Source organism: Chlorocebus sabaeus, chromosome 7, assembly GCF_047675955.1.
Source record: "Chlorocebus sabaeus isolate Y175 chromosome 7, mChlSab1.0.hap1, whole genome shotgun sequence".
Taxonomy (NCBI): Eukaryota; Metazoa; Chordata; class Mammalia; order Primates; family Cercopithecidae; genus Chlorocebus; species Chlorocebus sabaeus.
The window spans coordinates 103400776-103472864 of NC_132910.1; the positions used below are offsets into that span (position 1 = coordinate 103400776).

Here is a 72089-nt window from a genome sequence, read left to right on the forward strand (position 1 = left end):
AAGCCCTGTACTAATGAAGGTGGGGAAGAGTTAGAAGGGACTTGTGTCCTAGATGACCAGGGAGCAGCCATACCAGCTCACCTTGAATTAGTAACTTAATTCCTAACGGATCCACATGATGAATGCTAGTCAAGATGCATCCTTTCCCTAACTCTGTGGGACTGCATACTCTTTGGGTCCATGCTGTCTCCAGTCTGGCTAAGTTCTAGTTAAAACAAGGAGGAAATACACTCTGTATCCATGTATTTCTAAGGGTAGATTGATGCCATAATGGACTAGGTTTAACTTTAGTTGAGACTTTTAGGAGAAATCTTTCTGCCTGTTGTTTGTCAGTAATACTGACTGGTCTTTGTGAGCTGAAAGAATAAATCCTTATTCAAGGAAGTCTTCGTGTAATCTACATCTTACGCATCTGCCGTTCAGCCTTGCGCTCTTCTAATGTCAAGGTGTGAGATGAGGTTAAAATTAAAGGCATGAAGAAAAAATTTTAAAAAAAAATCAGGAAGAAAGAGAAGGTTTTCTTGTGGATTTCCATTTTTACTAGAATTTTTTTTTTTTTTTTTGAGACGGAGTTTCACTCTGTCACCCAGCCGGGAGTGCAGTGGCTGAATCTTGGCGCTCACTGCAACCTCCGCCTCCCAGGTTCAAGCAATTCTCCTGCTCAGCCTCCCAATAGCTGGGATTACAGGCGACTGCCACCACGCCTGGCTAGTTTTTGTATTTTTAGTAGAGATGGGGTTTCACCATATTGGTCACACTGGTCTTGAACTTCTGACCTCAGGTGATCCACCTGCCTCAGCCTCCCAAAGTGCTGGGATTACAGGTGTGAGCCACCACACCTGGCCTACTAGAAATATTTTTAAAAGTTGTATTCTCATAAACAATTAAAATTTCATTCCTTCATTTAAAAATGTTTTGTAAGGAAGAATAAAGACAAGAATATGTAATAATATATTTTAGATATGCAGAAAGTCTACTTAATTTTTAGGTTAGACAGTTTAATACAAAGCAGGTCCCTTTTTGAATTGGTATTGTTTTATTTATTTAAAGAATTATATGGATCAAAAGAGTGCAATTATGAAGATAAAAATTCTTTTTCATAGACACAGAAATTAAAAGAACTTTTCCTCAGAAAGATGCACAATTCACCTCTATTCATAGTAAATAAAACGTTTTAGTAAACAAATATCTTACCCTCAAATACATCTTTATTCTAAATATTGATGTTCATTAATTACATAGAAATTCATGTAGAAGCTATTCATTCCTCATGTCTTATAGTGCTTTATTATTATTTTTTTAATTATACTTTAAGTTCTAGGGTACATGTGGATAACATGCAGGTTTGTTACGTATGTATACTTGTGCCATGTTGGCGTACTGATAGTGCTTTATTTTTAAATATATAAATGTTGTTCAGTCTATCACTGCTAAATGAGCAATTTAGCACACAAACATGTACTTATTTTATTTAAAAAAACATGGAGTTGAGAATAATTTATATACATACATGTATACTGACATTTATAAAATTGTAAATCATATTGGAAAAATACTATACATATTATTCTCAGTATGCAAAGTAGGAGAAAAACACCTAAAACCTTTAATCAGTCTTAAAATTCTGATAATTTTACAAATTAGTTCTAATCCATAGCAGTGAGACCATTTCCTTTTCTTTTTTTTTGAGACAGAATCTTGCTCTGTCACCCAGGATGCAGTGCAGTGGCACAATCTTGGCTCACTGCAACTGCCATCTCCTGGGTTCAAGTGATTCTTGTGCCTCAGTCCCCTGAGTAGGTGGGATTACAGGTGAGTACCACCACACCTGGCTAATTTTTGCATTTTTGTAAAGATGGGGTTTCACCATGTTGGCCAGGCTGGTCTTGAACTCCTGAGCTCAGGCAATCCACCAGCCGTGGACTCCCAAAGTGTTGGGATTACAGGTGTGAGCCACTGTGACTGGCTGAGACCATTTCTTACATGAGGCTTACAAGGTAGACTTTATATGCTGCTGGGACAAAAGTTAACTGGTAAATATGACATCTGATGATCTAACTGACGTTCTCAGCAGATACTTTGCATCATTTGTAAAACAAAAGAAAGTCAAACACAGAGTTTTATTTTTAACATAATTTTAAGTTAACTGTAAGTACAAGATACATATCTGTTAAATTATTACTGATCTACCACATTATTTTTTAACTTGTTGAATACCTATAATCTCTGTTCTTTCTGAAAGCTGGCATTTATTAAACATGTGGGGTTTTCACATGTTCCTGACATTATTTATAATTTCAGGTGTTTCATCTAAGTCAGAGTAATAAAACGCTTACTCTCCACTGATTTTTACACTGGAAAAATGTTGTTTGTGGCAATGTAGTAGCTACATATCATTTCTTTAGTCCTTTACATGCAGACCGAAGAAATGAAAACTGGCTGGGCACGGTGGCTCATGCCTGTAATCCCAACATGTTGGGAGGCCGAGGTGGGCGGATCACTTGAGCCCAGCAGTTCAAGACTAGCTTGGCCAACATGGCGAAACCCTGACTCTGCTAAAAATACAAAAATTAGCTGTGTATGTGGTGGTACACGCCTATAATCCCAGCTACTTGGGAGGCCGAGGCAGGAGGATCGCCTGAGCCTGGGAGGCGGAGGTTGCAGTGAGCCAAGATCGTGCCACTGCACTCCAGCCAGGGCAACAGAGCAAGATCCTATCTTAGAAAAAAAAAATGAAATGGAAAACTGTTAAGAATATGCTTTTCATAAAAGTCCAGTTACTTATCTACAAAATACTAAAGACTAATGATAAGGTGATATGAACTGAGGAGTACCATTACCCAAGCCTTCTGTACCTGAAGTCCAGTTGTAAAAAAACCACCAAAGCCCATTCACCTTTGTCCTAAACAGGTCTATGTTGTACTTCTAATCTTGTACAGTCTTCATGAAATTAACGTCTTCATGTTATCTTAAGCACTTTGGTTTAGAAACTTCTTAAAATATCATTCAAAAAGAGCTTAGAGCATGTACAGAGTTCATATAAAGCTCTATTTTACATAATTGTATGTACTGCTATCTCAGGAACATGATATGTTATTTAGAAAAGGTCATAGGGCAAAAAAATAAAACAAAACACCAGGTCCAGGTACAAATAATCCCAGTCAGTTATGCTGGCTCATGCCTGTAATCCCAGCACTTTTGGAGGCTGAGGTGGGAGGATTGCTTGAGCCTAGAAGTTCAAGACCAGCCTGGGCAACATGGTGAAACCCTATCTGTACAAAAGACACAAAAATTTAGCCGGTCCTAGTGGTGCACACCAGTAGTCCCAGCTACTTGGGAGGCTGAGGTAACAGAATCACCTGAGCCTGGGAAGTTGAGGCTGCAGTGAGTCATAATCACACCATTACACTCCAGCCTGGGCATCAGAGTGAGACCCTGTCCCAAAAAAAGAAAAATTAAAAGAAACACCCAAAAACAATCCCCAAGAGGACTAAGAGGGAAATAAAACTTTGGTGCCAGACAAGACAGCATCAAGATAAAGCCAAAGAGTTGCTAAAAACAAAAAATAATAATTCAGGCAATTGGTTGTCTGGGTTCTGCAATTTGACAAATTCCACTCGACACTAATATACAGAACCCTTTTGGTCATTGTCACACAGCAGAAATGCTTCTATATGTGAAGTTGTTCTGGACTGCCTGTTACAGCTATTAAATGGAAACCCCAGAATTCATCCTGAATGTCTCTGAATGTGAAAAGTCACATGTGTTAATTTAATTCAGTATAAAATTTCCATGTTCTCCCACAAGGCGAATTTCAGCAGTGTCTTCCCAGTATGAAACCACATCTTATCACTCCACCAGATTCAGAATTGGTATTAATTCTGACAGAAGGTGAAACTAAAGCCTATGTTTTCTTTAGTCAACATAAGGCCTTTTTTCAGAGATGATGTGAATTTTGGTTGTTTGGTTTAAACAACCAAAATAAAAGAACAGACAAGAATTTTTTTTCATACATCCATTTCCATTGCTAGAGCTGCAGTGATCAGCAGAAGCATCTGCCTGGCTGTCAGTATCAAGGTGGATCCAGGCTGTTGGAACTGGTGGATCCAGGGGTTGGAATGGAGGAAGGCTGACTAAAAATGAGACTCGGAACTTGGAAGGCCTGTACCAAGAAGGCCAATTCTGCCATAAGCCCTATTGCCCAGGTATGTTACATAAAACATCCAGAGATTACAGTGAAAGTCAGGGTGTGTCTGGACACAGTGGTTCTCAACTGTAATCCCAGCACTTTGGGAGGCCGAGGCAGGTGGATCACCTGAGGTCAGGAGTTTGAGACCAGCCTGGCCAACATGGTGAAACCCCAACTCTACTAAAAATACAAAAATTAGCTGGGCATAGTGGCACAGACCTGTAATCCCCGCTACTCGGGAGGCTGAGGCAAAAGAATTGCTTGAACCTGGGAGGCGGAGGTTGCAGTGAGCCGAGATCATGACACTGCACTCCAGCCTGGGTGACAGAGTGAGACTCCATCTCAAAAAAAAAAAAAAAAAAGGTGAGAAGTAGCACATAGTGAAAACGAATATAATAATTTTACAGCTGGTCAGGCTCAGTGGCTCATGCCTGTAATCCCAGCACTTTGGGAGGTTGAGACAGGAGGATTGCTTGAGCCCAGGAGTTTGAAACCAGCCTGGGCAACATAGTGAGACCTTGTCTCTAAAAAATAAAATAAAATAGTTTTACAGCTTTTGGTTCTCCTGTATTATATAGCATAACTGGGAATAAAAAACTATGAAATTATTTTCCCAAGACCAGTTTTACTCATCTTTAGCACACCTGTTTGCTGTGGTTATCCAGGAGCCACCTACATCAAGGTGGATCCAGGCCGTGGTATTGCATTGGGTAACAAAGCCCTTTCCAGAGGGAAGAGTCACACCACTGGGTCAAGAGTCACAAATGGGTATTTTTACATGTTTATTAAAACAAGTTTCCTGAGAAGTTTGACTAGGCTATGTTGTTGTTAACCTAGTTTGCTTAAAATGTACAAAAATGCAATCAAACTTACATATCTGCTAAATATTCTAAAGTCAGATTTTGTTCTGATTGGCTATTAGGGCAAATTAGTGAGGGAGTTTTTGGTTTTTTGTTCTGTTTTGCTTTTCTAACAATAGTCTGAAACATAAAATTAAGTTTGGGTTTAAAAACAATTCTTGAAACTGTCATAAACATATGATATCTATTGATTAAACGGTAATAAAAAGACACAAGGTACAAGAATTGAGGCTTGACTGTTGTGGCCATATACTAACTTCATATGCCTTGATAGAACAAAGCATCTTCTTAAAAAGTGATTTGTACACTGCACAAGTATAGCTTTACCAAATAAAAACTCAATGACATGTCACTGAAATTTGCTTCTTCTAGAATTGGAATTATGTAAAATACTGAATGATAATATTTTTATCATATTATAAAATATGACTTCATCAACATGAGATTCCAGGACCCCAGATACTTCTCTGAACTTCTAAAAGTTCGTTATTTGATAGGGTTGGATCAAATGTAAAGGCCCAAGCGTTCAAAGATCTTAGATACCTAAAGAGAGAAAGAGGCAAATGGAGGCTCTTCGGAGAGTCAAAATGTTGATGAGAAACAAACTGGAAGTAGCACACATAGGCAGAAAAATAGACAAGTTATGATTCAGAAAACAATTGTATGCAATTTTGGCATAAATATCTGAGAGTCACTGTGGGCCATGAGTTGAAAAGGAACATGCAAGAGAGCAAGGAAAACACAAAGCCTCATTCAGATGTGCTGGTGAGAATATGACAGACAAATCTGTTGAAGTTATGTACCATGAAGTCTGTCTTTTGTCAAAGCTCTATGCAGTCCCAGGATAGCGTGATAACAGTGGTTAAACACAACCAGCTAGTTATAGCTTTCATTGTATGGAAAGACCTTTCTGGTCTGGAACTCTGCCTTTAAAATTATCCACGTAGTTCAGAAGGCAAATACTTGTTAAAGGGATCCCAAAAGGTAGAAGACAAGTACTTTTTGTTATGCATTAGGGCAGACTTTCAAGCACAAGACACAAAACTGAGCAGCAAATGTTTGGGTAGTCCCATCTCCCCTTGGTTTATATGTGGGTAGTAAAATGAATAAAATTTTCCTTCTTTGTCTTTCTTGAAATAAAATATCAGGTATCCAAGGAGAGCTGAGTACTCTCAATTTGCTAGATTGATTTAAAGGGGTCAGATTTAGAAAATTAAGGAATAAATGGAAATCGATTTTATTGGAGTAGGTGTGGTCAGTGGGCCCTTTTCCATTTTGTGCCATTGCTTTTAGCACAAGGATGTCAAAAATACCACATAGAATGTCATCTCTGATGGATTGACAGAGACCTCCTGGGGTGCTGTGTTAGGACATGAGGCTTATCCCAGCTTGGCAGGAGAGAATGCTAAGCATGATGAGTGATACCTGCCACGGGCACAGATATTTCCTGCTCCTCTTCTGTTTGTTTCAAACCACCTTCAGAATCTCTGAAACATAGGCTGACAGATGACTCCTACCTGCACATACTTCCTACCCACATGTCACATCCAAGGGAGGGATGGTGAAACAAGTGTGAGCTTTGCAGAAATGCTGACAAGCAAGGGAATTTCAGCTGAGGAGTACATAAGTTCTTTCACCGAAGATTCCTAGTTTCTCTGAGAAGTTCTTAAGGGTGACCAGACCTGGCCATGTCAGGGTCTACAAGTTACCAAACGCCATCTCATCAGGACTGTGGACCCTCTCACTGTGTCTTCTTGGCAGGCAGAGCATACTGACCCCCTGGGATGGTGTTTTCATTAAAACACTCGCTGTGTTTGGTGTCTTTTCCATGACCTAACACTCCTCGAGAAAAGTTCTGCTGAATGTAGTTTACCTGTCTGAGGACTTGAATAATCAGAGGAAATTATCCAAAGCTGGTTAGTGGCCCAAAAGGAAACCATTGATAAAACGGCTTCCTGATTCAGGCCCTAAGGAATGAAGCAGAAAGGTGACGAACATTTAGCATGAGCAGTGAGTGCAGTGAGCTAGAAGCTGGCTGAGAGGAGGCAACGCGCATTGATCAGAAGTGCGCACATCACCCGCCTCCTTCTCCACCCTCAGAGGCAGCGATGGATGGCAGCCAGGCCTTTTCCTAGTACTTCTCAATTGCACATTCTTCCAAGTGCAAGTGATGCCATCATTAGGAAGAGTGGGCGTTGGAAGAAACAGCAAAAGGTTCTTGTGTCTATGTTGTTTTGAAATTAATTAAATTTGTATCCTCTTCATCCTCAGTTGGCAGGCTCAGCGGACTTCCTCAGGGGTTGCTTCTCTTGGAAAACATGAGCGCCATTCAGGTTTAGGATTCATTATCACTGTAAAAAAAACACACACAGACACACACAGACACACAAAAAACCAGTAATATATTTCTTTTTCTTTTCTTTTCTTTTTTTTTTTTTTGAGATGGAGTCTCACTCCGTTGCCCAGGCTGGAGAGCAGTGGCACGATCCAGGCTCACTGCAAGCTCCGTCTCCCGGGTTCACGTCATTCTCCTGCCTCAGCCTCCTGAGTAGCTGGGACTACAGGGGCCTGCCACCACGCCCAGCTAATTTTTTGCATTTTTTTTTTTCAGTTTTTTTTTTTTAGTAGAGATGGGGTTTCACCGTGTTAGCCAGGAGGGTCTCAATCTCCTGACCTCGTGATCTACCCACCTTGGCCTCCCAAAGTGCTGGGATTACAGGTGTGAGCCACCGTGCCGGGTCAACAGTAATATATTTCTAAGAAGCTAAAGAGAGCTGGTCACTCCATTGTGGAGGTGACTGAAGAGATCACAAACCATCAGGAAGCCAATGGTGTCCAGCTTACAATTTCTGAAACGAAGGTCAGTCTGAATTTTACATTTGATTCCTGAGGAAGAAATTAATGAGAGCCAAAAAATAATCCCTAGCTCTTGCCCCTCACAGCCCCCCCCTCAGTGCTGATGCAGAGAACCAGATGGAGTTGGGGGTTCCCCGTTTAATCAATCTAATCCCATTCTCTATGAATACATGCCAAATTGACTTTTTCTAAAACTAATTTTCCACATGCCGTTTTCTCTCAAGAGTTTGTGGTCCTGGCATGTCTTCAATAGCTCGTTTTGTTCATACCTACAAAGGAGCTGGAGGGGCCTTCTCAGTGTCATTTAGAATTCAAATATTGGGCCTCCTGGAGTGTCAGCAGACATAAATGATCAACATGGTATTTGAACATGACCACATTGTTGGCTGATTTGGTCTTTTGCTTCTAACTTGGCTGTCTTTGCCAAGTGTCTGGCTCCACAGCTTTTTCCTGGTGGGCTCACAGCTCCACCAACTCTCCTGGAAAACAGGTGGCACTTCCCTTCCTCGCATTTCTCTTTTTAGTTCTGTACTCCTTTCACTCACATCCTAGCAGGTCTCTATTTGAAGTGACCTCTGCTTCCAAGGGAGCGCTTGAATGATAATGATCAACAGATCTGGTATCTCCCTGGCTCATAAGTATGGATAGTCTGCAATAGGTGATATTCTTCTGACTCCTACTTCGGTGCTCTCCTACTCAGTGAAACTCCATGTGTTTCTAAAAGGACTTTGGAGCAACGGAGACACACATAGATAGATAGATAGACAGACAGAAAGACAGATAGATAAATAGATAGATAAGTAGGTACATAATGATGGATCTATCCATGAAAGGGCAGGAGACATTGTGTATATGTTTGTGTGTGGTGTTGGTTCATGTTGTGAAGACAGAGGCAGAAGCTATCATAAGGAGGGAAGAACAATGGGAAAGGAGGGGGAGGACAGAATTTTATCTGAGGCAGAGAAGTGAACAAAAGGACAAACCAGGGTGGGTGTGGTGGCTCACACCTGTCATCCCAGCTCTTTGGGAGGCTGAGGCAGGAGGATTGCTTGAGTCCAGGAGTTTGAGACCAGCCAGGGCAATACAGTGAGACACCATCTTTACAAAAATTAAACATTAGCCAACTGTGGTGGTGCACACCTGTAGTCCCAGTTACTCAGGAGGCTGAGGTGGGAGGATTGCTGGAGTTCTAGCATTTGAGGCTGTAGTGAGCTGTGATTGTGCCACTGCACTCCAGCCTGGGTAAGAGACACACCCTGTCTCAAAAAAAAAAAAAAAAAAAGACAAACCATATCAAAATGTATTTCAAATGAAAGCCTGGTTGAAAGTTTAAAAATGTTTAATCTGAAGAGTAGATGTGACAACCCCTTTCACTTATGTCACCCTGAATAATTTTTAAACTGCCCAAGGAGGTTTAATTTCTTGGAAATTGGGTGGTGGTAAGAGAGTATTTCAAAGATCCAGCAGTCTATCTCTATAGAACATAAGGCTCTGAATTGCCATGTTTTCCTTTTGTGACCTTATCTTGAAATTTCAGCCACTTGAAGCAGAGTATAATATACAACTGAACAACAAAGGCAAGGCCCTCTTTTGTCCACAACATTAATATTTGCTCAGCTGTTATAATAGAAGTGATTTTTAAAGTTAATTATTATAAAATTAGTCCCTATTCATTGGTTAAAAAAATAGAAAATACAAATAAGCAAAACAAAAATACCAATAATCTCACTACGTTAACATTTTGGTATTTATTTCCCCAAAGATTTTCCTGTGATAATAATATATATCTTTTCTGTACAAAATGGGATATTTTATATATTGTTCTGTAATCTGCTTTTCTCACTCTCATTCACACGTAAACATCTGTCTCTGCTAATAAATATACAACATCCTTTCAGTGACTACATAGCTTTCTATTGTCTCACTAAATCAAAAATATTTTTTTAGCCAATTCCTTATTGTTAAACATTTAGGCTACTTTAAATTTTTAATTTTTGTTTATTATAAACATTGCTACATCTTTGGAAACTTCCAATAGTTACCTTTGCATATATCCCTAGAAAGGGAATTGTTAGGTCAAAGTATACACAATTTTAAAAGTTTAATGGCTCATTGTCAAATTATCCCCCTTTCCTAGAAATTTTTACAATTTACATTCTTCCAACACTACTCTTTAGGGAAATATCCTTTTCCCCACGTCCTCTCCAACATTGAATATTATTATTTTCATTTTTTTGTGTGAGTCCAGTAGGTGAAAATGGTATCGTATTTATCGTTACTTTTTTATTACTACAAAGAATAAACCTTTTACAAAGCTTAGTTGGTAATTTTAATTTCTTCCTTTGCTGAATTGCTTATTAATAGTCTCTGCTCATAAAGTAGAACAATTATTATTACATTTTTAGATAGGATCTTGCCATGTCACCCAGGCTGGAGGGCAGTGGCAAGATCTTAGCTCACTGCAGCCTCAACCTCCTGGGCTCAAGCAATCCTACCACCTCATCCCCCCTTCCCCAACTCCCCCATAGCTGGGACTACAGTTGTGTGCCACCACACCTAGCTAACTTTTGTGGAGACAGAGTCATGCCATGTTGTCTAGGCTGGTCTCGAACTCCTGGGCTCAAGCAATCCACCCACCTCAGCCTCTCAAAGTGCTGGGATTACAGGTGTGAGATACACAGCCAGCCTACTGTGTTTTTTGAAGTACAAGAACATTGAGTTTTTAATGTAGTTACATCTGTCCTTTTATTTTTTATTTTTTGAGACAGAGTCTCGCTCTGTCGCCTCCCGAGTAGCTGGGACTACAGGCGCCTGCCACCACGCTCGGCTAATTTTTTGTATTTTTTTAGTAGAGGCAGGGTTTCACCGTGTTAGCCAGGATGGTCTCCATCTCCTGACCTCGTGATCCGCCTGCCTCGGCCTCCCAAAGTGCTGGGATTATAGGCATGAGCCACCGCACCCGGCCACATCTATCCTTTTCAAATATGATTTCTGACTTGTGTATCATGCTTTCAAACTAGTTTCCTCCTTAAAGCTATATAATATTTTCCTGAATTTTTTCTGGCTTTTTTTCTTTCTTTTTAACACTCAAACTCATCTGGAATCTATTTTAGTATAAAGCATGAGGTTGAGCTCCAAATTTCCCCCCCAAATGTTAGTCAGTTGTCCCAAGACTATTTATTAAATAATCCACTTGCTATGAAATGTTAATTCTAACTTGGTTCCAAGTGTACACTGTTTTAATTGTTGATCAAGCATGACACACTCCCTGTGAACTCCTTACCCTTATTCCATCTTACAATTTCACTTTTTCCTTCTTTTAAAATTGTCCTGGCTCTTTGTACATAGTTATTCTTCCAGATGAAATGTGCATAGGGATTTTTAAGATGACTGGGTTGAATTTAAGATGATCATTTTTACATTGTTGAGTCTTTCATCAGGAATACAGTATACCTCTCCATTCGTTCAAGTCTTTTATGTGCCACAATAAAAATCTGAACATTTTATATTATCACCTGCATTTTTTCAGTTAGGTTGATCCCTGGGTAGTTTACGTTTGTGCTGTTTTTATGATATTACCAATGTTGGTGTGTGCTGAGTGGCTTTTTTAGCATAGCAGATAAGAGCCCTGGGTCAGTTGGCCTGAATCTGAATCAGGGTTCACTTTCTTGCCATGTGACATTGGGCAAATTAACCTTTCTTAGCTGGAGTGTTCTTATCTCATCTCATCTGCAAAACATACATACTTATACCACGAGCTTTATTGTTTTGTAAATAATAAATGAGAAAATGCAGGTGAAATACCATACTCCAGGCCTGACACACAGACACATGAATGAATGTTAGTAATCCTTATTTTGCAGGTTTTACAGTAGCCAGTGCTTGTTGGTAAAACACTAGCATGAATATTGTTTCAAGTATCCAAAGGCTTTCAGCAACCATCTTCCAAAACAAACTAAATTTCTAAGGGGAAGCATTTTGAAGGCTCAGTGTGGGACACTGTCCATCAACAAGGACTTGTTTAACTTAAAGCACCAAAGAGGAAAAGAAGCTCAAGCTATGGTGCCCACAGCCACAGCTCCGTGGACCATAAGCAATTGGCAAGCACTACCACATAGGGTAATAGTTGCCTCACCTGTGGGACCTCAGGCCACTCCTAGAGTGTAGCAACTCTTACTGGTGCTGGGATGGACATCAGGCATGTTGGTAAATCAGCAAGCTGGGACCTGGCCCACCACTTGAGCCTGGAGGCATTCTCTCCCAAATGCTCATTCTTTTATTTAGTTAGGTATGTTTCCTGCTGTCTTTTTGGCTATTTATTCTCTCTGTGAAATCATCAAATAAACCTAGACATTTTTAATTCTGAAAATTCTTAGAGTTCTCTGTTAAAAAAACTTAGAAAACTGTCACAGAATTGCAACAAATCAAATAAGTGATCCCTTTTCAAACCTTTAGTTTGAAAGCAGTTTTAGTAACTTATCTACGATGGTAACATTAGTAAGCAATTTTTCTAGGAATGTTAGACAGATATTTTAAGAATGTGGGCCAAGTGTGGTGGCTCATGTCTGTAATCCTAGCAACTTGGGAGGCCGGGGCACTTAAGCCTCAAGGACCACTTGAGCCCATGAGTTCAAGACCAGCCTGGGGAACATAGTGAGACATTGTCTCTACAAAAAATTCAAAAATTAGCTGGGCATGGTGGCTCGTGTCAGTAGTTCCAGCTACTAAAAGTAATGGCAAAAACCGCAATTGCTTTTGCACCAACCTTATACCTTATGTTTGGGTGGCTGAGGTGGGAGGATTGCCTGAGATTGGGAAGGTTGAGGAGATGTAGTGAGCTGAGATCACACCACTGCACTCCAGTCTGGGCAACACAGTGAGACCCTATCTCAAAAAAAAAAAAAAAAAAAAAAAAAAGGAATGTGGAGCACCTTTCCCAAAAGTCTGCATAGTAACAGGCTGACAAATAAAACCAAATTTAATTGATCAAAAAGCATCATTGTATTGTTTTCTTTAAGAAGGCATGTAATGGGCATGCTACCAGTTGAATAAGGACTGATGCAACGGTAATACCTTGTTTCATAATTGCCCCTTTGTTGCAGTCAGGATTAGATAAGTCATCTTTGTTCTCCTGACCAGTCTATCTTGTAACAATCCCTCTTTATGACCACAGCTCGTGTACTCTGTCTCCAAAGATGGCAATAAACCTATGTTCAACATTTCTTGTGTTATGATGCTCTCTAACTCATTTTTAGGGGGAGTGCAGAGTTCAGGTTAGCACAAAAGCACATAACAATTAGATCAGGCTCCCTTTCTCTTCAATAGAATGTCCTTTCTCCTTCCTGCAAGAGGCCTGGTCTCAGGTGGAATGATTGAGGTAACGCATCTGGCTAGCATCAGAGGCAAGCCTCGTCATGCACATAGATCATGCCCATGTTGTAGATATAATCTGGGCCACTATTCAAGCAATGCTGTGGTTTTTAAAAGTAAGTACATCTTCCCTCATCCAACACATACATGCACACACACACGTGCACATGTGCATCTGTTTTTTTTATTTTTATTTTTTATTATTATTATACTTTAAGTTCTAGCATCTGTGTTTTAATAATACTATTTGAGGTTATCATCCTGCAGCATTAAAAACTGTTACTTTGTATCCCTCATAATATCAAGCTCAGATCTGAGAGAAACCACACTTAATACTTGAATTACAGATGATCCCCGACTTACAATGTTTAACCTACAAATTTTTTGACTTTACAATGGAGCAAAAGTGATATGTATTCACTACCTGCCTTGACTTACGATGGGGTTATCTCTAGATACACTCATTATAATATGAAAATATCGTGCATTTTTGACTTAGGATTTTTTTACTTACAGTGTCTCTCTCAAGACCTAACCCCACTGTAAGTCAAGAAGGATTTATACACTTTTAAAAGACTTTGAGGGACTAAAGAAGAAAAGAGGAAAGAAGCCTCTACACAAAGAAAAAAAAAAATAGAAGTGGTCACAAAGATTGACTTGAGCAGACAGGCCAAAAAAAGCTCACACAAAACTGCTGTTTTCTGGCAATTAATGGTTAAGTGTTGTCAATGACTGTGCTGGGTGATAGACACATCATTCACCAAATACTTTCCTATATTAGCCTCATGGTGGCTGGCTTTCTTGCTGCTGAGTGTTCTTCTTTTTCTAATCTATAATTTTTCTTTTAATTTATGAAATATCTCTTATTTTAACAAAATAGTAAAAGAGAATGAAAACACACTTTTAAAAGAAACTTTTCTCTAGATTGAGCTTTATCAGATACTAACCTGCCATGTGAACTTGAACAAGCCACTTAACCTCTCTGAGTTCTAAGTTTACTCAAATTATATTATTTTTAACTGGTTGTTTTGACATGATGTCAACAGTGTCAGGCACATATTAAGTGTTCAATAAATGTCTTTTGAAAAACTACATCAAAAATTGTACTTTCTCAAAAAATGACAAAGAGAAGGGATGAAACAGGAAGAAATCCACAAAATTCTCTATTAAACTAACCTAAACTTTTCCTGAAAAGTAGTGAAGCGACCCATTTTTATAACGACATTGAGCTCAGAAACATAAACTATAGAATAAACAGCAGAATTATTACAAGAACAGATATACTGTCACTCTCTCTTAGTTAATTTCTTGGGCATCTAGCATATAGAAAATGTGATGTAAATGTCTTACTATTGTTGTAATTATTACTGAATTTTCAAAATTATAAATCCACTTGAGCAGAATCAAATCTAATTCTTTCCCTAATCTTTCCCTATGTTGTTGCTCAATGTAAAATCATCCCTGTGGTCAAGAGATATAAGAGGAAAGAAGACAGGCGTTCGGCTGATACTTGCGATTCCTTGTCCGTGGTTATTCATCTGAAGTTGCAGAGACAGAAACAGCAAGCTTTCAGGAAACCGTCTAACTACAAATGCCTCCAGAAGAAGGAAGAGGCTGGCTAGATTGGAAGAGTCATGATAAAAGGGACTTTTTCTTGTTTGCACCACTATCTAGTAGCATTTGGGAGGGTGTTGTGAGGGTGGGGTTAGGCAATAAGGGAGTGTGTTTTCTACACGGAAGTTAAAACAATAATAAAACCAACCAAGAGGATCTGTTTTCTGTCATTACCATGTGTTGGCAATGCTTAACGAGATCAGGGATGAAATTCTCTTCAACTTGAGGGCAGACCCCTCCTAGCGCCCTCCTCCCACTGACACTATGCCCCTGTGCAGCGCCAGGCACATAGCAGGTATGAATCACGGAAAAGACGCTAAGATGGAAAATAAGAATATGAAACACTCCCCTCCCCCATGATTCCTTTGTTGCTTTTCCTATTGATTTTTTTAAAACCTGAAACCATAGTGTCAACTTCCCATAGTATTTTGTACATCTCTGGTCCTTATTAAAATCCTGTGCTGTCTTTTGGATTCCACAGCTCAGGAAGAATATCCATTCAATGAGGACGGAGGAAAGTAATGAACAAGGACTGGCCAGCCAGACGTGGATAAAATTCTGAAAGCCCTGAGACTATGGACCCTAACAAGACAAGGTTGAAGAGTTGAAGTCTTTGCACACAATGTGGTATATTCAGTGTAGGGTGGTTATCAGATTAACTCCCTTTTCCCAGAAGCATGGTGGATTTAGATTCTATGGACTTAATAGATAACAGAGGTTCTTTGTCAGGGATGTCTTTCTAGCATCAAGGAAAGTGGAACCCTGTAAATGAATTCCAGAAGTCTTTGTTTATCAGGAGAAAGAAGTGTGTTTTCCACTAAATTCAATTTTTAATGACTGTTGCATACTTTCTGAAGCATTAAATTCACCTATATACTACTTCGATGACAGAGGAAGAATCATGCACAAGGTAAAAGCCAATGGAAAACTTTGGTGATAATGGTGTGTCAATGTAGGTTGGTTGATTGCAACAAATGTAGCACTCTGATGGGTGACATTGATAATGGGAGAGGCTGTGCATGTGTGAGGGCAGAGGGTATCTGGGAACTCTGTACTTTCTGCTCAGTTTTGCTGTGAACCTAAAACTGCCCTAAAAATAATCTTTTAAAATACCAATGTGGGAGGGGAAGAACTATTGCCACTGCATAAAAATAATTAGTTTCACTTGCATAATGCTTTAAAACTTAGCTACTGCTGGGCGCAGTGTCTCACGCCTGTAATCCCAGCACTTTGGGAGGCCGAGGTGGATGGATCACCTGAGGTCAGAAGTTTGAGACCAGCCTGACCAATGTGGTAAAACCCCATCTCTATTAAAAATACAAAATTAGCCGGGTGTGGTGGTGGGCACCTGTAATCCCAGCTACTTGGGAGGCTGAGGCAGGAGAATTGCTTGAACCCAGGAGGTGGAGGCTGACAATGAGCCAAGATTGCACCATTGCACTCTAGCATGGGCAACAAGAGCAAAACTCCATCTCAAAATAAATAAATAAATACATAAATAAATAAATAAATAAATAAATAAAATAAAAATAAAACCTAGTTAGATGGTTTCATTCTCTTATATCATCCTGTGAAACTAGAAGGACAGATGTTCTTATTTCCATTTTTCGAGATGAAGAAATTAAAACTCAGAGAGCTAAAGTAAGCATTCAAATTAGGTCTGAAAATGAGTCTTCTGATTCTAAGTCTTATGACCCACTAATGCACTTTCCACCTGTATCTATAACAATCCACAAGCTTTTAGAGACAAAAGAAATCTTATTTTTGTCCCAGGGTAGATACTCAAAGTAAACATTTTATGGATTATCAATGTAGTTAAAACATTAGCATAAGAAAAAGAAATGTAACTAAAATTATGACAGAAAAGAACGATTATCCAAATTATAAGGTGCTAATATCCTTTTAAAAACTTCAGAATGGGCCAGGCACGGTGGCTCACTCCTGTCATCCCAACACTTTGGGGCGCCAAGGCAGCAGCAGGATTGCTTGAGCCCAAAAGTGTGAAACCAGCCTGGGCAACATAAGGAGATCCTGTCACCACAATAAAGTAAAATAAAATTAGCCAGGCATGGTGGACAAACCTGTGGTCCCAACTACTCGGGAGGCTTAGTTGGGAGAATCACTTAGGCCCAGGAGGTTGAGGCTGCAGTGAGCCATGATCACACCACTGCACTCCAGCCTAGACAACAGAACGAGACTCTGTCTCAACACAAAACAACAAAACACCAAAAAACTCCAGAGTGATAAGTGGACTATTCCTAAATCACCAACATTAATGGGCCTATGCCAGTAATGAAGGAGAACAGAAAGTCTCATAGTAGATCAGACAAATTCCTGATTTCCCAGGATTGGGAGGTCCAGAAAGAAACCATAGGGAACACAGGGACAAAAATAATGCTTTGCCCACCAATATTGATGTGTCTGGGTCTTAGGATACAGGCTTAGGATAAAGGAAGTGAGGTTTTTGTTTGTTTGTTTGTTTGTTTGTTTGTTTTTTAATCCAGTGAGCTGGGTCTTAATATAAAGTCAGTGAGTTTCTGTACATCAGTTTTAATTTCCTAATAATTATAGTAGCAATAACCAGTGCTTATTGAGAACTTACTTTGTGCTGGATTTTGTTCTAAATCCAATGTACTTTTCTTAGATTTTTAAGTGAATAAAAAATTAACTTTGCAATATCATAATAACCTTTGAAGTAATCAGAAAGTGCCTGGCTTTACAAAGATCTGGGACTTGCCATTCTTGGTTCTCAAATGCTGGTGCTGGCATCACTGAGAGGGCATAAAGTGAAGGCCTGACAGCCATCCTGTGAATGTCAGACAGCTCTGGACCCACAGAGGAATGTAGACATTCCCTTTTAAAACAATAATTTAACTATGTTAAGGCTCTAGCTCATTTTCTCATTATTTCAAAAATCTGATTTTTTTTTTGAAACAGAATTTCGCTCTTGTTGCCCAGGCTGGAGTGCAATGGTGTGATCAGCGCTCACCGCAACCTCCGCCTCCTGGGTTGAAGGGATTCTCCTGCCTCGGCCTCCTGAGTAGCTGGGATTACAGGCACCCACCACTTTGCCTGGCTAATTTTTGTATTTTTAGTAGAGACAGAGTTTCATCATGTTGGCCAGGCTGATCTCAAACTCCTGACCTCAGGTGATTTGCCTGCCTCAGCCTCCCAAAGTGCTGGAATTACAGGCATAAGCCACCATGCCCGGCCAAAAATCTGATTTTTAAGGAGCTTTCACTGCCATACAATTCTGTAATGTTAAGCTTCTTCCATGTTGCCAACAATTTCAAAGAGCAAAAGGCAGGTATGTAAAAATCACTGAGGGTGGTTTGTAGCATCATTGAAGGTGCTCATTAGGGATAGAGTAATAAGATATTTAAGATATTTATGGAGGTTTAGTAGTGATCTGAGCCCTATACCAGACATATATAGTTACAGATTTCCAGGTAAGGTCAAAACATGGGGAAAATATACCTTTGTAATATTCCCCCTGGCATTTGTTTTCTCCACCTGCTTGTTACTCTCTCTCTCTCTCTGTCTCTCTCTCTCTCTCTCTCTCTCTGTCTCTCTCTCTCTCTCTCAGAGACAGGGTCTTGCTCTCGCTTGTTGCCCAGGCTGGAATGCAGTGGTACAATCATAGCTCACTGCAATCCTGAAATCCTGGGCTCAAGCAATCCTCTCACCTCAGCCTCTCAAGTAACTAGGACTACAGGCAAGCGTCACCAAGCGTGACCTGGAATCTCTTTTAAATAGGATAGAATCCTTTCTGAACTGGCAAAGAATCTTAACATGAAAATGCCTAGGGGGGTGATATTGACCTAAATCTACAATAGGTATAGACTTTGGCATCAGAGCTGAGGTTTGTCTGAGTAAGACTGTGTGGTGTGATGTGAGGAGAGATTTGGGATGGTGAATTCTTAAGTAAGGTTTAGGGGGAGATGCAGAAAAAGGGTCCAAAGATAAACATCTGACTGCCCCAACCACTGCCTAATAATCAGTATTCCCTCGCGATGCTCAGGCTTCAGGGATTGCCCAGTGACAAGTGACTGCAGTCTGGAAGCATTTAAGATGACTGGCACCAGACTTCTGGCGAACACAGAGGGACAGCATTTATCCTGCCTGAAGGTTTATTCCATTTATTCCAACAGAAGTGTGATATCTCAGGCATAGGCTCAAGTCCTCTCCTCTCTGGGTATCCACGAGTGATTGCTGCCAACCACTCAGTACCTCCAAGGTCACAGCAGAGCTCTGCAGAGCAAGTCCCCAACCTGCTGAACCATCAGTCCTTTTTCCTTAGAACACTTCCCATGTCCTGACAAAACAATTCTCTAATCAAAACACCCCCAACGTGGTCATTTCTATCCTCACAAAAGATAATATAATTTAAATGCAATTGTGGAATGCTAAACTACACCCAAACCCCAAAGCACTAAAATGTTCTATCAAGTAGAGCCACCTAGCGGTAAAATGGAACATTTTTTTTAAATTCCCATTTATTTTCTCACTCTAGTTTACAGTTACCCACTTTAAGACTGTCGCCTCCATCTGTTTTCCTTACCAAACATCTATTTATCCAAGGTAAACAAACCTACAGTTTGTCATAATTGGAAAGTTTTATGACTAAAACAGAAGCTGAGGCAACAGTGTCTCCTTAGAAGGGCAAGAAAATGTCAATACTAATTTATTTCTAAAGATAAAGAGCCCTAGGATATTTACTTTATAGCCTTCTATTTTCTGTAACACACTTCCTCTTCTCCACACTATGCACATAGCCACCCATGTACATGGTCTCATACAATTTATAGGCACGGAAAAGCCTGGTTCCCAATCCCCTCCCTGCTATATACATATAATCTGTGGCAGAAATGAGAAGTACCTTGGGTTGTGATTTGATTCCTTCTCTTCCTTCAAGGTAGGTAAACATTCATAGTCGGCTAGGACAGAATAAAAGCAAACTCATTGTTAGTTACTGAAATTGTATCTTCTATCCACAATCCTGATACAGTTGAATACCATAGTTCTCTGATCTGTGTGGTTACTTGCGCAAAAATGGCCTCACCAAGGAGTGACAGTAGTGAAAAGATTAATGTTGTCAAGGTTCTTGAAATGGAAAAAGCGCTAATAACACAGAGACAAAACTTCAATGTGCCTCTGACCCCGCAGAGGACACAATTCATCACTGCTTGGTTGGTTATTCTGTCCCTGTAGCACCCCAGTGCTCCAAAAGCTGGAATCTGCACGTCTCAGGATAGACGCTGGAATAAGATGGCTTCGCCTGAGGTTCCAATGTGTCTGCAGAATGATTTCCATCAGATTGCGTGGTAGACAAGAATTGGGTAAAGTGGGAAAACAACCAATCTTCCTATGGTCATGAGTTCCTTTCTATACACCACTCGTTATTTTTAAGGGCAAAAAAATTCTTTGATTCTATCACCTATATGTCAAAATAACTCAGCTTTAGTTGTCGAATAGAAATGCCTTTTCCAGTTTTCTGGTTTTAGTGAGTATGACAGAATCATGATTTTATATTTCACAAAATCTCTGGCACAAAACGTAATGCAGCAACATAATAAGAAGAGATTGCCTTTCTGTAGTGAATTTTTTTCTTCTACTTTTTTTCTGCATTTTAAAAATTCTACTATGTATGCATATTACTTTTAGCAACTGAAAACAACAAAATGAGATTCCTGAAGTACTGTCTCAATGACCCGCCCCATCCTCAAATAGAATGGCTTTACAGAGTCCTTCTTTCCTGTTAGAAATTGTACAGGTTAGCTGAGTGGCTCTTTTTTGAAATCACATCTTGATAAGCCTCTGGTAGTAATAATTCTTTGTTTGTTTGTTTGTTTGTTTGAGATGGAGTCTTGCTCTGTCACCCAGGCTGGAGTGCAGTGGTGTGATCTCAGCTCACTGCAAACTCTGCCTCCTGGGTTCAAGCTATTCTCCTGCCTCAGCCTCCCTAGTAGCTGGGAGTACAGACATGCGCCACCACACCCAGCTAATTTTGTATTTTCAGTGGAGATGGAGTTTCACCATGTTTGCCAGGCTGGTTTCGAACTCCTGATCTCAGGTGATCCACCTGCCTTGGCCTTCAAAAGTGCTGGGGTTATAGACGTGAGCCACCGTGCCTGGCCTGGTAGTAATAATTCTTATAACCAGTCTCTGAATTTTCCAACTCTACTAGAGAGTGTTGAATTTGACAGACTCTAGGGTATTTTGTTTTAAAGATAAATGGTAAAAAATACAAACGATATGATAATGCTGGGTTTTTATTAATTTAATCTAAGTAGTAAAAATAATTAATTTTTAAAGGGAATTTAAAAAAGAAAAAGCAGCTGTCATCATTTTAAAGTCCCATTATTGATTTACTAAAAAGTAAGGAACATATACTTCCATTACTGCCAGATATCAATTGTAAATTGTCATATGGGGTATGTGTATCACCATCTACATGAGCAATGTCCAATAGAGCATTCTAAAGTGATAGAAATATTCTACATTACACTGTCCACTTAAGTAGCCATTGGCTACTAAACACTCAATATTTTTAACTTTAGTCTTAATTAATTTAAATTTAAATAGCCACATTTGGTGATTGTCTATTATGTTGAACAGCACAGATCTATGGCTACTACATTTGATAAAGTTTTATATCCATAGTCAGTTTAAACTTATAGATCTCTAAATTCTGTAATGTATAAGTTAATGCCAAATGCTAACTTTTTCCAGATCATTTGGCCTCAGAGATTTCCTTTCTTGAGTAAAATACCATTTTCTGCTTCAAAAAGACCATTTCAACAACTTGTACAGAAATAAAAACAAGTGGCAACAATTAAGCTGAATATTTAAATATTGTCAGACCAAGTTTATTATCTGCATGTACCAGATCTAATGTGGGTTTGGGCTCTGTCTCACTCCAGGATTTATTGAGATATTTATAAAGCTGTTGCAGCCTTCTGTTACTAAAGAGGAAAGGAAAAAAAAAAAAAACTTTAGGTTACCACATACCATTTCTATTCATGCTGTTCATCCATTTATCAAGCTCTTCCATTTCAATTTCCATAACAGAGGGTGTGTCTTCCTCAAAAATAGGGCTAGAAATAGAGAGCAAAAGGCTTGTTGGAAAGAAGTGTGAAATGTGTCTGATTTCATTTGGAAAGAGACTAGAGTGCTGATCCTGAGGAAGATGAACTTGATTCAGTGCCTTATGCTCTAGGGAAGCCTGAGGGCTTGCCCTTGTCCAAACTATCAAACTTCAGTAGGAAGAAAGGCTACCACACAAACATACATTTATCACAGGTCCAAAAGTGGGGTGCCAGCAAGTGGACTAAAAAGGGAACCCAGGAGACTGACTGCTCCCCTGAAGGTACAAAGTCAAGTCTGCAAGGCTCACAGGGTGAGGCCCTTCCGGGGAGTTGCCACATTAAGCATTTTAGCCTTGCTTAATTTCACTTCCTCTTCCTTGGGGTTTTTTGATCTGTGCCCCAGGTCAAGAGGCCACTGTCAACAGGCTATAGTTATCATCTGTCCCTTCAATTCCCCGGCCTTTCTCTCTTGGAGAAATGGAGCAGCTGCTTTCAGAAATTCCCCGCCCTCACTTGCAGAAGCTCAAAGTGCACAGTCAAGGGACAGAGCCCATGGTTAGTGGAGATGGGGCGGGGGAAGGAGGGACCACCAGCTCTGAAAGCAGCGTAGGCAGTGCACTGTGTAGAGGAAGCCACAGAGTTTCTAAACCAGGAGGCTGCTTGGAAGGTGGGGAGGGGATGGCATCACCCCAGAACATGCTCTGAGTGGAGGCTTGTTTTTCTCTCTCCCACCCCTCCTTCCCTCCCTCCTCTCCCTTCCTCCTGCTCCTCCCACTCTTCCCTTCTTCCTCCTCTCTCTCTCCCATCCCTGGGGGTTCTTGCTGTGCGAACTTCTGCTTCGACCAGGGCTCCCCTGCTAAATACCAGCTCAAGTATCTTTCCCGGTGATAAAATTTCTAATCAGAGTAAATGAAACGACATCTTGAAATACAACTAGGGATGGAATATTTAACTGCTATGCACTTGAAATTGGCAGCAGTCAGGATTCTTTCCTGAACGTAGGACAACAAATAAAGCAGATGACACACTGTCCTTGCCCAGATCACACTCACACGCTGGACAGGGTTTGGGGATGCCAGCACATCCTCCCTTAGGCTACCAGGGATCTCCAGCCCAGCCTGGGAAGCAGGAGAGCTCCGCAAGGTGTCAGAACAAAAACACCTGAAAAGGCAGCTGTCTGCCCTAACTGTTGCTGTTCACACCCCAGGTGGATCAGAAGCAGCAGGGAAAACTTACACTTTCACGTTTTCATTTCCCAGTTCATCTAAAAGGAAATGAACATAAAGGTCATGTTAGCTTTGTTCTTCTGTAACAACTTTTAATCTCAACAACAGCTGAAGTCTGCTTTACAAAGAGAGCAAAATGACATTAAATAATGTTTTTCAAGGAGCGATCATTAACTTAGAGTTAAACAAGTGTGGATTGCCATATTGAAACGAGGTCCTAATCCCTGTGAAATCTGCTTTCTTTTAGATGTGGATGGTCAGCTGAGAACACTCACTTCAGATCAGATGTTCATCTGTCTTTATTTTTTACATCCACAAGAAGAGGAAAACAGTGGTAAGGAAAGGCAAGGGAGGGTGAAACAAGAGGGCTTGCTCCTTGGCCTCCTTCAGTAAAATGTCCCAGATCTAAAGGTTGCTGCTTTATTTCTTGTGATACACTATGCTGAGCACTGTGGCACTGTGCCTCACTCCTGGCAGAGGATGTGGACTCTTCCATCAAGGGCTCCCCTTGGAATTTTCCTTTTACCCCTGCTCTTTGCATGGCTGGATCCCTCACATCCTGAGGGTCCCAGTTTAAATACTCTTTCCTCAGGGAGGCCTTCCCCACCTCCTCTATATAAAGCAGGGCCCATCTTTCCTGTTGCTCCCCAGCTCAGCACCTTGCTTGCATCCTTCATAATATTGGCCACAATTTCTCATTGGTCAACTCGTCTGTTTGATTTTTTTTTTTCTGTCTGTCTCTCTCACTGGACCATAAGTACAAAGGGGCAGGGATCGCGTCTGTCTTACTCATTGTGGTGTCCCCTCAACTCTGACCCAGCTAGCACAGTATCTGGTAAATGCCTAGTCAATATCAGTGGAATAAATGATTAGGTGTTAACCTCAATTGTCCAGCACTGGGGTTCAACTCATGTCCAGTATTTTGGACTTAGCATAGTGAAACTTCCAAGAAGCCTGTTTTTAGTTCCCGTTGGTTGAGGTGAGAGTCAGGTAACTGTTTACAAAATGCCTCTAACGCACATCAGACTCCAAATGAACAAGTGGTGAGAATTGGAGCCTGATGTCCCAGCTGAAGCCCTGTTTCATTTGGCAGGAGAACCAACACATCCAGAGAAATGAGGCAATGATGTTGAGTGGATAGCATAGGCCTGCTGCACGATTTATGATGTGAAAATGATTGAAAAACAAACCATTTTGTAGGGTCCACCCAATAGTCAGAGGTTTCTGATCCTTGGCAATCAGAGGCCTCCTACTGTCTGTCCTGGAGAAATGGAGGTCCTCAGTGAAGGAACACAACCAGCAGACACCTGGAACTGAGTTCCTGGCGGCAGTGAGCTGCTGTAATTTCCTGTGGGTTGGCAAGCTTGAATGGCATTGCTAATCCAGGAAAGCTGGGCACAGATGTATGTTTCATGCCATCACTGCTTGCCTTCCAGGAGCTGCAGGCTACGTCCTCTTGCCCTCCAGTAGGAATCTAAAGCTTCCTGCAGATGCCTGACTCCTCAGAAACTTAGATGGGAAAAGGAGAATACACACACACACATTCACCACAAACACACACTTTCTATCTAAAATATACAGGCCATTTCCTTAAGGAATTTTACTATAAACAAAGCTCCTACGCAATTGAACATCCCTACAGGGGACCCATAAAGATCCTCCTGTTTTGTCACCCCCTCCTCCTCCCTCTCCCTTTTTCCCTGCTGAATAACCCCTGACTAATTTCCCAGAGAGCAAGTGGCTGCATGGCCCCACCATTGTGGGCATGGATTTATCTTTATAATCTGGGTTCCCCACAGGCTTCAGGGTGAGCAAAAGCTAGCCTGCATGCAGATGAAGGAAAACTTTTAAAAGCCATTACAAAAGTGCTCCAGATGCACCAAGTGTGAAGCTCCTGTAATCAGTATTAAAACAGAGCAAAAAGCTTTCTGTGGCCTCATCTTCCCTGCTCCATGGCTATTACCTCTGCTCCAGCCACCATGGCAACAGAAAAACATCTGGGAGGGCACACAAAGAGCAGAGCATTAAACCAGGAGGGAGACCAATTACTTGTCCTCAGCAATCAGGCTCTGCCCGCTCCACTCCACCGGCCTACGTCTATTTACGAATAGCCACCAATTCCCTTTGCAACCAGGAGGCAAATGCAGCTCTTACAAAGCTCCATCTCAACCCCCCCCATTCCATTTTTCCCCCAACAACCCTTCCATTTCATCTCCTCCGACCCACTTTGTCCTCCTCCTTCAGTTCCTACGTGACCCCCACTTAGCCTGACAGTACCCTCCTCTCAGATCCTCTCCTTTGTGCATTCGACAGTGGGGTTGTCTGGTGGAGGCTAGGGGAGGGCAGGAGCTACAGGAGCCTCTGTCTTCCTTATCTTGTTTCCATGCTGAGCAGTGAGCAAGAGAAAGGGTCTCTTTCCAGAAGATTTACTGAGCAAGCCAGGCATCATGTAGCCACAGCCTGTTTAAAGTAGTTTATTGCCAGCTGATTCCCCTACAGCTCTTTCAGAGAGACCTCGCACATCAAGACACTGCAGATTTAATGCCGGGAGGTCTAGGAAGAATGATAGCAGAACATCACGTTACTACACCATGTTTCCCTTTCCCTGGACATGAAATGGACAAAGCCCAAAGGAAAAAGTAATTTCCAATCAGATGAAGTGTTCTAAAAGTTTTGGCCAAATCCTCTCCCACTGTCAGATTTAAAGACTTATTTCCTGGTATAGTATAACAGACCAGGCTCTATCCATGTGGGGTAAGAAACAGTATGTCTGTTTCTAACTTTCCCAGGGGACATAGCGTGCAGGTATCCATGCCCTCCTGTAAAGCATTTCTGTGGGAGCTTTCGAAGCAACATACTGCTCTGGGACCTTCCATGATAATTGTATTTTACCTGAAAAAAATCACATTTTGCTAATGTAAATATTCTGCTTTTATGAACTGTGAGCATTCAGTTTTTCTGAAATGATATCCCTCTGTTAAGCAGCTAGTGATCATGTCTGTATTAAAGCATTGGCTGATAAGAGAAAAAAATTCAGATAAAACTCTCTATCAAAAATTTTCGTGATAAGCCAATTGTTTTGAAATTCTAAGTTTTCTCTGTTGTGTTTTTTAAAGTTAGGCATATTTAAGGTAAAAACAATGTACCACTTCATAGTAAGGATAATGTACAAATTTGACTTTCCCTCTGAGAGTAGATGTTCTTTAAAAAACATTCTAACATTCTTTAATTAAATCACTTATTCAACAAACAAACAGCTAGTGTGTGTTGGGCTAGGCATTGAGTTAGGTAAAGGGATGATAATAAGCTAGCACTTAGCACTTATGCCAGGTTCTGACTTTTTCTAAGTGATTTGCCTATATAAACCATTTAATTCTCACAACTCTATGAGGTAGGTATTGAATTTGCGCATTTTACAGATGAAGAAACTTAATCAGAGAGTCACAGTGCCAGGAAGTGCAAGCCAACCAAGCAGTGTATGTGGTTTGAGTCTGGACTGTCAACCTCAATGCCACACTGTCACACAACACAAATAAGACCAGTTCTTGGTTCTCTTGGGCCTTAATGACAACATAACCCAGAAAGAAAAGAAGAAAGAAAAGAAAAGAAAAAAGAAAAGAAGGAAGGAAGGAAGCAAGTCACCAACTTATGACAAGGTGAATACTGTGAACAAAGAGTGTGAACAAAGTATTCTGAGAGCACAGAAGAGGTGGTAATTAATTTTGCCTAGGCAAGGATTATTCAAGGCTTCCTAAAAACTGGACCCTAGCAATGGGGTGTGGTTGCTCACACCTGTAATCCCAGTGCTTTGAGAGGCTGAGGTGGGAGGATCACTTGAGCCTAGGAGTTTAAGACTTGCCCGAGCAACATTACAAGATGCCGTCTCTAAAAAACATTTTTTTTAAAATATAAAAAACTACCCAGGCATGGTTGCACAGGCCTGTAGTACCAGCTACTCTGTAGGCTTTGGTGGGAGGATCGCTTGAGCCCAAGAGTTTGAGGCTGCAGTGAGCTAGGATTGTGCCACTGCATTCCAGCCTGGGCGACAGAGCAAAGCCCTGTCTCTTAAGCAAAACAAAAACAGACCTGGGCCCTAAAAAATGGGATGGCAGTTTGCCAAGCAGACAAGAAGAAAATTCCAGACGGAAGAAATGGTATCAGCCAGGCATGGAGGCACCCTGAAAGTCAAGTCATGTTCTGGGAACAGCAAATACTTCAAGTGTAGTTACAATGGAGGATACATGGGCCATGTCTGAGGTCGAGGCTAGCTCTCACTTGTAAATGGCTTTTGAACTATGAGACTTTCACAACGAAATTCAATGAAAAATCAGTTTCTGGATTTGGAGCCTAAGAGCCCCACCATGTGAGTGGATACCTCTGACATCCCCCCAACCCTTGACTCCATTAGGTAAAACCAGCCATGGTTTGGGGAAGGAAATCATGACTTTCCTGAATTCTAAAAAATTTAAAAAGCTCTGTTTGCTTTTTTTTCTTAAGCTTAGAAAGAAGCTTCCATATGACTATGTTATTAGGAAGTCCTGAAATTTCAAGCAGTGGAGAAACATGTGTATTTCCTACTTCCTTGGAATCTATTATGTCAGCCTCTGCCATGAAAGGAAATACTCTTTGGGGTTTCTTTCCCAGCTCACATTTGCCTCAGCTGCTGGCAATGAAAGGTTCCTCTGGCACAGGGACAGTGAGGGAGGCATGTGGGACAAAGGCATGGCCCCAAAGCCAGAGGTGCCCTGTAGTGAGAGTGAGGGACATAAAGTGAGTTTTGTATACATGTATGACTGTGTATTGTATTAGAGATGTTCCTACCCTTTGAGTAACTTTTTGGAAAGACTATAAAGGTTTCAACTTAAAAATCGAATGCGAGCTGAGCGTGGTGGCTCACGCCTGTAATCCCAGCACTTTGGGAGGCCAAGGCAGGTGGATCATGAGGTCAGGAGATTGAGACCATCCTGGCTAACACGGTGAAACCCCGTCTCTACCAAAAATGCAAAAAATTAGCCAGGCGAGGTGGCGGGCACCTGTACTCCCAGCTACTCAGGAGGCTGAGGCAAGAGAATGGTGTGAACCTGGGAGGCGGAGCTTGCAGTAAGCTGAGATGGCGCCACTGCACTCCAGCCTGGGCAACAGAGCAAGACTCCATCTCAAAAAAAAAAAAAAAAAATAGAATCAAGTAATTTTTACTACCACAAGCCAAAAGTACCCAAGTCTGCTTTGGACCTAGAACTACCCTGACCCCTAGCATGTGATGCTTCTTAAATCAGAACTGAATACTCTCAAAGTGGGTCTCTGACTGAGGGAATTTCTATCTAATTGGTTTTCAGATTGATGTTACTAATCTTTAGACAGTTGAAGAATTTGGTCATAAAAGTTAGCATAGCTTCAATAGGAACAAGAACAATGCTTCCTCCAGGACTTTTCAGGATCAAATTGGGATGTGGGGTGGTGGAGAAAATAAAATCTGTGACAGAAATATAGATGAAAGAATGCTCTTCTTGTGGTGATGACCCCAGGGCCTCTAGCCTTCCCATCCCTAACCCTAATCTGACCCACTCCTTGATCAGCCTTTCTCTTTCCCCAGTGACGGGAAATGTTATATTGGCTTATTGGCCAAAATTATACAGAATCGTCGTCTGGAGATGGCAGCAGCAGAAAAGCATCCCCCAGAAATATGCAGGTTGGTCCACACCACTGCGATAAAGTGAGTATTGCAATAAAGCAAGTCACATTAATTTTTTAGTTTCCAAATGCATAAAAAGTTATGTTTTTCCTACAGTGTAGTCTATTAAGTGTGCAACAACATTGTATCTACAGAGAGAATGTATATACCTTAATTTAAAATACTTTATTGCTAAAAAATGCTAATGATTGTCTGAGCCTTCCGCGAGTTGTAATGACTTTTCTGGTGGAGGGTCCTGCCTTGATGTTGATGGCTACTGACTGCTCAGGGTGGCGGCTGCTGATGGTTGGGAAGGCTGTGGCAATGCCTTAAAGGAAGATCACAGTGAAATGTGTCACATTGATTGGCTCTCTTCCACAAATATTTCTCTGTAGCATATGATGCTGTTTGATAGCATTTTACCCACAATAGAATTCACGATTGGAGACGATTCTCACAAAACCTGCCGCTGCTCTACCAACTATGTTTATGTAATATTCTAAATCCTCTATTGTCATTTCAACAATGTTCATGGCATCTTCACCAGGAGTAGATTCCATCTCAAAAAAAAAACAAAAAAAAAACCCCCACTTTATTTGTTCATTCAGAAGAAGCAATTTCTCAGCCACTTAATGTTTTATCATGAGATTGCAGCAATTCCATGGCATCTTCAGGCTTCACTTCTTATCCTAGTTTTCTTGCTATTTCTACCACATCTGCAGTGACCCTTCCACTCAAGTCTTGAATGCTTCAAAGTCATCCATGGATCTTGGAATCAACTTCTTCCAAAATCCTGTTGATGCTGATATTTTGACCTCCTCCTGTGAATCGGAAATGTTCTTAATGGCATCTAGAATGGTGAATTCTTCCCAGAAGATTCCTTCCCAAATTTATCAGAGGACTCACCATCTATGGCAGCTATGGCCTTACAAAATGTATGTCTTAAACAATAAGACTTGAAATTCAAAATGACTCCTTAATCCATGGGCTGCAGAATGGATGTTGTATCAGCAGGCATGAAAACATTAGTCTTCTTGTACGTCTCCATCAGGGCTCTTGGGTGACCAGGTGCATTGTCAATGAGCAGTAACATTTTTAGTGGAATCTTGTATTTTGAGCAATAGGTCTTAATGGTGGGTTTAAAATATTCAGTAAACCATGCTATAAACAAATGTGCTAACATCCAGGCTTGGTTATTCCACTTACAGAGCACAGGCAGAGTAGATTTAGCATAATTCTTAAGAGCTGTCATATTTTCAGAATGGTAAATAAGAATCGGCTTTAACTTAAAGTCACCAACTACAGTAGCTTCTAACAAGGGAACCAGCATATCTTTTGAAGCTTTGAAGTCAGGCAGTGACTTCTCCTCTCTAGCTATTAAAGGCTTAGATGGCATTTTTTTTTTTTTTTTAAGTAGAGACAGGGTTTCACCATGTTGGCCAGGCTGGTCTCAAACTCCTGACCTCAAATAATCTGCCTCAGCCTCCCACAGTGCTGAGATTACAGGCATGAGCCACCATGCCCAGTCAGATGGCATCTTCTTCCAATAGAGGACTGTTTCATCTACACTGAAAATCTATGGTTGAGCATAGCCACCTTCATCAATGATTTGAACTAGGTCTTCTAGATAACTTGCTGCAGCTCCTACATCAGTCCTTGCTGCTTCATCTTGCACTGTTATGTTACAGAAATGGCTTTTTCCCTTAAACCTCATGAACCACCCTCTGCCAGCTTCCAATTCTTCTTCTGCAGCTTCCTCACCTCTCTCAGCTTTTGTAGAATTAAAGAGAATTAAGGCCTTGCTCTGAATTAGGCTTAGGCTTAAGAGAATGCAATGACTGGTTTGATCTTCTACCCAGACCACTGAAACTTTCTCTGTATCAACAATAGTACTGCTTTGCTTTCCTATCATTGTATGTTCACTGAGTAGCACTTTTAATTTCCTTCAAGAACTTGTTCTTTGCATTTGCAACTTGGCTAAATGCTTGGCACAAGAGGCCTGGTTTAAGCCTATCTCAGCTTTCAACTTGCCTTCCTCACAAGGCGTAATCATTTCTAGCTTTTCACTTAAAATGAGAGATATGTGACTCTTCCTTTCATTTGAACACTTAGATGCCATTGTAGGGATATGAATTGGCCTAATTTCAATATTGTTCTGTATCAGGAAATAGAGAGGCCTGAAGACAGGGAGAGAGATGGGGAATGGCCTGTCGGTGAAGTAGTCAGAATACACACAATGTTTATCAATTAAGTTCACTGTCTTCCGTGAGCATGGTTTCAGGCACCCCAAAACAATTACAACAGTAGTATCAAAGATCACTGACCACAGATCACCATAACAGGCACAGCAATATTGAGAACATTTGGAATATTGTGAGAATTATCAAAATGTAATGCAGAGACACAAAGTAAACATGTGCTGTTGAAAAAATGATACCAATAGACTGGTTCGATGCAATGGTTGCCACTTCAATTTGTTTAAAAAAAAAAAAAAGCAATACCTGTAAAGTGCAATAAAGCAAAGTGCAACCAAACAAGGCATGCCTGTATTTTAAAATTCCATTAAACTTTTTTTAAAGAAAGGAATATGCATATATTCACTTCTGGAAAATTTCATTGAAAAGTATTATCTATTACTTACTATTGTAAGTAGCCCTTGTTGCTTAATTTTAAAATGTCTCTACTCCTTCTCCAATCCCACCCCCAACTGCAGGCAGGTTTTAGGATAATACTCACATGTCTGTAAAGCACTCTGAGATCCTTGGCTAGAAGGTTCTGTATCAAAGCAAAGAATATTTTGTTTTATTGATTTTTCACTAACACATGAAGCAATTTTCTGGAAATGGGAATACACCAAATATTTACCTTGTTTAGTTCTTTTTCTTTTATAGTATGTTGCAAGGAATACCACAGATAAAAGTAAGAGCACCAATAAAATCAAAGGGATCAACACCATCAGTATAAACTGCAACTGATTTTCATCCGGAGCAATGTCGGTAGAATTTATATTTGCAGTTAATGTTTCTGTGGCGGTCACTGCAGCAAATATGCTTGGAGAAGTCACTTCATTTGGTCTTTCGGATTCCTCAGTTGTATCTCCTGAGTGTTCGAATTCCTCAAAATTACCTGTGGGAACAGATACAAAATTGAGATTGCCATGGAGACAAAGTTAGTATGTTATATTGTCAATGATTTTTAAATTATTCCTAGATACATTCTGTGATAAACTTGACCCATTATACCTGGGCTCCAAGCTAAGTGTGACACAGAGCATCGATTTAACATAAATGAAGCTCAAGCTGGGAGTGTATTGAACATGGAATCAGAGCTCAGAGAAAAACCTTCCGCAAAGGTAGGCAGTTTTGCATTGACCAGACATTTCAGATGCGCTTAAGCAAAGGGCATTAGGAAGCTGCCCCATGTTAAGGGTGATGTTCCAAGCCAAGTTATGTGATATTACAGGACGTCTCCTGTAGGGTATGATAATATTTTAATAAAATGTCTGAATAAATTTAAGTTCACATTTACTAAAAGTTAAGTACATGCCATACAGCACTTTTAGATGTAAACAAATGCACTCTGTGTCCTACTTTTTTTTTTTTTTTTTGAGGCAGAGTCTTGCTCCATTGCCCCAGCTGGAGTGCAGTGGCATGATCTCAGCTCACTGCAACTTTTACCTCCTGGGTTCAAGCGATTCTCGTGTCTCAGCCTCCAGAGTAGCCGGGATTACAGGCACGTGCCACCATACCCAGCTAATTTTTGTATTTTTAGTAGAGACGGGGTTTCACCATGTTGGCCAGGCTGGTCTCAAATTCCGTGCCTCAAGTGATCCACCTGCCGCAGTCTACCAAAGTGCTAGAATTGCAGGTGTGTCTTTACTAAAAATACAAAAATTAGCCAGGCATGATGGCACATGCCTGTAATCCCAGCTACTTGGGAGGCTGAGGCAAGAGAATCGCTTGAACTCAGAAAGCAGAGGTTGCAGTCAGCCGAGATCGTGCCATTGCACTTCAGCCTGGGCAACAAGAGCAAAACTCCATCTCAAAAAAAAAAGAAAAAGAAAAGGAAAATAAAAACCATCAGGATGGGAAAGGACTACTGACTTGATGACTATCTTTCAAGTGTATTTTATTTTATGAATTCTTCAGATCCAGAATCTGTTTGGTTCTTTTTTATTATCTCTATCTCTTTGGTGAACTTCTCTCATTCATACCCTGAATTGTTTTCTAATTTGGGTATTGTTTTTCTGTATCCTCCCATGGCGAAAAACTTTTCCTCACCTGTCTAAGCAGTAGTCATGGTAAGGTAAGCTGAAGGTCTTTTTCCTAATATCATGTAATGTTGCCTACCTTTCAGAAGGGGCCAACTGAAGAAAATACCTTGTAAGTTATCAAATGAGATAATTTATAAGAAATTAGAAGAATTTATGAGAAAGTTCTTCTAAGGTGAAAGGAACTATGCAAATAGAGAAGTCAGCTGCTTTAAACCACACTCTGTGGTATAAGTTAGGCAATTACTGCATAGAATGATCGAACTGGACAATGCAGAGCCAATTCAATAGTTCATCTATCTTCATAATCCTGTAACAATGAAGTCCTCTGATTTTGGTTGAAACAAAAATGTTTGATCACTGCTATGAATTGAATGTTTGTATTCCCCTCTAGTTCATATATTGAAGCCCTAATCCTCAATGTGATGGATTAGGGCTAAGAGGTGAGGCCTTTGAGAGGTCATTAGGTTTAGATGAGGTCATGAGAGTGGGGCCCCTGTGATGGGATTATTGCTCCTACGAGGAGATAAGAAAACCAGAGTTCTCTCTCCTTGCCATGTGTGGATACAGAAAGAAGGTGGCGACTGCAGGCCAGGAAGAGAGTTCTCACCAAATACTGAATCTTCTAGCACCTTTGATCTTGAACTTCCCAGCCTCCAGAACTGCGAGAAATAAATGTCTGTTTAAGTCTCGCAGTTTGTGGTATTTTGTTACGGCATCTGAGCTAAGACAATAAGAATCTAATTGTGTTGATTGTATGAATAAATACTTCAGTCTCCCACGGCAGGGAATTCATTTGATAATCCCTTTAGTAAATGCAACCCCAAACCATCAGAATCAATTACAAACTGCAGAGTAAACTCACTGATGTTTCTCACGTGTATATGCCAAAGGCAGGATTGAAAAAATAACTACAAAGTTTTGAAGAGAGGAGGGGCTTCAAGATGGCTAACTAGATGCATCTGGCACTCATCTCCTTCACAAAAAATAACAAAAGTAGTGAGTAGACAAGCTACATTTTGAATTGATCATTTAAGAGAGAACACTGGAATTCAACAGAGTAGTGACAGAAAACACTTAAAGCAAGGAAGGAGAGGGAAATAAGACATCCTTCTTGGCTGAGAATGGTTAGGAGCCTGGAGAAGCTCCCCAATGTGGGGAAAGGGTAAGTGGTCCATATTTCCACTGCAGACTCCTGCAGCCTAGCCATGGGAGAGCCCCTCAACTATCACAGGCCCCGAGACTAACATTGAGAGCTGCCTGTAGACTGTGCAATGGCATTTCTCCAGAGAGGGATCTTATGCGGAGTCTCACACGCCCCTGAGCCCTAGTGGCTGCAGCACAGTGCCACTGTGAGGGCCCAGCCCCCACCAGACTGTATCCTGCCCTAGGGCCCAACAGCCCCTGCATCTCCATGTCTCTGGAGCCCCTGCCTGCAGCCACCACTGCTGCTGGCTGCTGCTGCCAGGGCCAAGGTAGGAGCCACTGGCAGCGCCCCTCCCCCGATCCCCGGCCAGCAGAGGGGCACTCACACATGTTTATGTGCCTCAAGGACAAACTCCACTGTTCGCAGCTAATTGCTGCTATAAACTGCTGCTGCTGGGGCCAAAGCATGAGCAAATCATGCCCCTGCCCCAGCTGGCTGCCTATGGTTGCTCCCACCGAAAGCAATCCCATCCTCCGCAGTAGTGGACAGCAGTGTAGTCACTGCTGCCTTCACCTGAGCTTTCCATCAGCAGCCTGGGGATTGCTTCACTGCTGCCTTTTATAGCCAGATACTGCATGCACCACCAGAGAGTCAAAGAACAGGTCTGCACAGGCCTGCTCTCTGCCAGTGCAGTACTTGAGCGTGCCACTTGGGGCCTGGTGATTGCCCAGCCCAGTTCAGTCCATCACCACTGACATAACAGCATTCCTCCCAGAGAGCTGCGGTTGGGACTACCCATTCTGCTGCCACCATCATAGTTGGCATCCACCCTCATGTACCAGCTACAGGCCTGGGAGTGGCCTGCCCAGTCCATTGCAACCACTGCCAACACCAGCACAGGTACTTGGGACCCAGAGTGTTGTCCTGCCAACACCCACACCAATCTGCCTACCTGCCTGGTTAACCACTACCATTTCTAGCACCCAAGCAAGACACCTGAAGGCCAAAGAACCAGCCTGCCTGGACACACTAACACCAGTGCCAGTGTATGCTGCCTTGGGACCCAGGGACAGATATGTCCAACCCACTTCTGTCACCACTGGGGCCTGAAGGCTGGCCCATCTGGTATCCTAGTCCCCAGGAAAACTTCACTACAGCCTCCACTAACAACCATATCCTAATCTGCTGGGGAAGCCACAGATACTACTGACACTGGTTCCAGCAAAATAAATCATATGGAGACTACACTAATGTACATACCCAGAATCAAAGCCAAAGCACTCTACCTAACGAACATCATAGAAACACCTTACTTTCATAGGGGAGAACTTTTTCCTCCCCTATGAAAGTAAATTCAGAGGCCGGGAGCAGTGGCTCATGCCTGTAATCTCAGCACTTTGGAAGGCTGAGGCAAGCAGATCAGCTGAGGTCAAGAGTTCGAGACCAACCTGACCAACTAAAAATACAAAATTAGCCAGGCATGGTGGTGCATGCCTGCAATCCCAGCTACTTGGGAGGCTGAGGCAGGAGAATCGCTTAAACCTGGGAGGTGGAGGTTGCAGTGAACCAAGATCACGCCATTGCACTCCAGCCATGAGAGGATACAGAAAAACAATACCCAAATTAGAAAACAATTCAGGGTATGAATGAGAGAAGTTCACCAAAGAGATAGAGATAATAAAAAAGAACCAAACAGATTCTGGATCTGAAGAATTCGTAAAATAAAATACACTTGAAAACTTCAACAATAGACTAAATCAAGCAGAAGGAAGAATCTCAGAATTTGAAGACAGGTCCTTTGAAATAACCTAGTCAGATAAAAATAAAGAAAAAAGAATGCAAAAAGCCTATGTGACATATGGGATACCATAAAGCAAGAAGGCAAAGAGAAAATGAGTGTTAGAAAACCTATTTAATGAAACACGGCCAGATGCAGTGGCTCATGCCTCTAATCACAGCACTTTGGGAGGCCGAGGAGGGAAGACTGCTTGAGCTCATGAGTTCAAGGCCAGCCTGGGCAACATGGCAAAATCCCATCTCTACTAAAAATACAAAAATTAGCTGGGTGTCGTGGCATGCTCCTGTAATTCCAGCTACTCAGGAGGCTAAGGCAGGAGGATCGTCTGAGCCCTGGAGGCAGAGGTTGCAGTGAGCTGAGATTGTGCCACTGTACTTCAGCCTTAGCAACAGAGCCAGATCCTGCCTTAAAAAAAAAGAAAAGAAAAGAAAAAGAAGACCTATTTAATGAAACAATAGATGAAACTTCCCAAGTCTAGCAAGAGATTTAGACATCCAGATATAGGAAGCCCAGAATTCTCCAAATAGATACAATTCAACAAAGGACTTCTCCACAGCACATTACAGTCAAATTGTCAAACATCAAAGACAAAGAAAGAATCTAAAATTAGCAAGAGAAAAGCATGTAGTCACCTATAAAGGAACCCCTGTCAGACTAACAGTTAATTTCTCCACAGAAATCTTATAGGCCAGGAGAGAATGGGATGATATATTCAAAGGACTGAAAGAAAACAAAACAACAACAAAAACGTTGTCATCCAAGGATTCTATACCCTGCAAAGTTATCCTTCAAAAACAAAGGAAAAACAAAGTCTTTCCCAGACATACAAAAGCTGAGGGAATTCATTACCACTAGACTGGCCCTAAAAGAAATGCTTAAGTGAGTCCACTGAGAAGCAAAAGTACAATACCTATCATCATGAAAACATGTGAAAATACAAAACCCACTGGTAGAGCAAACACACACACAAGGAAAAGACTAAAATGTTACCACTACAGAAAGCCACCAAACCATAATAAAGACAAATAAGAGAGAAAGAAAGGAACAGTGGATAGACAAAACAATCATAAATCAATTAATAAAATGAGAGGAAGGAGCCCTGATATATAAATAATAATCTTAACTGTCAATGGATTAAACTGTCCACTTAAAAGATACAGACTGGCTGAATGATTTTAAAAACACACAGACACAACACAACTACATGCTGCCTACAAAAAACTCATCTCGCCTATAAAGATACACATAGACTGAAAGTAAAGGGATGGGAAAAGATATTCCATACAAACAGAAGCCAAAAGCAAGCATGACTAGCTATACTTATGTCAAATAAAACAGACTTCAAGTCAAAAACGGAAGAAATAGACAAAAAGGTCATTATATAATAACAAAGTGATACATTCAGCAAGAGAATATAGCAATTCTAAACATATATGCACCTAACATTGGGAGCACCCAGATATATAAAGCAAATATTATTAGATCTAAAGGGACAGGTAGAGTCTAATACAAGAGTTGAGAAATAGAACACCCACTCTTAGCATTAAACAGATCGTCTAGATAAAAAAAAAAAAAAAAAACAATAATAAAGAAACATTGGATTTAAATGGCACCTTACACCAAATGGACCTAAAAGAACATTTACAGAACATTTCATCGAACAGTGCCAGAATATACATTCTTCTCATCAACACATGGAACATTTTCCAGGATAAACAATGTTAGAACACAAAACAAGCTCAACACATTTTTAAAAATTGATATCATATCAAATATCTTCTCAGACCACAATGGAATAAAACTACAAGTCAATAACAAGAAGAACTTTAGAGACCGTACAAGTACATGGAAATTAAATAGGAAATTTTTTAAAAAGGCTTGAAACAAATAAAAATGGAAACACACCATACTAAAACCTATGGTATACAGCAAAAGCAGTGCTCAGAGGTAAGTTTATAGTAACTACCTACATCAAAGAAGTAGAAAGATTTTAAGTAGACAATCTAGTGATGCATCTCAAGGAACTAGAAAAGCAAGAGCAAATCAAATCCAAAATTAGTAGAAGGAAAGAAATAATAAAGATCAGAGCAGAACTAAATGAAATAGACTAAAAACAAACAAACAAAAAATAAACAATACTATGATGAGCTATTATCTCATTGAATGGTTATTTTTGGGCACAGTGGCTTATACCTATAATCTCAGCATTTTTGGAGGTCAAGGCAGGAGGATCACCTGAAGTCAGGAGTTTGAGACCAGCCTGGACAGCTAAAAATACAAAATTTTTAGCTCTACTAAAAATATAAAAACTAGCTGGGCATGGTGGCACACATCTGTAGTTCCAGCTACTTGGGAGGCTGAGGCAGGAGGATCACTTCAACCCAGGAGCTAGAGGTTGCAGTGAACTGAGATCACATCACTGCACTCCAGCCTGGGTGACAGAGTAAGATTCCATCTCAAAAGAAAAGAAAAGAAAAGGTTATTGTTGAAAAGGCAGAAGCAGTAGATGCTGGCAAGAATGCAGAGATAAGGGAACTCTTACACACTGTTGGTGGGAATGTAAATTAGTACAGCCACTATGGAAAACAGTATGGCAATTTCTCAAAAAACTAACAATAGAACTACCACACAATCCGCAATCTCACTACGGGATATTTATCCAAAGGAAAATAAATCAATATATCAAAGGAATAATTGCACTCGCACGTTCATTGCAGCACTATTCACAATAGCCAAGATATGAAATCAACTGAAGTATCTATCAGAGGATGAATGGATAAAGAAAATGTGGTGTATATACACAATGGAATACTATTCAGTCATAAAAAAGAATGAAATCATGTCTTACGCTGAAACATAGATCGAGCTGGAGGTCATTATTTTAAGTAAAATAAGACAGGCACAGAAAGACAAATACCTTATGTTCTTGCTCATATGTGGTAGCTAAAAAAGTTGATCTTGTGAAGGTAGAGAGTAGAATTATAAATACCAGAGGCTGGGAAGGGTGTGTGGGTAAGAGCAGGGGAAGAAGAGAGGGTGGTTAATGGGTAGAAACATACAGTTAGATAGACAGTGTAAGTTATAATGCTCAATAGTAGAGTAGGATGACTGTAGTTAACAATAATATATTTTATATTTCAAAGTAGCTAGAAGACAGGACTTGAAATGTTCTCAGCACACAGAAATGATAAATACTCAAAGTGATGGCTACCCCAAATACACTGACTTGATCATTATAGATTCTATCCATGTAACAAAAAATGCACATGTGCCCTATAAGGATGTAAAATATTATGTATCAATAAAAATCTACCACTTATTGATCTCTGCCTTCTGAGTTAAGCGGCTTTGTCCTACATTTACAGTAGTCCCCCATTATCCAAGGGCAACATGTTTCAAGGCCCCAGAAGATGCCTGAAATTATGGGTAGAACTGAACCCCACATACACTGTGTTTTTTCCTAAACATACCTATGATAAAGTTTAATTTTGTAAATTAGGCCCATTAAGCAATGAACAATAACTAGCAATAAATAGAACAATTACAACAATATACTATAATAAAAGTATGTGCATGTGATCTCTTTCTCAAAATGTCTTATTGTACTATACTATCTTTGGCCACGGTTGACCATGGGTAACTGAAACCATGAAAAACAAAACTGTGGATAAGGGGGGACTACTGTATATGTCTTTTAAATTGGGTGAGTCAATAATGTATTCACATATATGTTAAAGCCTTTGATATGTCATGTATCAACCTGGACTAGTAAAGGGCATTTGTCTTCCAGAAAACCTCCTCATTAAAATGATTCTGCTTGGAGAACTACTGCGGCCAGATCAAACAGCATCTTTCGCTGGTCACCTCAGCCAGTGAAGACTGGTACATATGGGTAGGATGAGGTTGGGTGTGAGGTGGGGAATGGGGTTGGTGGTTGGTGCAGCTGGTGGTGATAATCCTTATACGTAGAGGGCAGTGAACCTTCCTTGAGTATCCAGACTCCGTCCCCCCTCACTTTACTTCTTTTGGTTACTTCTATGAATACTGTATATTTCAGCACCTTTTTTTGAGAATTTACTAAGAACCAATCTCTGTGCTCTGCCTTGTACCCGGATTATCTCATCTTGTCCTCACCATTTGTTCAGATAGACACTAGGGCAAAGGGGTTACACAACTTGCCCAAGATCACAGAGCTCACATGGAGGAGTGATGATTTGAAACCAGGGGGCCGACGGCAGAACCAGAGCTTATAACCCCACACTGTGTTGTCCCTCCCTCAGGGAGGAGTGCGATGCTTGCAAATTGTAAAGTTTGGCGTAAAGTGGTGAATGAGAGGGAACCTCCTGCTCCCATTCCTCCGCCTATCCTAGGAGGTGGCTTTCTGGCACAAGGCAGGACAGAGGAAAGGGTTCCCAGAAACCTCGGCTTTACTGGGGCTCTTGCTAAGGCTCGTCAGCTCAGATGCGCTCCCTGCCAAGCTGCCCAGAAGCACAGGGTCTTTTCAGCGCCTCTCTGAGGAAGGTGAACCAAGTTCCCAGAAGAACACTTTGCACTCTTAGTCACCATTTGACCCGTGGCCCCGGGAAGAGAGAAAATAGGAAAGGAAACAAGCTAACAAGAATAATGGGGACATCTAGACAATCGAGAATAAAAGAGAAATGGAGAGAAGCATACCAGATGGTCCTGGCCTGTGTACATTTACTTTTCAGCATAAGACAATGCTGTTCACAGGTGGCCCTTGGTGGTGGAAGGTGGAGTTAAAGAGGCTGAAAGTTCTCTCTGCAATGCCCCCCTCCCACATGCCCTCACGAATGTTTCCTGCATTAAGCATCATTTGCTCTCTCAGATTCTCCAGTGGCTATTTAAATAAATGAGAATCAAGGGATTGTTCTTGTTCTCTCTCCTCTCTCTCTCTCTCTCTCTCTCTCTCTCTCTCTCTCTCTCTTTCTCTCCCCAACTCTAAGATAGCTTCAAAATAATAAATAACAGTAACTGGGATGTATTGAATGCTAGCTACTAGGATAAACATGTGCTATCTAATTCAATCTTCACAACTTTATTGTCCACATTTTACAGATGAAGAAACTGAATCTTGAATGTCTTGCCCTGGGGTGCAATCCTGTCATTTACATTGTTAATTTCTATTGGGTTTTAAAGGTGCATTTCCTCAAGCATAGGTGACAAATAACAGATGAGGGTCTGGACATAGCTCTGCCACTTCGTACTTATAGAATTTGGACAATTTACTTTTCCCTTAATGACTTAATGCTCTAATCTGTACAACTAAGGAGTGATCCCCAAGGTCCCACCTATTTCCACATCTCTATTGATTCCAAAGTGTCTACCTTGTTTTTAAGTAAAGTTTTTGAATAGGTAATCTGCACATGGTGCTTAGTTCAGAAAGGAAGCTTCACTACCATCCTTTCCCCAAGCTACTCAGTTTCCTTCCCCAGAAGTAACCACCGTTTCTGCTCCTTTGAGAGAAACTCTATGTATATACAAGTATAAGTGTTGTTTCCTGTTTTCTCTTTTGAACACAAATGGTAGCACAATTTATATACTTTCTGCCCCTTGCTTTTTTCACTTAAAATTTTATCTTGAAGATCATTCCACGGCTGTATAGAGAGCTTTTTTCCCCCATTATTTGAATGTATTATAATCTATTCCTATTGATAGAGATTTAGGTTCTATTGTGTTTCCAATAACACTGCAATAAACCTCTCTGTTCATCCTTCAGTTTGCACGCAGGCAAGCACGTTCTACAGTGTATCTAAAAATGGGGAGAACATGAGAGGGTGTTAGGTGCAGGGTAAGGGGGCACAGCATCAAACTACTCTTGGTGGTCTGATCTGAAAAATTCTCTAAGACAACCCTAGTATTCCAGTTTTCACATAATGAGAATTGGCAGAAACTAAGGGAAGAACCGAGGGTGCAGGGAGTCTGGGATGTCAAAGGGAGAGAAGTTGAAAACACTGGGGACCGGTTCCAAGAGTGTGTGCAGGGAGGAATCAGATGTCATCAGAAGGGGGACTGGCAAACAAAGATGAGCCATAGAATCAGATCAGCAGCCAGGAGCGGGTTGCCAAGGTGACAAGAGTAAGAGTTAGGTAGAAAATCAGAAGTGTACAATGACAAGGTGGAAAACAGAGGAGGTGCCAAAGGCCATAAAAGTATGGATGCAGAGGGCAGCTTGAGGGATTTTCCCCAAAAACATGACAGGTGTCCCTCCCGTGGCCTATGGGTTAATAACCACTCTTCATCCAGTGCACATGAGGCCCCCTAAAACCACTGTACAGCCTCACACACCCCTTGTGGGGCTACAGCCTTTTTAAAGAAACACTAAGGCCCATCATCACCCACGGAGAGTTCCTGCGGGCGGCATCCTGGGCTTCTTGGGTGAAAGTGACCTTTTACAACCTTGGGAGTCCAGCCACCGTGAAGGAAGGCAGAACTCTCTTTCAGGACATAAGTCTGGAGATGAACCCTCCAGAACATGCAGGGGTACTTCCTGTGCTGTGTTCCAGGACTCCAAGGACGTAACCATGGCATCGCGGAAGGAAGACAGGATATGAATTCAGAATAGCTGGGCTTGAGACTGGCTGCTGCCCTCTGCACCCTTGGGGTCTAGGAAGAATTCCTTCCCTCTCTAATTCTCCATTTCCTAACAGTCAAAAAAGTAGGCCTTCTGCTCTGTCTAGCCCATAGCGTTTGTATGAAAGTAAATAAAATAAGAACTGTGAAAATGCTTTAGGAGCCATAAAGCACCACACACAGGCCAGGTATTTGTGTCCTTGTTATTTTCTTCATCCATCACCTGTTCTCTTTCCCCCATCTCTGTACTTGCCTGTTTCTCTGCTGTTCCCTAGAAGGTTAATCTGCCTGGTATAACTTCCTCATTTTACTGCTGCTTTACTTCCTTATCTAAATTTGGGCATATTTCAGGGTAAAAGAGGTGGGGCTAGAGGTAAAACTAGCAAAGCTGCAGAAGACAGGGATAGGACATAGAGTGAGAGGGCAAAGAGAGAGGCATTAACAAGCAAAAGAATAGAAGAGAAGAAATAAGGAAGACAACAGGTTAGAAGCAGAAAGGTGTGTGAAGATCAGTCTTGTGTGACTTCACGCCCTGCATGGGCGTGATCACGGGGTATGAGGGCCGAGGCTGGTGGCCTCATAAGCTGCAGATTTGGCAGAAGTCCCTCCTGTTAGGTGGCCAAGTCACAGTCATCTCAAGTGACCCCAACACAAACTCTCTGAGGAAGTCTCCCTCCGTTTCACCATTTATCTTTCTTTGTGCTCAGATAATGTAGCATTTTAAAGAGATCATGGAAGTGGTCAGTCATGTGAATGATGAAACTAAGCTGCAATACTTCATTTTATTGTTAATCCAAAAATCTTAAGATCACTCGATAATGAACTGCACAGTGTACAGAGTCGCTTACAAATACTGACAATATTCACGCAAACACATCTGGGACTCATCTTTCACACATCTGGTGAGGATGTCTGGGGAAATCCTTGTAAGTGGGAAGAAATGTTTGAGGTAACGCCTGGCAGCCCCAACAGCTGGGCAGCACAACGTCCCCATTATCTCTGCTCAGGGCATCATCACTAAATGGAAATGACTCTGCTTCTCAGGGAAGCAAACTAGCTAACTTCTCTTTTTCTGAAAGTTAAACAAATGTGCAACCAACACGTATGTGCGCTATTTACAATAGCAAAGACATGGAACCAACCCAAATGCCCATCAGTGATAGACTGGATAAAGAAAATGTGTTACATATACACCATGGAATACTATGCAACCATGAAAAAGAATGAGATCATGCCCTTTGCAGGGACATGGGTGAAGCTGGAAGCCATCATTCTCAGCAAACTAACACAGGAACAGAAAACCAAACATCAAATGTTCTCACTCATAAGTGGGAGTTGAACAATGAGAACACATGGACACATGGAGGGGAACATCACACACTGGGGCCTGTCAGGGGTTGGGGTGCAAGGGGAGGGAGAGCATTAGGACAAATATCTAATGTATGCGGGGCTTAAAACCTATATGATGGGTTGATAGGTGCAGCAAACCGCCATGGCACACATATACCTATGTAACAAACCTGCACACTGGAACTTAAAGTAAAAATTTTTTAAAAAGCTTGATTAACACAAAAATATGTTTTAAAACAGTGCAACCAAGCTCTAGGTTTTAAAGTTAGAAGAAGAAGAAAGTATTATAAACTGACTGAAAGACTGTCACACTAACAATACAATGTGAAATAAAACAATGACAAGAGAATGCTACTAAACTCAGGATGTCATGAAGTATGTTGGACCACAGTCAGATGCCCCATTCTTTCATTTGTCAATTATGTGAACTCCACGCACCAATTATTTAAACAATTTTATAGTTAAGACGGTGAAATGAAAGAAAACATGTCAGATGTCAAGGCTTCCAACTCTTCCCTGCTTTGTGGAGTAACTGACAAGTTTGAATTTCAGGATGATCAAGAAAGCAAACCTAAAAGCCTGACTCCTTTTCATTCTCTCCTGTACCTCGGTATACAATGAAGAGCCTGATTAACGTTAGAAGGAGGAGAGAAAAACAAACCAAGAAGTCTTACAGTGGTTCTCAGCCTAGTCTGCACATAGAATCACTGAGGCATCTTCCAATAACCTGATGCCCACACCATCCCCCAAACTTATTACATCAAAATACCTGAGGGTACAGCTTCTAGGGAGGCCAAAGTAGGAGGATCACTTGAGTCCAGTCCAAGGCTGTGTGAGCTATGATCACACCACTGCACTCTAGCCTGGGTAACAGAGCAAGACCCTGTTCTAAATATCAATCAATCAAAATATTTAGGGGTAGAACCCAGGCCTCAAAAATTTTTACAGTTTTCCTTGTGGCTCCAGGATGCAGCTGAAGTTGAGACTCACTTCTCCAGACCCTGCCCACTTCTGGCCTCCCCTGAGCCATACCAAATCATTCCCTGTCTTGTTCTCCATGCTCCTTGGTGAATTTGAGAAGAATCAGAGGTCAAGGAGTTGGATGCCAAAGGCTTGCCTAGCAGCTGCCAACTCTATCACCAGAACACAGCAGCTTAAAAATCATCACTGAAGTCTCAAGAACCTGGAATAGTCTAGCTAGGACACACTGAGAGACTACTGTGACCATCAAACCTTCCCGAATAAGTCTGAATTAGAGAGATGCATGCCAGGGTTTAAACCCTGCATATCCAGAAAATGTTATTGCTAATAGAACAACTATCAGCAATAGCTTTGGTTGGTGCTTTAAGCCAGTGGTCCTCAAACCTCAGTGTGTATTGGAAACACCTACAGGGGTTCTTAAAGCACAGACTGCTGGGCATAGTCTTATACTTTCTGATGTAATAGGTCTGGAAGGGGGCCCAAGAATTTGCTTTTTTTTTTTGAGACAGGGTCTCACTCGGTTGCCCATCCTGGAGTGCAGTGGTATGAACATGGCTCACTGCAGCCTTGCACTCCTGGGCTCAAGCAATCCTCTCACCTCAGCCCACCAAGTAGGTGGGACTACAGACGTGCGCCACCACGCCTGACTAATTTTTGTATTATCTGTAGAGACAGGGAGTCTCGCTTTGTTACCCAGGCTGGCCTCAAACTAATGGTCTCAAGCAATCCTCCTGCTTCAGCCTCCCAAAGTGCTAGGATTACAGGCATGAGCCACTAAGCCCTACCAGAATTTGCATTTTTAGCAAGTAATTAGGTTGTGCTGATGCTGCTGGTCTGCAGGTCATACCGGTTGAAGTTGCTCAAACATCTCATTTAGTTGTGTCTAATTATCAGTCACACCTGTTGTTGTTCTCTACATTTACTGTGCATCAGCATCACCTGGGAAGTTTTTAAGCCCTAACTAAATTAGTTATTTGAGAATATCTGGGGGGTTGGCCTGGGTAACAGTATTTCTTAAAATCTCCCCAAATAACTGCAGTAAGTATGTATGTTAGGTTGAGAATTACTGAGTTAAATAATAATTGAGGGGACTTTATTTTAATTTGCTATTGTTCATGAAGACAGTCCTCACTAGTTTTAAATGTGATTAGAGAACCCTACACAGAAGCCTTTGGGAACAACATTAATGGAGTATGCACCATTAAATAGTTTAACTCTTCAGTTGATCTCTTTTTAAAAATCAATTGTTTAGCATCTGTGGAATCTGATTGTGATGTGGTCAGGAACAGAATGGAACTAAAATGAGAATAACCATGCCAGACTCTTCAGGACACAGCCTGGCTGTGGGAGGCTGACTGTGTTTGCATAGAGACACTAACTGCAAGTGGATGGATGACACCACTGGGACACTATTGATCATGGACCACAGACAGTGGTGCTGGGACACCAATGCTCACAGACCATAGATGGTGGTGATGGGACACCATTGCTCGTGGACTGCAGACATGGCGCTGGGACACCATTGCTCATGGACTGCAGACAGTGCTATGAGGACACTGATGTTCATGGACTACAGATGCTGCTCTGAAGTGCTCTGCACTTTTCTCTAGTTTACTTCATTTCCAAATGATACTAACTTATTGTTTATTATCTGGAATTACTTCATTTGTGTGCTTGTCTGCCATCTGTCTCCTTCACTGTTTAGAACGTATCCCCAGCACCTGCAACCCCATCTGCTGTGTGTGGAAGGAATGACTGAAGGTAATGTCTAATAGGCCTGTTGGGTCTGTGGTGAAATTGCCAGTCACGCTCTCACGTTTTTCTCCAGAGTTTGATCTCCTCCTTCCCCTAACAACTTCCTTTCAGTCATACATACGCGGTGTATCTCTAGTCACAAAGAAACAGAAATCTAAAGTGGTTTTCTCTCAAAAAGCTATCTAAATTTTTCAAACATACTAGGGAATGCAGGAATTGCTTAATAACAACTTATGCATCCTAAATGATGAAATTTCATGTTTATAGTTTTTTTGGCAGGAGCAATGAGGGTGATTCACACATTTGCCCCCATGTGAAGGTCAGGTGACTTGATTCTCTCTGGGAGCAGGATTCAAGGAGAGGAGGGATTGCTGTTTTCTTACAAGCTCAGTTGTTCTGCATATTTGCCAATTTTATTAAGTGAAAGTTTTCACCTAATATGTTTTTTTTCCTGACTAATTTACTTGAGAAGATATGGACAGAATAAATAGGTGGTTGAACAGATACAAGGCAGAAGCATTGAAGGTTAATGGCAGCTTGTAAGTACAGGAAGGTATTTGAGATCATCAAGCAATGCCTGTGTTTTGTGCACTTTTTCTCTTCAGCCACCCGATAACTAGAGGTGATGATGCCTTTCATCAAACGAATATAAAGAAAGGATGCTTTTTTCTAGTTTTGAGGAGGTTGTCTGGTAAAACACTTTCAGCCAGTAGTCTGCTCTGGGAAATTACTTGTGAGGCTGTGTTGTATTTTTACCTCCTTAAATTGAGAAGCACACCTGCAATTGTAATTTACTATCAGATTAACACATGTTTTACAATGGCGAGACCCACAATGTTCCGATGTCTTTTTCATTTTCAACTTTTATTTTGATGTCTTTTTAAGAGAAAGCTTGCTCACATTTAATCAGATTTGCTCAGGTCCTAAAGCTGTTTCTGGTTTAAAGTCACTCACTTGGGGAAGCTGCATGTTTGACCACCTGACTATCTTTTTATACACTGGATTCCTACAGTGGCCTGTAGCACCTGGCAGTTTTAAAGAATGTGTATTTTTATGAGACAGAATACAAATACATTTTAAAACCTTAAAAAAGTTCTTCATACCATAAATGAGATAAACGACATGAAAGTGCTTTGAAATGAGAAAAAAAAAAAAAAAAAAAGGATTGTTAAATGATAGTTATTGCCAAACTGAATACTTCCCTATTTTTATTTTATTTCTATTTATTTTATTATATTTCTTCTTTTCAAGGGCCAATTTCAAAATTGCAATTGAAAAGAGTAACTTGAAAACAGACACTCCCAGCCATGCCCTTGCCTCAAGACATCTGCCGTCTCCCTGGCCTCTGAGACAGGGTGGGAAGACACCGCCACCCCTTTCCACAGGTGAGGGGCTGTTTCCTGGGGTTCATGGGCATCCCACTCCTTGCTCAGCTCAGCACCAGCTCAGCATTGCCAGAGAGAAAAACTGGAAGACAGAGACAAACAAAATAATAACTGGTAGGTGAGTGCTTGATAAGTTAAAGAACAGGAAACCAGGGAACACTTTGGGCTCCCACCCCAGGGGCTTGGTTGCCACCAAGAGTGAAGGAGGAACAACAGGGAGAGGATGTGCACCAGAGTCCCCATCGCCAGCCTAAGCAGGAGCACAGGAGCAACAGCGTTTGGTGCTTTCCTACAAGAGGCTGAAGAAGGAAACAAGTTGCTGAGGTTTTGAAGTGCTGTGTGAAGGGAGCAGAATCATGCATCTCATTTCCTTGAATCAGCTAAACCCTGAACAGGTCCCTAAAGCCGCTGGGCTTCTGGTCCTATTTTACCTTCAAAGAGAATCAATCCTGTCTTTCCATCCTGAACAGTCTCCAATGCTCAAGCACTTTGAATTTTAGTATCGTGGCTGGAGCTATTGATGTGGTGCTAGTCTCACTCTCTTTGTCAACCTCTCTTGTGCATTTATTAATACAAACTTACTATTTTTTCCTAACATAGTTGTTAATGTGATTACATTCATAGATTTTTTAAAAGTTGATCTACTCTTGAATTCCTGGTTTTATTCTATGTAATTATCAGTATTTTTTTTCAGAAATGGTCTCTTTTTATTTGAATGGTTGATCTAGAACTCAGCCTAAGTATAATTCTAACATGTAGCTCTACATAACCAACATATCTATGACATTAGTGATGAACCAGAACCAACACAGAGATGGTCTTTGCTTGATAAAAGATAATCACAATCCCAAATAAAATTACTGGATAAAATACAGGATGCCTAGTTAAATTTGAGTATCAGATAAACAATGAAACATTTTTAGTATTAGTATGTCCCGTGTAATATTTGTACTAAATATTTATACTAAATTGTAAAGGACATCCTTATACTAAAGAAAAGCATTGCTTATCTGAAATTCACATTTAACTGGTTGTCCTATATTTTTATTTGCTAAATTTGGCAATCTTAATCATAAACAAATAAGCAAACAAGTATAAGTCTTAGAAAAGAATAAATCAATTTTTAAATGAATGAATTTAGTGTTGTCAGGGAATGACAATAACATGTCAGCAAGCCTTGGCAACCATTGGAATCCCATTTCTGAAAATTATAATGTAGTGTGAAGTAGAAAATAACAATGATGGTTTTAACTCATATGAAACACAGAAAAAAATTCAAAAACAAACTAGATTTATTGGTTTTAAGGAAAAGAAGCCAGAACAACGACCGGAATACTGTTCTGTTAGGTAACTCTTCTGTTAAGCACCTTCTTTAATTACTTAAGAAATATTTCTGTGTTTTCCTCAACTACTGAAGTAGATTTTCCCATGAGTTTTATGTTACGCAAAGTTTAGTTATTTTTAAAGTTATCAAATCAGCTCTTACTGGCTTGAAGTTAAGTATCTATGGAACTTGTATTTCCTTTGTTTTCCTTTCAAATGTCTCCCCAAATTGCTTGTAACTGTGTGTCCTTTCTGTAAATAATTTTGCCACTTAATGTGTATTTTTCTGGGTCTGAACTTGTGTTAGTATTTTCAGAAGGTGGGTAAAAACATTTTCTCTGCAGCTACATAGTATTCTCTCCAGGAAGGCTGGCAGGGGTGGAGTGCAATCATTGTTTTGGTTTCAAGGGACAGAAGTGAACTGTTCATACATTAAAAGATTTGGGAGGCTGGGTGCAGTGGCTTATGCTTGTAATCTGTAATCCCAGCACTTTGGGAGGCCGAAGAGGGTGGATTACTTGAGATCAGGAGTTCGAGACCAGCCTGGCCAACATGATACAACCCCGTCTCTACTGAAAATACAAAAAAATGAGCAGGGCTTGGTGGCAGATGCCTGTAATCCCAACTACTCGGGAGGCTGAGGTAGAAGAATCGCATGAACCTGGAAGTTGGAGGTTGCAGGAGCAGCACCACTACACTCCAGCCTGGGCAACAGAGCAAGACTCCGTCTCAAAAAATAAAAATAAAATAAAATAACTAACTAAATAAATCAAAGATTTGGGATAGTTAGCCAATATTCTGGAATAAAATTATAAAACTGAGTTAACTAAAAATAACATTTATCCAAGTATTGCTATATTTTGATTTTATTATTTAAATGATTATAAGATCCTCATAAATACAAGTAAATATTGGGGCATATGATACATTTCATGTTGTTTATGCATTCATTGAGTCAGCCACTACCCTTTTGTTGTGTGACTATTAACGTGCAAGTCGCCATTCTAAGCTTTGGCATGTGAAAGTGAATGAGACCAGCTTCTGTCTCCCAGGGAAGTGGCAGTTAAGTAGGGACAATGGCATGCAAATCAGTAATTATAATACAGATTAATAAAAGCCATCATGTGTTTGTATACAAAGTCTCATGAGCACATGGGAGAGGAGGACATTCATTGCATTTGGGGCTAAGGGGTACTCAGGTATTTGATGCAGGGGAGTGGACCAGTCAATTGAACCTTGGGAGTTCTTCAAGCAAAGAGGGAAGAGAAAGGCATTACAGTTGAGGGCACAGCATACAGAAAGACTCAGTGGCCTGACAGAGCTTGGCACACTCAAGTGGCTGTATTATAGGACTCACGGTGGGAAGCAGGACGTAGCAAATGTAAAGCAGGAAAGGAACTTAAGACCAGCTCCTCATTAGCTTGTAATGATGCCAAGGGGGTTGGACTCTATCTCAAGGAGATGAAGAACCATTGAGGGATGAGTACAGGAGGAAATGATTCCATTTTTATTACAGAACGACTACTCTGGAAGTTATGTGAAAATGGGTTGGAGATGAGAGTAGAGGCAAGAAGACTGGTTAAGAAGTTAATAAAATAGCCTAGGTGAGAGCCCACAAGAATCTGAACTGGCAGGGAGCAAAGAATGAGTATTGTTTTGGAACTGAGTTTAAGGTCTCTGTGACACGTCCAGGGAAACCTGGTGATGAAAATACAGGTCTAGAGTTGGGCAGATAGGTCTGGCTGGAGGTGGTTATTTGGGAATCCTCAACCCAGGAGTGAGATGAAAGTGGGTGTGGCTGGGCTCAGTGTCTCACGCCTATAATCCCAGCACTTTGGGAGGCCTAAGTGGGAGGATGGCTTGAGCCCAAAAGTTCAAGACCAGCTGAGCAACATAGAGAGACCCTATCCTACAAAAAAAAAGCAAAAATTAGCTGAGCGTAGTGGCATGCGCCTGTAGTCCCAGCTACTCAGGAGGCTGAGGTGGGAGGATTGCTTGAACCCAGAGGCTTGAATCCAAGATCATGCCACTGTACTATACAGCCTGGGTGACAAAGTGAAACCCTTAAAAAAAAAAAGGGGGTTGTCATGACCCAGGACTGGTGTAAGGAGTGAGAAAAGAACAGAACATTGACATGAAATGAGCAGGTGGTAGAGAAAGATCCATAACCAAACACTGGAAAGAAGCAATCAGAGTCACAGTAGGAGACCCAGAAGAAAAGAGCATCATGAAGATCAAGGATAAGAGAGCTGCAATCACTGATTAATTAGGACAAGTGTTATGCAGAAAAACATAAAATAAGCACAGAAATGGGTCTTTTGGGTTTAGCTTTTAGGAGGCACTGGTGATGGAGACAGAGCAATTTGAAATCTGTACCTGACACAAGTAGCCACATGGCAGAGGATTGAGAAATGAATGGAATGTGAGAAAATGAGGGTGTGTTGACCATCTTCAAAGAGGCTGGGAGATGTGAAAAAGAAAGATGGAGGAGAGCGAGAAGAACTCACAGGCTCTCTCATTATTTTTCATTATGAAAGTATACCTACTGAAAAGAATAGAGAATGATTTAACAAATAACAAGGCATTCATCCTCTAATTATCTTAAATTTTTTCATATTGACAAGAGCAGAGGTTGGCAGACTTTCTCTTAAAAGGCTAGAGAGTAAACATTTTCGATTTTGCGGACCAAGAGGCAAATACCAGCTATTAGGAAAGCACTTATTTATGTAAACATTAAAGATATAAGCATTTACAGATGTAAAAATCAATCTTAGCTCAAGGACTTGGAAATAAAGGAAGCTGGCTGGGTTTGGCCCATGGGTCTTAGTTTACTGAGCCCTGGACTACCATGTTTTTGCTGACAGAAACAATATTTTGGATATAATTGAAGCCCCCATTATGCCCCTCCCTGATCTCATTTCTCTTCCTCATTCATCAGTAATGATTTTCCTAAAGTTACTGTGTATCATTCCCACTTTTCAAACATGTCTATATCCCTAAGCAATATATAGCATAATTTTGGATGTTTAAAAATGTTTAAATAAATATAATTATTCTATGCATAATAATATATTTTTTCTTTTTTTTCCCACCCCGCTTCTGCATAATAATTTTATTTACTTCTTTATTTGTTTTGAGACAGAATCTCACTCTATTGCCCAGGCTGGAGTGAAGTGGCACAATCTCAGCTCACTGCAAACTCCGCCTCCCAGATTCAAGCAATTCTGCCTCAGCCTCCCGAGTAGCTGGGACTACAGGCGTGCACCACCACACCCAGCTAATTTTTGTATTTTTAGTAGAGACGGAATTTCACCACATTGGTAAAGCTAGTCTCGAACACCTGACCTCAAGTGATCCACCTGCCTCTGCCTCCCAAAGTGCTGGGATTACAGTGGTGAGCCACCATGCCTGGCAGCATAATAATCTTTTACTGACTTTTTCCTGAACATGACTTTTGATACATTTGATGCATATATCAACATGACTTTTGAGACTGATTCACCTTGATACGTCTGGCTGGACTTCATTAATTTTACTTGTTCTGTTCTACTCATCCTGTGACTATACTGAATTTTATTTTTCCTTTTGTTGATAGACATTTAGGTTGCTTTCATTTTGTTTTGTTTTTCATTTTTACAAACAATGTTATCATCGACAACCTCAGCCATATCTTTTGACTGCACATTTGTGAGTGAGCTAGGAGTCAGTTCTTGGGATTGTGGAGCATGAACATATTCTGCTTATGTAATATTTCCAAATTATTCTCCAGAATGGTTGTAGAGAAAAATTTCCCTTTTCATATAATCTGATAAACGTGGTAACCTAAAAATTCTCCCAATGTGCAACACCTAGAAATGCTGAATAAAATATAAAAAAGCAATCTTTTAACTGCATAAAGAAATCTCAAGAAAGCAAGAAAATGCCTAGGTCTCAGGAAATATATATATTTTTAAGTGCTTATAGAGGAAGTTGAAATTCAGAGTTATATCTACCAGTGGGGATTTCCTCAACAAAAGTGTGGACCCAGGGAGATATCAGGCTATATAATGTTTTCAGGGAGCTCCTGTCCATTCACTGGATCAAGAGTTAAAGCTAAAACTTCAGACCACGATATAAGAAAAAAAAAAAGTCACTGAAATGACTTTGGCAAAGTTCAGAGTCAGGTCAGCTACCCCAGGCTGATCTTGCCATCCTCCTGACACCTGTGGAACCTGGGCCCTCCTCTGATTTTCAATTTGGATTGCTCTACTCCTTTCTTCTTTCTTGAGGGCAATCAGTTCAGTCTCCTTGGTTACCTACTTCTGGCACCTGACTTAGCTCCACTGCCGGCTCTGGTCTGCCAGCTTACCCCTTCATGGAGGTTTTGTTGCTTCCTCCTGCAGCTCTTGGAAGCTGACCTCTGATGCCTGCCACTTCCCATTCAAGGCTGGGAATTACTGAGGTTCAGTCATGGGCTCCTGTAAGCACACCCCTGTCTCAGTTTCTTCCAAATCCTAGTTTGTGATGACAAAGCTGGGATTATATTCAAAAAGAATTGGGGCTTAGAGCACTTTATAGTAGCTTGGTAATGGGATCAGATAATTTGGGGTTCTATTAAGCAGGGTGAGCCATCCTTGGTGTATCAGGTTCTGCTCTCAGGACCCCCAGGATTTCCATCAAGAATAGGAGGCAAGGCCAGGCGTGGTGGTTCATGCCTGTAATCCCAGCACTTTGGGAGGCTGAGGTGAGTGGATCACCTGAAGTCAGGAGTTCAAGACCACCCTGGCCAACATGGTGAAACCCTGTCTGTACTAAAAATACAAAAATCAGCCAGTGTGGTGGCATGCATCTGTAATCCCAGCTACTGGGGAGGCTGAAGTGGGAGAATCAGCTTGAACCCAGGAAGCAGAGGTTGCGGTGAGCCGAGATCACACCACTGCACTCCAGCCTGGGCAGTAGAGCGAGACTCCATCTCAAAAAAAAAAAAAAAAAAAAAAAATGAATGTGAGGCAACAGATATGACAAGCAGCAAGATTATGTCTACACAAACTTTAGCTAAAAGTTACTAAATAGATAGTAAGATGTTTAAAATAATGACATAAAAGGAGGAATAAATAACACAAGGGAAAAAAAACCCAAAGCACAATGTGTATAAAAAAAGAACACATAGGCCAGGCACGGTGGCTCATGCCTGTAATCCTAGCACTTTGGGAGGCCGAGGAGGGCAGATCACCAGCCCAACCAACAGGGAGAAACCCCATCTCTACTAAAAATACAAAACTAGCCGTGTGTGGTGGCGCACGCCTGTAATCCCAGCTACTTGGGAGGCTGACGCAGGAGAATCGCTTGGACCCGGGAGGCAGAGGTTGCAGTGAGCCAAGATGGCGCCATTGCACTCCAGCCTGGGCAACAAGAGTAAAACTCTGTCTCAAAAAAAAAAGAACAAATTTTCTAGAAATGCCAAATAATGATGATTAAAATTAAAAGCCCAATAGATGGATCGACCATCAAGATAGATAGACAAGGTGATCCAGGTGATTGCACTAATCTCCCCTCAGACCAGTAGTGCAGAGTTCCTGTCTCTCCATGTCTTTGCCAGCATGTGAGAGTGGTACAAACTACATACGAATAGGCAAGTTGCAAGTTGCATTGTTTCATTACAAAACTGAGCCCATCCCAGTCAATATCTTTATGGTTTCCTGGGATTCCAAATTTGAGACACAGAAGGACTTTAAAGCTCATCCACTCTGTTTTTTTGGGGGGGGGAGTCCCTGAGAGTATTTGGTCCTAATGGCCAGTTCTCAGTAGCGCTCTCCCACAGTGACTGCCTGACATAAGGCTGTTCTTCCTCTGTCTGGTTCCCACACCCTGAAGCGTCTAACCCAGTGGCTTCAACATTCTGTTTTTCCTGCTTCTAGTCTTAAATACACTAATCCCCAGATTCTCTTGTGCTCACTCTGCACCTCTTTCAGCCCCTCCCTTCTTCCTCAGCAGTCTGAGTTTTAACCCAACTCTCATAATTCCTCTTCCTGTCAGCCAGTCTCTGACCCAGTGCAAACAAATGCAGCTCTATAATTGACATGCAGCAACCGTAAAGCCTAGCCAAGAGTTCTGTGCTGCACCTACAGCTGGAAAGTTTCAACAACCACAATTTTCTAAACCCAAAACTAGACGAGTAGCCTGGCAGAGCCTGGAAACCCAGAGGCGTATGGAGTATGGTTAGAGTGTGGACTCCTGAGGCAGAATCTTACTTAGATCCACTAATTAGCTGTGTGACCTTGGGCAAGTCACTTAGCCTCTCTGTGCCTCAGTTTTCTCAAATGTAAAAACAGGGATAATAGTGCCCACCTTAGAAGGTTGTTCTGAGAATTAAATGAGTTAGTGTATGTAGCGTCTAGAACAGTGTCTGAATTGTAATGAGTTCTATATATGTTAGCTACCATTGCTCTTAATACTTGAAATTGGGACTGTCCCAGGAAATAGCAGATGTCAGCCATGTTCATTGAAATGAGATATGAGATACTACAGTGTCAGAGTGTGTAGCCTTACTTACATAGCTAGTATTTTCTTCTATTCTTTCTCTCCTTGCCAAGATTCATCCAATACTTATGTAGTTCTTATTCTTCTGAACCAGCCCAGAAAATCTCCCATTCCTCTCTGTTGGGCCACCAAAACAGTCACAGCAACCTTGTTTCTGCCTCATGCCCTTTAGCTCTCCCTTCTGCAACAATTCTGCTTGTAGCAACTAATAAATCCCATGCTTTTGGTATTTAGGAAGTTGCTTTTGGTTTTCTGGTAGTGTTAAGCTGACACTGACAGGGCATAAAGAACAGAGATGGGGGACCCCCTGCCCCTCTTCACTCCATGAGCAGAATCTCTCCTTGAGTTTGAACTTTCTTAGGATCCTACACTGGCCAAGACACCCAGGCCCAAGCTTTCCTTTAACTATGCTCACCCATTTGATTAGAGTCCCAGGAAAGCTGCTTTCTTATTTCTCTCCTGGTGACTTCCAAGTGAATTATTTCTCTTGGGGTAGAACTCAATTCTCTGTCAGGCTATCTATCTATATAAAAGAAGAGGTCGCTGACTCAGAGGTAACAGTGCTGGTCTCATGCAACTGCAGATATTATCTCACGTTGCCTGCTTGTTGTTAATAAAGGCTTAATTTGGGATGCATCTCAGAGTATGCTCACAGACAAAGCACCAGGCCGTTCAGTAGGTTGGATTCTTCTAACAAACATCCCCAGGTATTTTTTGAAGTATTCAAGGAAATACACCTGTGACACCTAGAAAGTAACTCATCTCCTGAAGCCTCAGGCGCTATTAGCTAAAAGTAGTGTACATTAATTAATTTTTAAAATCTTTAATTTAAAATCACCTTTTCCATGACTAATCATCTCAAAGTCATAGCTTTCATTAAACAGCTTTTTGCAAGTGGGCATTTTTAAGACATTGGGAATCCCGGCAGGGCCCAATTAGCATGTTGGATCATTTAGGCAATCCCTGCACTCTACTGAAATGCAACTTCTCATCTTTGACTTCTCTTTACATTCCAACACTACCTGTTTTCAGGAGCTATCAGGTTTTTTTTTTTTTTTTTTTTTTTTTTTTTTTTTTTTTTTTGTAATCAGCCTCATATCCATTCTAGGGATGATTTTCATATTCATCAACAATTATTTTCTAATTTATGCTGAACCCTTACAGGATTTTGGAAAGTCAAAGATGAACTACAGAGGATTTTCCCTGGAGTTGTTCACAGCCAGTTGGGAGGCATGGACACAATTATGGTTCAAAGTGATTAGCAGAAGTTTAGGTCTATGGGGGCCCAGCAGCAGGTACAAGTAGAACTGCAGGGAAGGGGCAGAGAAAGGAGACATCAAGGAGGAGATCACATTTAGTTTGATCCTTTTAAGGTGATATAAGAATTCGCTAGGTAGGAAAAAGAATTTATTCATCATAGGAAAGAGCCATGGAGTGGAAAGACACCCGGAAGCAGGTGCCACTGGGAGGGAGGTTGCAGTGAGAGTCTAAGGGGCAAAAACGAGGAACAAGTGAAGAGGCATAAGTGAGGGGTCCTTAAGGGGAAGATGTGCACGATCAGATTCAGCTGTCAGAAAGGGAACTTTAACCGAGTCTCTTCGGATTCTCCTTTTGCATCTCCTGAATTGCAGACACTAGGATGCAATCATTTTTTAGAAGCTAAGAAAAAGTTCAGGCAAGATGAATTATTATTAAGGGAGTGTGTGAGGCACCTGTGGCAGTGTTGCGCAATAGAAGAGGTGGAAGGAGGATGGCTAGGCTTTGCTCCCCTGATGTCCTACTAGGAAAGGTTCCAGAACTCTTGACAGAGACAGGGATTGGTTCCCTGGGGGGGGCGGGGGGGGGGTCGCATGGGGGAGCTCAAAGAACCCTGGAGTAGAAGCCAGTAGAGCTGACTAGCAGCAAGACCCAGACATCTCCCTTTTTCCACCTCCGTTTCTTCACCTGTATGCCCAATATGGTTTGAGCTGCATCACCTTCAAGTTCCTTCCAGCTTCAAAACACTGGGCATAAAACAACACATCAACTTCCAAACCCACTCTGAACACTAAACTCAATTTCAACCAGACATCTTTTCAGCTGGAATGGTTTGCCTTCCACTTCGTTTTCTATTCAGATGCCTGGAGAGAAATTGATGGGGTGGGGTGGCTGGCTGCTGGCTGCTGACCTCCAGGAAGTTGTCACATCTGTTAGGTCGTGGTTGATGTCCTTCATTCTATCTAAAGAACTGTAGCTTGAGAACTTTCCTTTTGCTTGAAATACTGCCCTACACTAAAAGCAGCCAGTGTCATTGACAGAAACAAAGAGCAGCGAATGTATTTGCCCAAGGGCGAGTCAACAAGAGAGGCAACTGAGGGTGCTTGTGCTTGTTGCAGAAACTGGCAAGTCTCAGTTGTTGCTTTTAGCCCATAATAATGAGATTCAGTATTTTGTTTTTCCCAATACCTTTGATTGGCTCCAATCATACTACTTTTTCAAACAAATCTTCATTAGTAACAGTCAATGCAAAAAAAAAAAAAAAATCTGTAAAAGTAACAAGGAGCAATAAAAGTAGATGAAAGACCTTACTTGATGTGTTAGAGGGGGTACCCTAACACATAGCTCTTTGGTAGCTCTTTGGATAATTTCCCGTTTCCTTTTTTTTTTTTTTTTAAGTTTATGTCGTTTCTTTAGTATGCTTTCTAATAGTCAATTTTCACACCTCAGTTTTTCCAGGAGATTTTGGAACCAGCAGACTTCTCAGCCCACACTATTAAAAGCAAATTAATCATGTCTCTGTTTCAGCAGATTGAAGCTTTTTTTTTTTTTTTTTTTTTTTTTTTTACATAAACTGCCAAAAAGTTTATGGTTTTCTTAATATGCTCATTAAGGCTGGTAAATTACAGGGACGCACATATCCTGGAAGACAAAGACCGAAAGAGGGTAAATGAAGTGAGAGAGCTGGAGCCAGATTAGACAGCTGCAGGGAAAGCGAAGTCCTCCCTCCATCCCACCTCCCAAAAAAGGGAGTTCTAATTTTCTCCACTTCTTTCACAGAAAGGATTAGATTTTCCGGGTGTCACCCTCCCCGGCAGAGTTCTGTAGCCTTGGGCACCCTACCAGCTTTTGCGATCCTCCTTCCCAGGAGTGGGAAGTGGAGACGGCTTACCCCGGCCGACCGGAATGAGCGCGATCACCAGGGCGAAGACCAGGGCTGCGCGGGGAGCCTGCATGTCCGCTCGCCTCGGCGGAGGCGCGCTCAGGATGCTGCGCCGGGTTGCAGCCTCCCTGAAACGTGAACATTTCCTGTTTCCTGCTTGTTTGGGTCGGTGCTGACTTGAAGGAGAGGTGTTTGCCTGTTTTTTAGGAAGTGATGTAATTCTGCAGGAGCCTGTCAGACCAGCAAGGATTGCAAAAGAGAAGTTGCTGTTCAAGCACTGATTCTGTTAGCACGCCTCTCCAGCCCTTTGGAGTCTCGGCCTCCAGCTTTTGAAACCGACCCCGGGGCAACAGAGTCCCTTGCTCAGATGTCATTCGGTGTTTGGGACTGGGAGGGGTCCTGGACCACAAGCATTCTCACTCTGTGATTTTGCTTATCCCCCAGGTGAGGCTCCGGGGCTGCGTAGAGCCTAGGGACAAGCTGTCCTTTAGAACTTTCTGCCCTGATGGAAATGTTCCAAGCCTGTGCTGTCCAATACAGTAGCCATCAGCCACATTGGTCACTGAGCATTTGAAATGAGGCTAGTGCTGATGGAATTTTAAATTTTATTGAATTTTTATAACATTTTAATAACTCCAAGTGGCTCGTGGCTGCTGTGTTGGATAGTGCAGGCCCAGACAGCAGGGACAACTGCATCATCAAAAAGCTGCCAGACCACATCTCTCCAGCCAGGCCCATTCTCCTTTCTGCACACTTGAATGCCTTCCTCCCACCAAGGCCCAAGCCAGATAGAGGTGGATGCCACACCCACACCTGAAGGTTATGTCCTGCTTCCCCAGAGAGAAATGATCTTTTCAAGGTCCATTTCCAAAGGAGAATATGCTCTGAGGGTGGAGGTAGGGGTGAGTCTGCATCTCACCTTCCTTCCTTCTTACTTGACAATCAAGTTCTCAGACAACAAACAAAACAGGACTGAACTGAAATAGAATAATGGTGGAAATCCTATCCAATCAAAACAATACAGAAAGGTCATGTCTAGTATCCAGGGGAGATTAGCGTGTGTTGGGTGTTCTGTTGGAGGTCCTTCCCTTGGTTTAGGTTTAGGGACTAAGCATTCAGAAAGCAGTTTCATAATCGTGGTGCCAAGAGAGACAGACAGATGGAGAGAGGGGTAGTGTTGAGGCATCAGACACATCTCATCTCTAAACCTTTCCCTGCAGATTACCATCTGAGTCACCACTTCCCGTCGTTTGTCTTCAGTGATCTGGTTGGTGCAGACATATGAGGTGACTGGAATTCCTTAGCCCCTGACATAGTTGTTAATTTTTTCTTTAATGCATTGCTGCTTTTCAGTGTCATTAGTCACTGTTTATCTCAGTTATTATCCACAAGAAATAGTTTGGTGATTCATGTAATGATCAGTTTGTTAATGGATTTACAGTATGCACTTTAATGTTTTAAACTGGCAATTAAGTCAACTCTTGATAAAATATGCTTTTTGCACCATAGGTGACAATACGGAACAAACAGCAGGAGAAAATAGACACGCTCAAAACTGGGTGATTGATTAGAAAACAACAGAGAGAGAACTATTAATTAAACACTTGCCGAGCATATGAATAGACCACGGGCTCCAAGACCCGCTAGTACTGAGTTGGGGTGGTAATTATTCCTGTACAAGCACATGTTTCTGCAGCTGTGACACACACGTGCAAGAGAGCAGGCCCAGGGCTTGGGAGTTCTCTCCATTTTACCATTTATGCCCTATTAAAATATTATTAAATGTTATTAAAACATTGTTGAATCCCAGGCTGGAGGCAAATGTTTGGCAAGGGCAAGGTTGTCAGCCTTCATTTCTTTCATCTTAAACTTCAGCTCCCTGTGGAAGCTTTTGCAGTCAGGTATCTGTGGATTGGACCACAGACTGTCTTATTCTGTGGACCTCTGCTGAGCCCCATGACATGGCCAAACAGTTCATTACAGTTTCAACAACTGCACTCTGCATTGCTTCTGAGCAGTACAACACTAAATCAGAGTGGGGTACAAAATAAACCGGAGCTGCAGAGAAATCCTCCCCAACCATGTAATTTTCTTTTGACCCCTGTGCTCTCTAAGACCCTTAGCATGATTAAGCTGATCTTAGGGGGAAGAAAATTACCATCACTGATCAGAAAATGGTAGCACCTCAATGATCTCTTTGCTGCAGTTAAAATTCCAGAGAGGCTGTGTGGTAGGTAAAGGGCTATTTACCTCTGTTTTAATTTTAGCAACCATTAATTTGGACAAGTAGCCACCCGGCCTCAGATTAAATCCTGATGCACTGGTGGCAGGAAGTCAGGGCCTCAGTCCCAGATGTGGAGCACAGGGGAACCTCGGAGTGAGTGGCACACAGGCAGGGGTAATGCCACTTTGGAGCCTGCCACTGGCTGTCTGAAAGCAGGAAAGAAGTATGGTGCCTCATCATGTTAGGAGGGCAGGAAGGGACACTGGGTGCCACGTCTGGGTACTCTTTATTACTTTACACAAAGGAGTGTGACTTTTACAATCAACTGTCTGTACTACAGAAGTGACTGTCATCCAGTCCCCCAACCCGTCTCTCCACCCTCAACTCCATGGGCCATAAAAGAAGAGGGACTCCCAGGGAACAGATCCACATAAATGGTGGGATCTTCCAGTGAGTGCAGACAGCCTTCTCCGCATCCCTCTTCACACGCCAATCCTGCCATTCCCAATACACACAGATGTGCACATGCACTCAGATACACACACAGCTGTCTCTCACACACACATTCATGCACATGGTGGAAACAAAAGAAGACTAAATGAGCACAGGCAAATGAAACCAAGCAATGGTATTTAACTCAGAGCTTGCCATAGCAAGAGAGTCAGTCACCGTCACTGCATTTTTGCGGAGACCCAAAGGCAGGCCAAGGAGTGAGAAAACTTTTTAGTGGATAAAACGAAGGCTCGGGGCTGGGCGCAGTGGCTCATGCCTGTAATCCCAGCACTTTGGGAGGCCAAGGCGGGTGAATCACCTGAGGTCAGGAGTTCAAGACCAGCCTGGCCAATATAGTAAAATCCCATCTCTACAAAAATACAAAAATTAGCAAGGCATGATCCGGGGTACCTGTAATCCTAACTACTTGGGAGGCTAAGGCGGGAGAATCACCTGAACTCGAGAGGCAAAGTTTGCAGTGAGCCGAAATCCCACCATTGCACTCCAGCCTGGGTGACAGAGCAAGACTGCCTCAAAAAAAAAAAAAAAAAAAAAAAAAATAGGAAGGCTCAGGTATGGCCTGAAGGGAGGCTGCTGGCATGGGGAACCAGCAGCAATTGGTGAGGGCATGCATATTTGGATGCTTCTAGATCAGAAGAGGAGATTAAAATGAGGGAATCTGTCAGATGGTGCTTTGACCTCCTACAAGTTTGATTTCTAGCAGGCTGACTTCCTAGACTTGCTACTGAAGATAGTGAATTGGTTTCCTGGATTGGTTGCTGCAAGTTGGCAGTCAAGGTTCTGTTTTTGCATATATGATTTGGCCACTGTCCATTTGTACATCCAGTCTCCCAACACACACCACACTCACATATTCAGAAACGTGCACACATGCTCACACACACACACTCTCACATCGACACTCACACACAAATGTTCTGGGGCGGCTTTCCCTGTCTAAATGCCAGCTAGTGGCAGTGGATGGCTCCTGGGTGTTTGGTTGGCTATGAGCTGGCCCTCAGACAAGACAACAGTAACATCAGATGGGGCCTGTGTATCACTCTGAAGTCAGTTAGGAAAGTTCAGGGAGGAAGCCGATTGAAATCCCAGGTTCTGAAGGAAAGGCCGGAGAGGTAGCCGGGCAGGGCAGAGGCTGGGGCAGAAGGATTAGGCTGAAACTTGGGGTGTGCAGAGAAGCCAGAGCTGGGAGAGGGGCTGACAGCGATTTCACTGCGTGTGAAGTGGGAGCAGCTGGAGCCTGCACAGCCAGGTCCATCTTGACCAGCCTATCTCCTCTCTTGGGGATCTCTGTCTCTGCATCCTGGCTGCCAATACTCTTCAGAGAAGCTGTTGCAAGGTTTGGATAATCCTAGGGGCTTCCATGACAGAGTCTTCCAGGGCCTAGGCAGTGGCCTGGTCACCACAACATGAAACTGTAAAGGATTGTGATTAGGAGCAAAAGTGGCAGTTGACACGTGGGACAGAGTGCAGAGCTCTGGGCTAGAGGGTGCTGTGGTGCATCTGAGAAGAGAGGGCATCAGCCCACTGGTGAACATCCATGGTCCTCCTCTAATTGCCCTCTGAAATCAATGGCATTCTCTGTCTTGCTCTCCAGTCTATCCTCAGCATTTAGGACAGAGAACAGAGAAGTGAGTAAATGGGGGGAAAATCCCTTTACAGCAGTGTTTTTAAGTGCACGGGAGAGGGCCACCTATGTCAGAATTATTCGGAGGAGCTTGCTAAAATACAGAGTCCTGGACCCTATGCCAGAACTACTGAGTCAGAATCCCTAGAGCTGAGGTCCAGAACTCTGCATTTGTAATGTTCGAGGGGATTTTTATGCATGATAGATAAAACTTGAGACTCATTTGTTTGTTAGTTCCTGGAAATTATTGCTAGTTCCTAGAAAGGTCCTTTTTCTCCAAAGGTAAGAAATAAAAAGCGCATTGTATTTTCCTGTTTTGCCTTGACTACCGGGAAGCCTGGAACTAAAAGTTTAAGCTTGGTTGTGTAACTTTTATTAGCCCAGGCGTCTTTACCATTTCTAGGAATATTTCTTTTCCTGGCTAACTCTAACTCATCTGTCTAGACCTAGTTCAGAAGACATCTCCACCAGGGAGTTATCTTAGAAGCCTTCCTCCTCCCCCTAACCCAAGCTGAATGAAATGCTCATCCTTTACTGCCACCCACATAACACCCATCAGAATATATCCAGAAGACCTGGCTGTGTCTCTGTCTCCCCACCTTAATTACCCCAGTGTCACTCATCTGTGGTCTCCTGCATCTGTTAAAAGGAACTAGACTTCCTTCTATTGCTGTTTTGTTTTTGATCAAATCATATCTTAAGGCCTTTTCCCCCCAAGTCTCTCCAAATATTTTGCTAGTAGGACATACCTCATTAATAAATATATAGTATTTCTACCAAAGTCCACTCCAGAATGATACATGCAGATTGATGGCCTCAATGTTTCTTCTTGTGCTTTTCTGTTGAATTTGACTTTCCCGATTCACAGTTGATAGCGTCCCTGCCAACTAAATCTTCAACACCAATGGAACTAGAAAAAAACAAAGGTACAAAGATTTGGAGGATATAGCAAATTAGTAAAGAAAGCCTGGGTAATACGGTGAGATCCCATTCCTACAAAAAATAAAAAAATTAGCAGGGCATGGTGGCACCTACCTGTAATCCAAGCTACTCAGGAGGCTGAGGCAGGAGGATCACTGGAGCCTAGAAATTCAAGGCTGCTGTGAGCTATGATTGCATCATTGCACTCCAGCCTGGGCAACTGAGGGAGACCCTATCTCAAAAAATAATAAAATAAAATAAAATAATATAAAAGAATTAGGAAAGATGCTAGGAGGAACTCCAGTGCCAGGGTATATATGTGGGTAGTGCCAGAAATAAGCAAAACTTGAGAGGATATTGTATCAGGTGAGAGAAGGTAACAGGTGATTAGTTTTCAATTAAAATAACTTATTTTTCATATTACAAAGACAATACATATTTGTTGTGGAAAGACTAAAAATACATAAAAGGCAGAATCAAAATTATTCTGTTTTTAAATTCTTCCAGATCTTTTTCTATACATATTAACTAGCAGTATTATTCCACTTTGTTTCCTGTACTAACAGTTGGTATTACAATCCTGCTAACTGGCCGGAGGTATAGAATTCACAGGTAACAAATTCAGACATGGGAAAATGGTAACTTGCTCTATTTTTCTATTACAGCATCAATTTTGAATTCCAATTCTTCTGCTAGTGGTAAACCAAATGCAGTCACTTACTAATATAGTCAGTCAGTTTAGTGATTTCCCATTTATTCGGGATTACCTTCAGTTATTTCTGGGTCCCTCCCTTGCTCCACCCTTTACCCCCACTTCTGTTTTTCTCTAGAATTGCCTCCAGAATGCCAAAGAGTTGATAGGGAAAGTTGTCTCTAAAATACAACATTGGTTCTTCAGCTCTTAGAGGACCAAGAGCTAAGAATTAACTCCTTATGTTTATATTTCAGAATGGCCTCCTTTTTGTAGATCAAATGGTCTAATTTCCTAGTTTGGGTAGGTTTAGGTAGGCGTATAAACAGAGTGTTCGGAGCTCCCGAACACCTACTGTGTTTATAGAATTTCATCTACTATCCTGCCACTTATATTCATGATAGTTTCAGTAACAATGTAACGCACTCTCTCCAGGGAAGGATGGATGTGGTGAGACATGGTGGGTCCGCTGGATTGAGCACCAGAAGTCCAAGGTCCCGGTCTTAGTTTTTTCACTAATTAGATTCTCTTGGCTTCATTTGCCTATCTGTAAAACAGTAGGGCTAAGTAGATGGTCTCTAAGACCCAGCACTCATATTCCACGAGTCTATCAGATTCCTGGTGAGGAGGCACATACAAAGATTTTCAGAGGCAAAGGTAGACCTCAGCTTCTAAGGACATGTACCTGCTACAAACAACCCAGCCAGGTCCTCCAGCCTTTCCATCGTCACTGAGATCCAGAAACGAAGGCCTGTATTTACAGCAACATCACAGCCCTGGCAGGATAAGAGGAGAGGGTGGTGCCTTCCAGAACTGCCTAACAGCTGAGTATCACTGAATTGAAATAGAGCGGCTGTAAACAGGGTGGGTTGGAGAAGCATGACAGTTGTGAAATCAGGGCAGGAGGAAGGAAATAGATAGGCAAATACACCGAAAAGAACTGTGACGTGGCTTCTTCGCTATCGTGAAGCAGCAAGTGCAAAGCTTATCTGAGGCCGGGAAAAAAAGTCTTCATGTCTGCAGTGATGGTCATCTCAGCTACGACCATATAACAACAAGCACTGGTGTTGGTAACCATGCTTTAGCACCCGGAGGTCCACAACAACTTTACTGTGCAGCAAGAGGTCACTTGCTCACATATCTCATTATTACATTCTCTCTTCGTGAAAAATGGCAATCCCTTGGAGTAGACTAGATCATTGTTCCCAGTTCTTCATGCCCTTTCTGAATTACAGTTGTTCATCTATGTCCTTGCAACTTGGAAGTTCCTTCCGCTAGAGTTGGCAAAGTTTATGTCCCTGCCTTTTTGAGGGCCAGGCCATGTATGACTTGCTCTTATCAAAGATATATGGATGGGAGAGACAGTGGGCTGGGCGTGGGCAAAGGTCTCTAAGAACCATCACAGACTTTGACTTGCCTTCTTGTCTTTCTGTGATCTTGCATTTCTATGATCTTCGAAGATGAGCCCCATAATGTGAAGCAGAACACAAGATCAGAAACCCAGACTCTAGCCTAGTATAGCCCAAATCAGTCAAACCTCAGCTGCAGACCCATGAGCATGAAACTAAATGGTTATGATTATGAGCTGTGGAGGGATATAAGATTGTTCTGTAGCATTAGTGCAGCAATAGCAAATTGATGTCTCTCTTAGGATTCTTCATTCAGGAGTTGCAAACCTGAGTGAAGAAAGTCAGAGAAGATAAAAAGAACTGCTTTTGGTAAGCAGAGAAAAACTGAGAAATTGGCTATCAGGTTATACTGTAAAGCCCTTGGAAGATAGGACTGTTCACACTTAACTTGCCATGGTCATCTTTTTCCCTTCTCCTGCAGGAACCACTGCTCAGTCTAGAGCCAGCAATTACATTCAGCTGAGTCATGCTATGTTTTCACCCATGGCACTCCTGGATTCCTGAGTCACTGGACAGTTGTGTTAGAACACGTGTTCACAGAAGTGTTTATTGGACTGAAAGGATATTAGTAGCACTTGCAGCATTTAAGCTGTACTCATGATCTTTACCACATTATATTCAGATGATAAAATGTAGATGACCTCTTTCTGCACTAATTGATAATACACTTCTGAAAATGTTCCTGGAAAGCAGGATCCATACCTGAGTTAGCTTTATGACTTCCTTCTACTCAAAGCTGTGCCCTCCAGGAGAGCCTAGAGCCAAGTAATACATGTTGAATGAATACAAGAATTAAAGAATCTTAAAATGGCCCTTATTCAAATGAGACTAAAAAAAATCTCTTCTTGCACATGGCCACCTACGTTTGTAGATGGTCACAAGTTACTGAATCAGGAACAAATAAAATAATTCTTACTGTCTCCCTGCCAGGAGATTAACTCCTGAACCTTTGCAAGGGAGGCCATTCATTGGAATGAGCCCAGTACACACAGCCTGCCTAAATTCTCCTCCTCTGGTGTTGAGTTGTTTTTCTCCATTGCATAAACCTGTCTGTCCTTTCTCCTCAGGGTCCTTTGCAAAATACACTGCCTCCTTAAAAAAAAAAAAAAAAAAAAAAAAAAATTCAGACGCAGTAGGATGGAGGTTTGAATGCCTGGCTTTTGTGTGTGAATACCTAAAGGTGTTTGCTTGGTGATGTCTGGAGGTTGTTCAGGCTGTCATCAATTACAGTGCATGCCATGCTCCTGTGGGGCTTTGGCAGGAAAGGAAGCTTATTTTAGATGCTTGCAGAGCACTCATAAAACCTCCTTCTTTGATCATCTTTAGGGATTGAGGATTTTTCTGGCTGGGGACAAAATAAGAGAAAAAGCATTGTCTTCACGTAAAAACATTAGCATGTTGAAAAAGCGAGGAGAAAAAATATGCTTGCGTATGCGTAGAAAACTAGAAGGAAGGGATCCTCCAGGAATTAAGAGTGCACCTCTGGAGAAGGAGATTGAAAGCTGAGGTGAGACGGGGCAGGGAGGGGGAGTAGGGAAAATAAAGGAGACACGTTTCCCTTAATACACTTCTGTACTATTTGAGAAAAGGTTAATACTGTGTATTACCTTCTTAATATTAAAAAACAAACAAGAAAAGATGTGTGAGGAGAAAAAAAGAGACGTACAATTATGGAATGACTTTTAGCCCCATAGGTAGGTTGGCGATGCTAGTGGAAAAGAAGACAGATGACTCATTTAAAAAAACTTGGATTTTGGCCGGGCGCGGTGGCTCAAGCCTGTAATCCCAGCACTTTGGGAGGCCGAGACGGGCGAATCACAAGGTCAGGAGATCGAGACCATCCTGGCTAACACGGTGAAACCCCGTCTCTACTAAAAAAAATACAAAAAACTAGCCGGGCGTGGTGGCGGGCGCCTGTAGTCCCAGCTACTCAGGAGACTGAGGGAGGAGAACGGCGTGAACCTGGGAGGCAGAGCTTGCAGTGAGCTGAGATCCAGCCACTGCACTGCAGCCTGGGCGATGGAGGGAGACTCCGTCTCAAAATAAATAAATAAATAAATAAATAAACAAACAAACAAACAAACTAACTTGGATTTTTAAGAGAAGCTATGTATCAAAGTCAGAAATTATATGTCAAAAGTAGGATTGCCTAGTAAACAAAAATCAAAGGGATGAGAAAGAAAAGAGAAAGCATTTTTAAGTCAGGAAGTGAAGTTTTCTTGTTTTGTTTTGTTTTGAGATGGAGTCTCGCTCTGTCGCCCAGGCTGCAGTGCAATGGCACGATCTCGGCTCACTGCAACCTCTGCTTCCCAGGTTCAAGCCATTCTCCTGTCTTAGGCTCCCGAGTAGCTGGATTACAGGCACCCATCACTATGCCCGGCTAATTTTGTGTGTGTGTGTGTGTGTGTGTGTATTTTTAGTAGAGATGGGGTTTCACCATGTTGGCCAGGCTGGTCTTGAACTCCTGATCTCAGGTGATCCACCCGCCTCAGCTTCCCAAAGTGTGTGGATTACAGACATGAGCCACCGTACCTGGCCATGACGTTTTGTTGCAGAAGATTCTGTGGATAGAATCCAGAGAAGCTACTGAGTCTGTACATAGATAACTGGAAGCATATCTTTATGAAATATCGGTGTGGGATAGGGGAAGGCATCCCAATATGGAATTTTTGTAAAGCCTTATTTGATGACCAGAAAGGACTGTAGGTGAGGCTGCAGGCACAGTTGGAGGAAAGAGACAGAAGGGTGACCAGAATGCAACTCTAAAAGCTCATTCCAAACCCCAGTGGTTCTCGACTGGGGCATTTGTTAATGTCTGGAGACATTTTCAGTTGTCACAACTTGGTGGTGCTACTGGCATCTAGTGGGTAGACATCCTGTAACACAGAGGCCAGCCCCCAACCACAAAGAATTATTTCACCCCAAATGTCAGAAGTGTGGAGTGTGAGAAACCCTGTACGAAATGAAAGTGAATAATGAGGTTGCTGAGCTGTTAATGCCTCACATCATGTGTGCTTTACGGTTTACTCGGTGTTTCTACATCCATTTACTTCTCATCACAAACCTGGTGGGTTGGCAGGGCAGACGTCCCTGTTTCCCTGTGGCTGCTGAGGAAGTTGAAGTTCAGAGACTGACCCAAGGGCACACGGCCTGGAGTCCAGGTCTTTGGCCCTGTCTGCACACTCTGCTGACTCTCCTGTCCCATGTGGCATGCCAAAGTCATCTTTGAACTAGGTGCTTGGGTGAATATGTGCCATGCCCCAGAAGGTGACAGGGAGAGGGGCTGCCACTGAAGCAAAAGTAGAAAAGTCACAGTGCCAGGGGTGACGTTTCTGAAGGAGACTGATGGAAAATTACTCAAGTGCCAGTGAAACTGCTACAATGGGTTCCATTTGGTGGTAGCTCTTGGTCACATTTTGTCATACACCCACAGGAGTTTTTGATATACAGAGACCTGAAAGCGCTTGGCTTGCTCAAGGAAGGACAATTACATGCAGTTAGACAGTGGAGGTGTTGAAAGAGATGTGGTGGACAGAAAGGTTGCAAAGCAGAAACACGATCCTGGAGATCAAGTGAGAAACAGAACTAGACTAGGTCGTGTCACCCAAAACACCACCTAATTGGCCGAACTATAGAAAGGAGAGCTTTACTGGAGATAACTGGTTTGCAAGCTGAGAAGATAAAGTGTGGATTGAAGGTGCTATCTCTTTGAAGAGGGGAAGGACAGGTTGGGTTTTATGCCTTGCACAGCCTGTATCACACATGTTCAGCAGGTGTGAGGGCAAAAGTTGTATGTATTTATAAGGGGAACAAAGTGCATGAGCAGTGGGTAAACATATGTAATATACATCCTGTGTTCACTTTGGGGTGGGGTTTCAGCATTAAAATGAGGTGGAATTTGGCTGTTTAATCAACAAGTGAACCATCGGACACAAAAACAGTTTGTATGCAGCCTTTATAAGCTGCCTGAAACTGGCTTAAGGTCTGCAATTGCTTATCAGAAAAGAATGTTTGTAAGGCCCGTCCTCTGTCCAATCAGTTACAGTGGCCTGGGTTGTAAATCAGAGTTAGGAGGGGTATTGTTAGTGTGTTTAACAAGAGTGTGATTTTTTTTTTCTTTTCTTTCTTTTTTTTTTTTTTTTTTATTGTTGTTGTTGTTTTTGTAGCTGTAGAAATTTAGAAATTTCTACACATCAGCCAGGTCCTGAACCCTCAACCTGTAGGTAACTTTTGTTTCCTTAACCTTGGGGTCCATCATAACTGGTAAAGGAGCATCTATTTTGGTATCTCAGATCAGAGTCAGCAACCACGAGCCCTGGACATTTTGAAGGGCAGTAGTGACATGACTTGACCAGTGTTTTAGAAAGTCTCCACTCCATGAAGGACATTTTCTTTTAAATCACATTTATTCGTCTTGCCCATATTATAAAACTGATTGCTTTTAAAAGCATTGCATTTGATGTTGGTGGGTTTTCACTGAGGGCTGAGTACTCTGCTACAATTTGGATGACAGAACTTACTGAGAAATTGGAAGCAGATGAAAATAGCATCCTGCACAGGCTGTCCTTTTGGGTGCCTATTTAAGTACATAGTAAGTGAAGTCATAGCACAAACATTCTTATGAGCAGCCATCATCTGACACTAACCCAAATAGGTTTATCACTACAATGCTACATTCAAATGAACCAAAATAGCCTACAGTGTGTACACAGGGGATCTAGTGTCATTTACATTTGCTGTCTCTGAAATGGAGATCATCACCCTAAAAAGTGTAAGAAAGGAAAGCACTTAATTACTCATGGTATCATGCTGTGCACCAAGCCCAATAGTGACTGTCTTTACCTTTTAATTACTTACAATTCACATTTTAATAAACATTTTAATATTTTTTCAGGTACTACATGCTCACTGTAGAAAAACTGGAAAATGCAGATAACTAAAAGGCAGAAAATAAAAGACTCACCCACCATCCATAGCAATGCATTTCTTTCCAGAGTTATTATCTAAATTGCCCTTCTAAACACACTAATCATGGTGCCTTTTATTCCTAACTTCCTCTTACAGTTTCAGAGAAGATGCATCAGGATATTTTATTGTTCTAAAGTAAATACTGCTTAGATCAAAGGTGGCACTTGACCCAAAGCTGTCCAGTGATCCACAAGGTAGTGGGCCTGAGGCCTTCTGCCCTAGAGGAGTGATAATGAGCAAATCTAACTTATCTTTCTGAAATCTGGACTAAAGGATTTCTGGCCCATTGGCCAACTGGCAGTGAAAAGAGTGGAACTCACAACCATGGAGCTAGAAGGAGAGGTCAACGAGAGAGAACACCTGGGTCAGAAGAGAGGGCGACACAGAGAGAATCAGTGGTCGGGCTGAGAGTGCACGAGGTCCATCCACAGACGGCCTTTTAAGAAAGTCCCTCTTTCCTTTCCCCTTAAGGCAGTTAGACACTTTGTTTTTGTTTTATATAATCAAAAGTGCTACATGGGCCAGGCACAGTGGCTCACACCTGTAATCCCAGCATTTTGGGAGGCTGAGGTCGAAAGATCACTGAGCCCAGGCGTTCAAGACCAGC

At 41.7% G+C, this 72089-nt stretch overlaps 1 protein-coding gene across 1 annotated transcript; it reads right to left on the reverse strand.

The window, feature by feature from the left end:
- Positions 1 to 4958: 4958 nt before the first annotated feature.
- On the reverse strand, positions 4959 to 59309 carry TMEM154 (transmembrane protein 154). Its single transcript, XM_008000005.3, has 7 exons — positions 59142 to 59309; positions 31740 to 32000; positions 31611 to 31649; positions 23214 to 23241; positions 21901 to 21986; positions 19769 to 19826; positions 4959 to 7400 (listed from the first exon to the last, which is right to left on the reverse strand). Exons 1-7 carry the CDS (start codon positions 59203 to 59205, stop codon positions 7385 to 7387), a joined length of 552 nt encoding a protein of 183 aa, XP_007998196.1. The 5' UTR covers positions 59206 to 59309; the 3' UTR covers positions 4959 to 7384.
- Between the last annotated feature and the right edge of the window lie 12780 nt (positions 59310 to 72089).

Coding starts and splice junctions, on each gene's coding strand:
- TMEM154 (XM_008000005.3), bottom strand. CDS start 59,205: ATGCAGGCTCCCCGCGCAGCCCTGGTCTTCGCCCTGGTGATCGCGCTC. Junction 31,650..31,739: donor AAGAAAAAGAACTAAACAAG/GTAAATATTTGG, acceptor GCTTTGATACAG/AACCTTCTAGCCAAGGATCT. Junction 23,242..31,610: donor TCAGAGTGCTTTACAGACAT/GTGAGTATTATC, acceptor ATTTCCTTTTAG/ATGAACTGGGAAATGAAAAC.